Source organism: Solanum lycopersicum, chromosome 10 (assembly GCF_036512215.1).
Source record: "Solanum lycopersicum chromosome 10, SLM_r2.1".
NCBI classification, from domain to species: Eukaryota; Viridiplantae; Streptophyta; class Magnoliopsida; order Solanales; family Solanaceae; genus Solanum; species Solanum lycopersicum.
In genome coordinates this window covers 4,523,926-4,596,014 of record NC_090809.1, presented here as the reverse complement: position 1 = coordinate 4,596,014, position 72,089 = coordinate 4,523,926, and the positions used below count along the sequence as shown (strand labels likewise).

The following is a 72,089-nucleotide window of genomic DNA, read 5'->3' as shown; positions in this document are numbered from 1 at the left end:
ATAACTATAAAAGCATTACTAATACACCATATTCAACACTATTCTTATACACCCGATCAAACGATCCCTAAAGAAACAAATTATTTAATACCGGTTGTTCACTCTTTTTTCACATCTTCTTTTTAAGCACGTTTCCAGAACAATGACACTTTTTATATTTAGAAACAACATAACTTTGAACTTCTTGAAAGGAAATACATGAATAAGATGCCTCATAAAATCTCATTGATTTTCTAGTAAAGGTTTGCCCAGGAAATGATTCATGAATTCAATACTTTAAAAAGCCAAATGTACTTTTCTTTTCTTTTGATATGTGAAAATCCCAAATGTTCATTTTTTTGGAAAATTGTTCTGTTCATGACTTCATGTGATATTAGAAGTTGAGAAACTACAGAAAGACATTTTCCCAATGCATTGCTCAAATTACAAAACAACTCAAAATCTTAATTCATAACCACAAAAAAAGTAAATAAGTCAACTTCTCATGCTTTAACTACAATATTGCCAACTAAAGAATCAGTGAAGGGTTAAAGTATGTAATTGATGATTTTCATCTTTGTATTTTGTAACTAGGTTCAGTAACCATGTTACACTAATGTAGTCTGACCACATTGCTTCTGTAAGTTAAAAATTTTGTGGATACAATATTTATCTGATAAATGATTTACGAAGAACTGGGTTATTACATATGCAACAGAAGCAAGGCTGACAAACCCTTCAAGGGTAGCAAAATCTTCAATGGTTTCTTCGTAAGCCTAACTTTTATTCTGTATTTCAGGGCCAAAGCATCTATGGATATATAAAACAGAAATACATCTAATCGACTGATAGAGCAATGCTAGTCAACCAAAACTCCCACATCTTTCACCCCTCCCTATTTTACGTCCTCTACCAAAACTTACAACATTGGTCCAAAATGGATATAAATGATTCCTCTAACTGTCCCAGCTTTGGAATTAAGACCTAGTGGAGTGATTTATTGATATCAAAAGGTAAAATGCATATATCTCAAACATATGCAAACTCAAGGAGCATCAGATCCCCGTGGGATCAAAAAATAAAGCACAAAATTAGTCACAAACGGGCAAAAAAAATTATCATCGAATGCACAAAGGGCATCAATTTGGGAGTTCTCAGATCGATTTTGCTCAAAGCTGCAATGCAAGTCAGAGTGAAAAAACATAGCACTTCCTCGACAAATGCCCATATGCATAAACATAGATCTTGATATGCATGTAACTGTTTGCCAGTTTATTTTGCCCAGTTCATCTAATGAGCACACTAAACAACCTCCCTCTCTCTACGAGATAGGGATAAGGTCTCCCTACACTCTACCCTATCCCAACCCCACTTTTGGGATTACACTGGGTATGTTGTAGTATCTAATTGTTAGATTTCCGATTAATTTGTCCCCTTGATTTTGGCACTAAAATTTTGTTGCATTTCAAATAGATGTTAGTCTAAAAGTCTAAATAAAGTTACTCCCTCCGTTTCAAGGCGCGCCCAAAAGGGTAGCGGCTGCGGATTTTCCTTGTCGTCAAAAAAGGATGTCCCTATTTCCTTTTTAGTTTGTTTCAAGAGAATGACCCCTTTCTTTTTTTGGCAATAATTTAACTTTGACTTTCCACGTGGCATGTATAAAATCACAAGATTAAAGGGCACTTTGGTACATTTGGCATAACTTTAATTTAGAACCACAAGATTAAAAAGTTCCTTTTTTTTTAAACTCCGTTCCAAGTCAAACTAGGTCATCCTTTTTAAATGTAAGGAGCATTATTTTGACGAAATCTGAAGTTTTTCTTTGATATATCAGTGAGTTTCATGATATACTTTTGACAATACAGAACTCAAAAGTTATTGAAAAAAGTGGGTGAAGAGTTACCCTTCTAGAAATTGGACATAATGAGAGGACCAAGATAGAGGACAAAAGATTACTCCATATTAGTTATTATAAGCATCATTAATGAAGTTATGATACATCCTAGTATTACTTGACAGACCTGGATTTTAAAAAACAAGCTTCAATTGATTACAACTGGTTAAATTTGAAATGTTAAGATCACTTGGATAAGGCAGGGAGCCTCACTCTCTCCTTTCCTTTTCATCCTAGCCATGAAGGGCTATAATAGAATGATGAGAGTAGCTACCCAAAACAATTGGTTACAAGGCTTCAAGGTCCGCAATTCTTCAGGAAGGGAAATGCAGATTTGCCATCTGCTTTATGCAGATGACACAATTATTTTCAGTGAAGCCAAGGCGGAACAGGTCGCCTTTATAAGAATGACTTTGGTGGTTTTCGAAGCAGTCTCAGGTTAATCAATAAATTGGAGGAAAAGAAGCATGTTTCCAATTAAAGAAGTCCCTCAACTTTAGAGCCTAGCGAGGATATTGGGGTATAAAGTAGATCATCTTCCCACTACTTACTTGGTCATGCCTTTGGGGCACAATCACAATGAGCTAGAAATTTGGGACAACATAATTGAAAAGACAGAGAAGAAATTGGCCAATTGGAAAGCTCAGTATATCTCTTTGGGAGGGAGATTCACTTTAATAAACTCTGTGTTGGACTCTCTTCCAACTTATGTTATGTCTTTATTCCCTATGCCTGCTAAAGTGGAAGAAAGACTTGACAAACTGAGAAGAGATTTCTTGCGGAAAGGGAATAAAGAAGGGAAGGATTTGCATTTAGTCAAGCGGCAGACTGCACAGTTACGTAAACAATCTGGTGGACTTAGAATCAAAAACTTGAGGTTGCAGATTAGAAGTCTCTTGTCAAAATGGCTATGGAGGTTCAACAATGAGGAAGAGGCACTGTGGAGGGAGGTGATAGTCAACAAGTACGGGTTGAATGGAAATTGGGTCTCCAACTCTGTGAATAGCACTTATAAGGTGTCAGCTTGGAGAAAAATAAGAAATTTGTGGCCTGATCTAAGTAGAAACATAGTCTACAAGGTGGGAAATGGGACGAAAATCCGATTTTGGAAAGAGAATTGGAATGGAAATGAGGCACTGATGGTCTTATTTCATGACCTATTCTCCTTGTGTACCAATCCGGAAGAAACAGTGTTTGAGGTATGGTCTATTCAGGGTTGGAATATTGTGTTTAGAAGGCACTTAAATGACTAGGAGATTGGAAGAGTGGCTGAGCTATTACATGTTCTTCGTGGTTTTAATGGGTTATTTGCAGACAAAGATTCTATTAGATGGAAACACTCTAGAGATGAAAGACTTTTTGTTAACAAGCTATATATTAAGGCGGTGAAGGAGCACCCTGGTGGCAAGCTTGGTCCTTGGAAGCAGATTTGGAGGAGCAAGGTTTCAACCAAGGTAAAGTGTTTCTCTTGGTTGGTTACCACAAGAGCATGCTCCACTAATGAGAAATTGAAAAGGAGGGATTTCTATATTGCCTCTTGGTGCTCTCTCTTTAATGAGACTGAGGAAACCAACAACCTTTTGTTCCTCCATTGCAAAGTGACAACACAATTGTGAAACCTATTTTTGGGACTAATACATGCATATGGACTATGCCTGAACATACATCAGATCTACTTAGTTGTTGGATCAGCAGAGGAGGTAGAAAATCTAAGAAAAAGTGGTGGAGTATAATATCATCATGCATTTGGTGGTGTATTTGGAAAGAAAGAAATAACAGATGTCATGATAACAAAGCAAATTCAATAGAGAAAGTCAAATGGAAGTACTTGACTACTTTTTATTTTTGGCGTAAAGAGGAATGGATAGAAGAAGTTGCACAAATTTTGAATTTTATAGGTTCTTTGTAATCTTTAGCCTCTCTTTTTTTTCTTCTTGTTGGAAATCAATTTTTGGAGGTCTCCAGCATATCCTTAATGCTGATGAATACAACATTATCTTTGTTCAAAAAAAATTAATAGAAATGTTCAGAATATTGAGTGGTAACCTATCGATACAAAATCACCAGAACTCACAAGACATTATCACATGGAAAGCAGATACATTACCAATCAAGTAGAAGCAAAAGAATTACATCATTAAGAAGTTGAGTCATTTTCTACTAAATGAGAAGATACAACATACTGCACACCAAATTCACAATTAAAAATTCATATTATATCTTATGAAAATCATTGGGAAACAATATTTTAGAGTTTTCTTCTGAAAATCTGAAGAGGTTAACATATGAATGCGATTTTTTTCTGTAAATACTAAATGTCAGTCAGTCCCGTGCACTAAGGTTCGAGAAAAACCGCACTACAAGGCTATATTATACACAAACTTACCCGAATTTCCGCAAAAGACTGTTCTTAGAACTGGTGATCGTATGGTCATGTATCACAGCTTTATCAAATACGTCAAGACTAGAAAATTGAAAATGAAGTGAAGTGAAAAGGACTTACCCAAACAAAGGAAGCAGAAGAATCGCCAGCGAAGTTGCTTGCTCTACTCTGAATCAATGGAGAAGAAGTTCACAAAAGATGAAATGTTTTAACAAAATATATTTCAAAAGTCTTCACGTCAATCAAATCATATTTAAACTGTTCTTCGTTGGGATTCTAGAAAAGGATTCATCTTTATTGGTAGGATTCAAATATAAAATTGAATATTTCATTTCTTTTAAAACTCGCATGTATTACTAGGTAAGCGATTTTATAATCGTATTGATGATAGTCCATAACTTTCAATTGAATAGTATATCTTTTAACAATTTATTGTATTAGAAAAATGTGATTTTTCTTTATCTAACATAAATTCATTAATTGGGTGACTATAACTTGCCTTGTTGTTTTTCCTATTCTATGAAAGAACGTCTTAATTTGAAAAAGAAAAAAAAACTGTCTATTCAACCATCTAAAATGAAGATTTAACAAAAACAAGAGCATATGATAAAATCAATTCATTGTGTAATCATAAAAAAAATCTCACACCATTACCTTATTTTCTCATTTCCTTTCCTCGTCACCTATGAGTTCTTGAAATTGCTGATGGGTCACTATATCTAACCACAAAAAAATGACGCAACCTAATAAACAAAGCATTTATCAAAGTAATACAATGCAATACAACACGATACATCTGTACAACAATATGCTACAACCCTCCAAAACAAGCTGTTATAGAAACAATTTGCCGAGTACTTTTACAAACTAAATTTGTTACGCCGAAGCACCTATTGCAACTACCAAAATTGTCGGCCGCATTGTCAACTCTCTAAAGCTAACCTTAATAACAAACTTCAGCACACACCAACAGCAAAGCTGATGAGTTTAAACCAACCCGAAAGAAAAAAAGAAGAAAAAAAGGACATGTATACGAGATATTCAGTTTAAATACAGCATATGAACACACTAACACCGATTTTCAGCCTGGGGGCTTTTGTATAATCTCAACACAGATGATCCTTGGATGAACGTCGTCTGCAGCTTCTGTACAAGGATACTGAATTGCGTTACAGCCTCACACCACCTAATACGTAACCACTCTTCAGCTGCAGCACTAGGGGTCTCCCTTTGCCTGCTGCCACTAAGATGAGACCTACTTTAATGACCATAAAGTCCTTTTTCCAGTAGTTAGAATCCAGTCAAGAAGTCCATTTCACTATGACTGAAAGTTAGAAGCCTAGAAAAACCTCCTCCGCAGATTCCTAGTGGTTGCCTGATATGAACGCATAAGTAGTCCCACCCCAATTCCAACACCAACGCACATGCCGAGGCCTATCCCAACACCAACCCTCACTCCTGCGTTGAACCAGGTGAGCTGACCATCTTCACCAGGGTACATGTCGTCTGAATAGAAACCATATCCAGCCTTCTGCTCCACCTCATAATCGTCCATATCCTCTGTGGTCTGCTAAAACATGCAGTAATTATAAGCAAACTTATTGTCATTTCTTAAAACAGGTAAACTACACTGTCATTTGATCAGCACTCAAAAACTACTTTTTCGTGAGCACATAGTTATCGATCATTTAACTATGTCAACATCAATTAGTCAACAAGAAATTAAGAGTACTTAAAACTTAATCGTGAAGGAAGAGACAAACATAAGAAAAAATAACATCAGATGGAATGAGAAGAAAGAGAGACACAGAAGCTCAATTAGAGACTCGCGGAGAGATAAGAATGGAAAAGAAATAGAGAGCGCAAGAGAGAGAGAGAGAGACGGAAATGAAATAATCTCTCAAATCTAAAGCAGGGTAATATTTTAAGTTATAATTTGTTCAGCTTTTGGGATGAGGGGACAGATTACTGTCTGCACATCAAAGGCTCCACTGACAAGCATTTTAGAAGAACTTAAGAGGTCTAGGACAAAACCATATCCACATCACAAAATAATTGAGGAGGGAAGATAAACACTAAATGCAGTATTGACTATTGATGGCTAATGAAGTGTTTGATTCTAGAAAAAAGAAGTAATGGCATTTTGTGCAAGTTGGACCCCACAAAAAGGCCTATGACATGTAAACTAGGAGTGCCCTGACTTCATAATAATGAAGATGGAATGTGGATGTTAGATGGATCGCACATTGTTTTTCTACTCTCAGGTACTTAGTCCTTGTGAAGGGCAACACGCGCAATTCTTTCATAAGTGCGAGAGTGCATAAGCAAGGAGATCCCTTAGCTCCCATTTTGTTCATTCTAGGTATGGAGCTATTGAGCATCTAGTTACTTGACAGGTTTCTCCGGTGTAGTGGTGGAAATAGTGTCATCAAGGTTTCACATCTATTGTTTGCGGACACAATGACTTTTTATGATGCTGACAGGATCCAATTAGAATGCCTGCAATAAGTGCTAACATAGTTTTAGGTAGTGTCAGGCTTAAAGATCAACCTTAGAAAATATGGGATCATACCAATGGAGAGGTGGAGGATATAAAGGTTTTAGCATTGTGTCAATTGTAAAATTAGCGCTCTTCCCACCACTTACCGTGGCTTGCCACTAGGTGCTTCAAACAGAGATCAAATTTGGAGCTCTTCCCACCACTTAGCATGGCTTGCCACTGAGTACTTCAAACAAAAATCGAACAATCTGGAATACGGTACAGCAAAGGGTTGAGAAGAAGCTTGCAGGATGTCAAAAAAGATACTTGTCCAAAGCGGGGAAAAAGTTTGTATTAAGAGCATGGTATTGAGTATCCCTGCATGAAAAGGCTTCAAAGAATCTTCCTATGGGTTCATCAGACAAGACAAAGAAGTTTCACTTGGTAAGGTGGTAGATCGTCACAACTCATACTGTTAGTGGAGATGAGGTTTTAAATCTAACTTCTAAGGGCATTCAACAAAGCTTTATTGGGTAAATGGTTAGGGACATTTGGATCCAAGGAACTAGATTTTTCCAAAGGAGGGGATATTGGATAAATATGGGACCACGAAGGGGGATGAAGAACAAAAGTATCACTTTGCCTTATGGATGTGGGTTTGTGCAGCAGTATGTAACTGATGGAAAGAACATAGTGCAAATATGTCTTTCAAGGTTTGGGATGGGATGGTAGAAGGATTAGGTTAGGGAGAGACACAAGTGTTATAGGGATAACATATAAGCATTACTTTCCCAAACTTGTTCAGAATTTCATGCACGAAGGAGATGACAATCCAATGGGTTAAAACTTTACAAATTGGAGAAGTCTTTTTGAGATTTGAGATTCAGGAAGATTTTTTTGGATCGGGAGGTGGTAGAACTCCAAAGTCTAATTAAGCTACTATATAAACAATGTATAACTCGGGATAATCACGTTGTACGGAAGTGGGGATGAGGAATAATGAGCAGTTCTGTGTCAATCTTACTATAGAAATTTGTTTTCTTTACCATCATCTTCTCATTTCAAAAAACTAGATCTTGGCCGAGTGAAGAGACATGTACTTCTCAAACAAGTAGTGTTTGAGCATCTCAAATACTTGAGTAGTGCTTCCCTATTCCATCATTTGTTCTGACACTACAAGAAGAAATGTTAAATCCATGTAAAAGTGTGTATATGACTAAAACGAGTCATCCAAGGCATATATCAAACTAGCCCCTTCTCCATGTATCTCTGTTCACACAAAAATACAAGGAACATAAGAAAGATCTTTTAATGTGTTGTAAGCAGTCTTCATGATTGTGTCTTCTCACTTAATGTTTCCATTTTATGTGCTTACAATTAGCATTTCTTAAGGTATTTCAACCCTTACGGCCTTACCGCATCACTTTCTGGTCTTAGAGCAGGTGAAACTGAAAGATGTGCGACTGGTGACTTGTACGAAAAAATGATATCTGATGCTTAACAACATAGACTTGCTCAAACTTGTGGAGGAGGTAGCAGTCAGTGGTGTCGTTTGAAGAAACATAAAGTTAATGCAACAGCTTCTTTCTTTTTTGTCTATGGCAAAAGCACTGTTCCAAATTAAGACATTATGGATGTAAATCACAAGAGATCCATCTTTTTTGCAAATTGAGCACACAAGGTCAAGCCAAGCCTTGACAATTCATCTGTACCTTAAACTGGTGTTCCCTACTAAAGGTTTAGTACAGCTCTACTTTATCTTCATATCAGAAGTGCTACATTACTAAATTTTAGTTTTCTTGATAAGTGCTACATCACTAGATTATAGTCACCTGGGCAAAACACAACAACTTAAGAACCTAACCAAAGCCATTACCAAACGTAATTCCACATTAGTGAAATCACTTGCTACTCCATCTAATGGTGAACATTCCCACAGCAATAGCATTATTAACTTCATCTAAATAGAGTTATGTTATCCCTCTTTCCTTTCTGATCACGGAAAAGGTGGATTAAAGGTAAAATTGCATTACCAATGGTTTTATTTGTCGTCCGAATCCATTCGAGCTCCCCTGCTCCTTCGCAACCTCCTCATCCTCTGGAATTGCATCCAACATACCCTGCCTAGGTAACTTCCTTCTCGGGCTGACCTGAATTGTCTTTGATAGAATCACAGGGACACCTGAACAGCAACCCGCTATGTATACCTCGATTGATGGTAAAGAAACCCCAAATTTAGGCTGAAAAAAAGCTGATCCACCATTCCCAAATGATGCTGCTGTGTAACAATCCATGCTCCATCCACTCCTCGAATCATTCTCTAAAACATTACCATTAGCCCACGTTGTCTCTACTCTCTCCAACGACCCACAAAGTATTAACTCATTTTCATTCTCATGTACCTCAAATTCCACCGGCCCTGAAACCCTAACGCTGTCCGTGCTCACAAACGTTACCTCCGACGATTCCTTATCAACCCGATCACGTCGGAGGGTTATGATGCCTGTATCATTAGCCGGAATACGCGAACTGTTGATCTCTAACGTTACCCCCATCTCACGGCGGAGGTGGCGGAGTATGAGGTGGTCCGGTACGGTTTCAACCGCGCATGGCGTGATACGTACATAAAACAATCGGATTTCCAAACAACCTCCGGTGAAATTCGAGTTTTTGTAGATTGCCATTGACATATCCTGACCTTGATTACCCATTAATCCCAATTTTTTCTTCAATCTACAAAAATTGAAGGAAATTGATCATTGATTAACAAGGAGAATTGAACAAAATTCAAGGTTAAGGATCCATAAAAATCACACATGGATCGGTTGAGAAATAGTGTAGATGTTTCGTTATGTGTGAACATGGCGAGAGAAAGGATTAAAAGCTACCATTATTTTACGAGGGGTCAACGGAAAAACTTAAGAGCTAAGGAAATGTTTGTCCTTCTCGATCTAAAATACCACAAATCCATATTTTGTTTTTCGAGACTCAAACAATTTAATTTTAATTCGACATTTACATATAAAATTTTTAAAATTTTTAAAATGAAATTTATATATTTGTAAACTACGTATATAGTACTATAAGTCACAATAATTGATAATTCAAATTGTTAAAAGTATCTATAAAAAAATTACTATCAAAGATAAATTTGTTTGAATCTCGAAATGTGAAAAGTGCTACATAAAATAAGACAAAGAGAATATTTATTTCAAAATTAATGTTCTTTTCATAAAAAAGTAAGACATTTATGAAAAATTGTATTGTCAATAAAGAAATGCAATTTTTATAAAAAGTTGTAATTTTTCCAAAAAATGATAACTTTTTTAAATAGTTGTGACATTTTCAATAAGATACAACAAACAGTTAATCACATTACCCTTTGTTGTCTATAAATAGAGAGATTTCCTCTCATCTTAAAACAACAAAAATTTTGAACTTCTTCTTTTTTTTTTTATGCACAACTAAATATTCGTATATTTGCTCCTGTTAAGTTGCTCACTGACATTACTTATGTTGCAGATGTTGAAACTTCTTTTATAGTCATAAATTTATGTTTATGTTATTAAGGATAATGACAAGATATTATAATTTTTAATTTTCTTTATATTATTAATGTTTGTTACTAAGTAATCTTATATTTAAGGGAAAATACCCAAGTACCCCCTCAACCTATGCCCGAAATCCCAGAGACACACTTATACTATACTAAGGTCCTATTACCCCCCGAACTTATTTTATATGTAATTTTCTACCCCTTTTTAGCCTACGTGGCACTAGTTCGAAAAAAAAAGTCAACCATCGTTGGGCCCACAAGATAGTGCCACGTAAGCTAAAAAGGGGTAAAAAATTATTAATAAAATAAGTTCAGGGGGGTAATAGGACCTTAGTATAGTATAAGTGTGTCTCTGAGATTTCGGGCATAGGTTGAGGGGGTACTTGGGCATTATCCCTATATTTAAAATAAATGGTGTTTTAGTTTTAATGACTGATAGGTTTACATATTATTTTACAAATATTATTATATTAAATTCACGCAAAGAGTGGATAATTTTACTCGTTGGTTATTTAATTATGGGTAAAAAGACAAATATACCTCTAAATTATCGTAAATGGTATGCATATACCATCCGTCGTACTTTTGGGACATCAGTGTCTTTGGCTCGTTGTCGTCCAAAAATTGGAGCATATATGTCCTTCACTCTAACGGAAGACTGAATAGGGACACGTGACACAATCTTATCCGTTGATTCGATATTTAATAAATGTCGGATCGTGGATGAGATTATGACTCGTGTATGTCTGTTAGTATAAAGGATATATATGCTCTGGTTTTTGGACAATAGATGCACCAATGTCCCAAAAGTATGACGGAATGCATCTGCATATCATTTACGATAGTTCGAAGATATATATATTTTTTTTTCCTATAATTATTAATATGAGCTAGATTTGTTGAATCAACCTTGCACCATATGTAATTTAATTGATTTGGGCTAAGAAAATATAATTTGAGACAATGATCATCCAGATGAAATTTGAGCAATATAATAAATTAAGCTAGATAATAGGTCAAATAAAAAAAATATAGAATATGAATGAATTATAAAAGAAACCAAATCAAAGTCAACTTAAATCATAATATATAAAAATTACAAGTTGATATCTTTATTTAGATAGTTATACTAAATTTATTAACTATTTAATTTTTATTTATATTTCTACTTGATTTGAATGACATCATGTCAAGAGTTATTTAGGTTGATCGAAGCTTTATGTTTGTCAATCATCTTATTGTATCATGGTGTACAAGATATTTAGTTTATCAATAATCTTCTTGTATCATGGTATACAAGATATTTAGATAAAAAAAATTGTATAATAAGTATTGTTTAGTAGATATTAACTTATGTATCATATCTAAAAAATTAGTGCATGATACATTACTATTATGTATCTTGTTTAAATTAATAAGTATTGTATTGTATTTATACTAGATGCATTAAATAAGTAATTATTGCCTAGAAGATGTTAGATTTGAGATCGATACATTTCTGTGCGATAATTGCTATGTAATTGATACATTTAGTATAAATTTGAATTTACATATCATATCTAAAAAAAATAGTGCATGATGCATTACTATCTATTTATCTCGTTTAAATTTATAAGTATCATACTATTTGCCTAGAAAGATATGTAAGCTTACATAAATGTATCATTTTATAGTTGATAATGATGTATCTGATACAATAAGGTGTTGAAGGAAGGATGTACCTAATCTGAAATAAAATGTATCTATAAAGGTATCACAATAAATAAGAATTAAGTTATCAATTAGATACATGAACAAACATAACTCATGAAAGAACTTTTTTTTTTAATGAAAAATACCAGAATAAAGAGAAAAATATTAAACTGTATGAAATTTTGGTGAAATAAAAACTAATATTATTATGAGACAATAAGAAGATGAGTAATAATAAAAGAATCCAAATCAATTTTAATGAATGATTAGTTGTTAGAATCCTTAATCAACTCAAATTATGAAAAATTTATAAATATTGTATATATTTTTTAATCAAACACACGAGGTGAATTTTATTAAAATCAAAAATAAAGAAATCAAATACAAATATCCAACCCAACAATGATTTGGAAATAATAGAAAAACAAAACAACTATTAAACCAAAAAAAGAAGGAAAAAGACAAAAAAAAAAAAAGACAACAGAAAAGGCGAGAACTTTTACAAATTTTATTAATTATTATTAAATAATAACTAATACCTATTGAAAATCAAAATGAATTCAAAAATTGTAATTGCTAAAGAAGTGAGAGAATTTAGAGATAAAATGGACGAATAAAATGGGAGTGGGAAACGTGAATGTAGGCTGAAAATAAGAGTAAAATATTTATGTATTAGAAGATTTTATCTATTGAAAGAATAAAGGAATTTTTGAAAAATTTAAAACATGTAGGAATAAATAGATATTAAGGTAAGTTAATGTGTGTATATAAGTAATTTTTTCTTAAAAGTATAAGATTTTTGTAATTTACCCTTATTGAAAAGTGTAAATTAAGTATATAGCATTTTATGTAGTCATATTCTCAAGTTATGGCATAAGAGTTTGATTTGCATTGTATAACATTTAATATATCGAATTATAACATTTTTTAAAAAGAAAATAATGTTAATTTTAAATTATTAAAAATAGATAGTAAAATAAAATAAAAAAAATGGACAAATTAATATTAGATAGTGTAATGCGTGAAATTAGTTATTATTAATTATGATAACTAATTTGCACATTTTAAAGGATTTGGAATTTTTTTAAGATTAGATAGATACCATAAATGTCTCAAATTAGTTTTAATGATAATAAGTTATGATTTAAATCCTTAAAATACTCTAATCTGTTATTTTCTTTCCTTAAACGTGCATTGTTTGTTTTTTTTTTCCAGAAAATGAGGATTATTTTGATAATCGAATATTGTTTTATTTTTTTGTTTTTGTTTTTAAAAAAAATTCTTAAAATTTGACGTTGAAAACGATTAGATTTGATTTGATGGAGAACATTGTGTCAATATTAATTAAACATGGTGGCAAGTGAAATTCATCAGGTTAGTTTTTAATTATGATTTGTTATGTTTTAAGTATAAATTATTGGTTGTAATTATTTATTTATTTTTTGTCATGTATGGAATGTTTCATTTTTTTAATTTATGTTATATTGTAGATGTTGATATCATGTATTTTTTGTGATACAATTACGATGTGTATATGATACTATGAAAAACATTAAGTAATAGTAATTTTCATTTGATTTGTAATTAAAATGAAGATTGGTGTGATAATTGATTTATGAAGAAAATACAAAAATTTACAGATTTTGAATCATTATGCAGTTTTATTATGAAAAAAATATGAACAAAAGTCTGACAATTTGTATTAATATTGTTTGAAAATTATATAAAATGTGAATTTTTGGTAAAAGTCACTCTATATTATATTTAAATTGTCAGATGATAAAATTTTGTATATTGATGAAATATGAAACTGTATTATTTATGTATGTAATGTATGAATATATTGTATAAAATATGTATGAAAGCCCATTTTTTTGATTGTATATATCAGTGATTGATATGTTAAATATATGTGAATTTTGTATAAAGTTTAGATTAATTGTGTATTAAATTTTAATACATTGTATAAATTGTATATGAAAGTGCATTTTTTATTGTATGTATTAGTGAATTATATAGTATTTGTGTATTTTTTGATAATTTATAATTGATATGTTATATATATATGAATTTTGTATAAACATTGGATTAATTGTGTATGAAATTGAATCTTTTTTGTTGTATTTATCAGTGAATTATATAGTAAGTGTGTATAGATTGTGTATGAATTTCAGAGATGCTTATGTCATTCCTGTTGAGCCTATCCCATGCGAGAGTACATGGGATATACCAAGCTATATTTCAGAGCTTAAAATGATGCCACCTGGTCCAAAAAGATCAGCGGGAAGACCCAAATTTGAACACTGGAAGGGGTTCGCTGATGTGAAATTCAAGAGGACAAAAAGCACATGCAGTAGATGCCATCAAGTTGGACAAAAAAGGAATACATGTTCAAATTATCCTGTACAAAAACAATGATTTCCTACTGTTACATCTGTGTTTTTGAGTATTTAAATTGTTAGACACCTGTTTTATTTTTTTTATTGAATCATATTATTTTTCATACAATGTTCATACATTGTACATACAACTGTTCATATATTAACATTTGTTACTATTTTGTATATGAAAGTATAATATACCATTAATAAGTCATATAATATTCATATAGTATGCATACAGTTATTGCATATTGAATGAGGACTATATACAAAATTTGCATATAAAATAATGTATGTTTATGTTCTACATATCAAAGTATAATATGATATAATTCATACAATTTTCATACAGTATTCATACCAATAATATAAGTAACATTTGTTTCTGTTTTGTATTTGAAAGTATACAGTATTCATACAAATAAAATTTAATGCGTATTGAATAAGTAATTTATGCAAAAGTCATACACATTTATTAAGGTATAATTGTATATTTATTCATATTGTCATATTGAATCATATGTCGGTACTATTTCATATAATTTTCATACATTATGCATGTAAAAATTTAACATTACATATTGAAAAGCAATTTATACAGAGATCATACACATTTAAAAATGTTCATACATGATTCATACAGTATTCCTATATTTTCTTCTTGCGTTCAAAATTTATACAAAGTGAGACACATTTAATAATTAATAATATTCATTGATAATTTATATAAAACAATCAGTATTCATAATTAAAAATTGGGAAATTACATAAATAGTTCATAAGTTAAAAAAAAATGTACAGTGTGCCATGAAAATTTCTACTTCCTATTACAGAATTTTGAAGTAAGATAATTGGTGGTGTCCATAACTTGTTCTTTATGAGTTCAAGGTCCATCCTTCTTGCTAGCAACTATTCCCGTAACTTCACTTTCGCTTATTGCGCCTTCATCATTCTTTGATTTTGCATAATGCAAAGTAATGTACCATATCTTTGACGATGATATTTTGAATCGATATCAATATGAGATATATCAAAGACACCATTGCTCATGTATTCGGCAAAGAGAGATGTGTATAGACCATAATCACTGTAAAAAAAATTGAAATTATCAACTCATTTACAAAAATCAGAGTCAAAATTTGATGAGTATTAAATTTGTTTTCCTTTCCTTTTCTTTCCTCTTTCGTTGTCTCTTTCTCAAATTCACCTACGGTTTGTTTTTCTTTTTCTTTTCTCTTCTTCTCGATTTCCTTTGGCTCTTTGTTTTTTTTTTTCATTTTTGATTTTTCTGTTCTAGATTTCTCTTTTGCAGATGAAGATTGAGTTTGTGTTTGTGACAAAATGTTGAAAGATGGAGCATAAAATTCCTCAGATTTTGCTTCATCGTTCAACCTTCTACTTTTACGCGGGGTTTCATTGCCTTTCTTCGCCATAATACAGATTTTTGAGTGCAAATGTGGAAGATTTTTGACCAAAACAGTAGATTTTGGTGAAGAAGAATGTTAGGTGTTATACAGATTTGTGAGTGAAATGTTGTAGATTTTTCACCAAAACAACTAATTTTGGTGAAGAATAATGTTAGGCGTGCGAAATTAAAGATGATTTTTTTTTTAATATAGCGTGCGACAATTTTTAAAAAAAACTGGCATTGGTTTCATTAGTGATTGGTAGTTATTATGGAATAATAAAATCTCTATTATTTTGTAATTGTTTTTTAAAAGGTAACTATATAATGTTTAATTTAATTAATAATAGTTAAAGAGTTTTGTTTAAAAAGATAACTTAAAAAAAATAATGTAATCAAATAGTTTGGTTTAGAAAAGGTAACTTAAAAAATTAATTTAATTAAATAGATTGGCTTAAAAAAGGTAACTGAATAATAAATGTAATTATTTAAATTAATTAATTATTATTTAAATAATTAATGAGAATTTTTTTGAATATATTTTTTGTTGATATGCTATAACTTGATAATAATATGCTATAAGTAGTATATTATCAAAAAATTTGTTTATAACTTGATATTTATATCTTAAATGTGTATGGAGTGTTATTTTTTTTAATTCAAAATCACATTGAATCAGTCAGAGTAAAAAAAAAAGCCCATTGAAAATGAGCCCGCAGCTCAAGCGGTGCATGAGAAATACGTATCTATATTGCATACAAATTTGTAGACACTCATATCGCTATACTAAACACCAATAAAAAAGTCAATTAAAAATCAACACTAGTCCTCGAGGTTAATATTAAAGTTTTTATCACTGAATTTAGGTTACCCAAGTCCATAAGTTCAAAAACTAAGAAAATATTTAATTTCCTCTACGAATTAATCAATATTCAAATCCACATTTTTAATTTTCATAACTTTTATGTTAAACCATCCCCTATCTTCAATAAATTCACAAACAAAAATGAAAACAAACTAATGCTAACATGGGAAAAGTACCAAAAATTGGAATCTTTTACCCGAAAATATTGTCCATTTTTTAGCTCTAAAATTCAAAATATGTTGAAAATATACAAAAATCACTATTTTGTCCATTTAATACATTTTTCAGTAACAACAATTTGCACTAAAAAAAATTATAACTTTCTCATATGGCTTTAGAATTCAAAGATTTTTGTTGTTATGATTCTTAAATCACGATATATAAAAATCTATTAATTCAATCAAAACACATTTTAGAGGTCATTCTCAAATTGATATTGTTTATGTTCAAAACATTATCTAAATATTAAATACGACCGTAATATAAATAAAATTTATTCGGATCTTTCGAAACTCATGTAAATTATACAATTAAGTCATAAATTACTTTATAATTTTAATGAATTGTCAAAACTCAATTCGAGTTTTTTTTGTTTAATTTGTTGACTTTGGTTAAATTTCCAATTTTAGAATTTTTCTTCCAAAAATGCATCTGATTTCGTTGAAAATTATACACCTATTATTGCACGTCATAAATTACATTTTAAGTAATTTACATATAATTCTTTTTTCGTAACATAACTAAGGGCCCGTTTGGATGGGCTTAATGAAAGCAGCTTTAAAAAAGTACTTTTGAAAGTGCTGAAACTTATTTTTAAAATTAGCAGTTATGCGTTTGGATAAAAGTGCTGAAGTTGCTATGCCAAACATGAAAAGGGAAAAATAGAAGAAAGAGATGTTAGGGTTATGTGGGTAATTTGGAGATTGTATAAAAATATTAAGGGCAAAAAGATAAAAATGTGGTCAACTTAAAACAGCTTATAAGCTATAAAAAAAAGCACCCCTACCCCAACTTTTAACTTTTGGCTTAAAATAAATTTTTTAACTTAAAATAAATTATTTTAAATATTACCAAACAACTAAATAAGTCAAAAACCAGCTTTTAAATCAGTTTGATCAGCTTTTAAGCTAAGCTAAACGGGCTCTAAAAATATTTTTGTGATTTCAATATTAGGCTTTTTCCACCGCCCTTCAAAAAAAGCAGAACTTCTTTATATATATATACACTGCCACTGGCTCTAATTTATGATCTCCATGTTGTCACCTTTCTTTTCAGGTGTATGTATGTAGGCACAAATCCCCATAGCCTCATGTATATCCCCACCCCTACCCCACCTTAGGGGCGGAGCTAGTATAAAGTTCACGAATTTAATAAAATTATGTAATTTTAGTTCAAATTTTATATGTGTCATATACATTGTTTGGATGGTTGTTGTCTGTTGTAGCGTATTTGATAGTTTTATAATGTTTGCTTTGATTGTTATTTAAATTTTATTGTATCGTAACGTTTAAATTTATTGTTAGATAATAACAAAAGATTTATTTTATATAATGACAAATTTGTGTGGTGACATCGTTACCTTAGTATTTCATCATAAAATGAGATGCAAGTATCCCATAAACTATGAGAAAAATATCAGAAACACATCTTAACTAAGCTAAAATCCTATTACCCATGAATTCATATTCTAAATAATTCTATACACCTTTTGGCTTACACATTTGTGATTCCTAGACATAAGATGTTTCTATGTCACGTAAGTCAAAAAGATAGACAAAATTATTAAAAAATAAATACGAGGAGATAATACGATCTTAGTTTAATTAAGATGTGTCTCAAAAATTTCGCTCATAATCTAAAATATTTGTGTTTTTATCACTTTAATAGTTTATCATCTATTCTATCTTTTCACAATAACTCTACTTTAAAACTTACTATTCTGATAGATTTCTTATTCGAATTATAAATATATAATATTATATAATTACAGATAATGAAACAATCAACTGTTCAAACATTGTATTTATTAAATCAACACAATTTAACTAATATAATATAATATAATACATTAGGAAACAATATATAACATCCATTCAGACGTTACTTATAGAAAAATTTTAAATATAAGTAAAAATTTCAAAAAAATTAAAATATCAAATCACAAACTTAAAATTCTTACAACACGTAACATCCGTCGAGACTTTACTTATAAAAAAACTTTAAATATAAATAAAAACTCAAAAAAAAAAAATATCAAATCACAAACTTAAAATTCTAACTCCGCCCCTCCTCCTCGGAATCCTCGTACACAAGGTTCCAAGTTGTTGCAACGTTTTTTCTCACACTCTCATTCTGCATATTTTGTTTTGATTCGGAATTATTTTCTGATAGTATTCCTCCCTTCAAAAACCACTTTTATTACTACCTTTATTGCATATATTCGGTGTCTTTTTTCTCACTTCAATTCCTTTAATTATTTCCTCTTTGTAATTATTTTTCTTCATATTAATTCTCATCCTTCAAGAGAAATTGCTCTTTAATTTCATCCATGAAGGTTTGCTTCTTTGTTCCTAATTTATTTATTTATTTCAAAAAATTTCATCCATTCTCTTAATTCTTATTTAGTATTACATCACCTCTCAGCGTTCAGTTTTTCAATTTTAAGATTGTGAGTTCGAATCAGCAGCAGTAAACTGAGAGCAATCTATGAACTTTCTTTTTTCCTATTCATTTATTTGAAATATCTTTTGTATTGAACTGATCTATACATTAAATTAATTTTATTGATTTAAAAATTGTAAACTAATGAGTATTTGTTTTTTATTTTTAGTTTTTCTTTTTTTTTTAAAAAAATAATTTGTTTTTTCTCCTTGTTTACTATGTAAAATTATGCAGAAACTTATTCTGATCAAACTGGATTTACAAGATGTTAGGGAAAAAAGAAAGGCCTTGAAGACAGTTTCCGCTCTAACAGGTATCAATTTCGAAATTAATATTAAGATAAGTTTATTTCATATTTGATTGAAAATAAAATTACGAAATAAATTATTTTGAATCAGTATTAAAAAATTATGGAGTTATTTTAGTGTTCATAATAATTTTCGAGGAACTAATTCTAAGATAAGTTATTCTCAGGTATAAGATTTATCAAAATTATTTATCGATTTGCTATATGTTACATACTTAGAGAAATACATTGTATACATAACTATGGTTCATGCTTCATTACAATCTATCCAAATATATATATATACTTATTAATTTTGTGGGTTTTAATTTAATTATTTCATTCGTTTAAGTTTAGATGTTTTTTTTTCTTAAATTGAAAATAATTTCATTGAGCAACTTAAAATTTTTATAATCATCAAAAATATTATGCCGGAATTAATATTTCATGCTTTTGAATTTTTTGTTATCATATTACATTATAATATATTTAAGATCTTTTTAAAAAAGAAATTCCGCGCCTTATTAAATAGGTTTACATCTATTAAATAGGTTTACATCGATCGAATCTTTTCAATTTACATGATAATACTTTATTTTTCTTTTAATTAATGAATTTTTTTTATATTTAATAATAATAATAATAATTTAATAAAAAATGATTTGTAATTATCATATACATATTTATGATTTAATTTAGTTTAAACAATAATAATATGAGATTTTGTGAATAGAATCTAATGTATGCGAACCTTACTCTTACCTCGTTTATAACAGAAAGATTATTACTAATATTCCCTCCACTCAAAAGATTACTTGTTTTAGTGGTAATTTGGTTTCTAAGTTTGCACTAATTTGGAGGAAGAAAAAGTACAAATATTTTCTAAGTTGATTCCAGCATGGCGCCACGTCAAGTGGGTCCACCGTCATATGAACTTGTTCCCCACTAACACAATTTAGGTAGTAGGTACTAGGTACTATCACTTTGCCTATAGTTACACGGAATATATCTCGTTTAATAGAGCGTATAAAAATAATATGATACATTAATAATGTATCGTATTATTCTAACAAATCCCTTATCAATAGTGTGATTCAATTTAAATGGATTCGAAAACACTTACATTGGTGAAGGTTTTTATTCTTTGAGACATCTAGTAATTAAAAACTTTTGATTAGGAGTTAAAAGAATATCAATTATGATTTATAAGTTTTGGTAGTGAAATGAATAATTTGAGCAATTGAGCTAAAAGTAATATTGAAGTTTGTAATTAATACATCTATGAGTAATTTGAAATATCACAAGTTTGTCATACATTTTATTATGTGGGAATACTTATTTATAAATCAAACATGTAAATATACTTTTCTTTTAGATGACAATGAGATTAAGAGTGATGACATTTTGCTTTTCTGATATCATATCGAATTATGTGATTTTTCAAATCTATACACTTAAACAAAAAGATAAAAATAGATAATTGTTTTTTATGTTTACATTAATGTTTACTAGTACTATATAGTATATTTGGTTTTGGGTGGTTAATTAGGTGCATGAATTGAAACAATTTTTTTCTAAGAATGTATATCCACGTGCTTTTGCTAGGAATGGTATTAGAAGCCTAAAAACACACTTAAGCTAAAATTTATTCTTTCATCTTCCATTAATCAAATGCATTGTATGATGAAATGTTATAGGGATTGATGAGATTTCGATGGATATGAAAGGTAAGAAGTTAACCGTCATTGGTACAGTTGATCCAGTGAACGTAGTGAGTAGGCTACGTAAGTTTTGGTGGACAGAGATACTCATAGTAGGACCAGCTAAAACGCCCGAGCAAGAGAAGAAAGAAGAACCTAAGAAGGAAGAAACCAAGAAAGAGGAGCCACCTAAAGAAGAACCAAAAAAAGAAGAGCCACCCAAAGAAGAAACAAAGAAAGAGGAACCACCAAAGGAGGGAGCAAAGAAAGAGGAACCACCCAAGGAGGAAACTAAAAAAGAAGAGCCTAAAAAGGAAGAAGAAGAGGAGGATGACGATGATGATGACTATGATGATGATGACGAAGAAGAAATAGAAGGACCCAAAAAGGAAGAAGTGAAGAAAGCACAACTACAATCACAACCACAACCACGTTACCTTCAACCACAATCACGTTATCCTCAACCACAATCACTATCTTATCCACAAGCGGCTTATAGGCCATATTATCCTCCTCCTATGCACACATATTACCAAGTTCACCATAGCATAGAAGAGAATCCTAATGCATGCACTATCTGTTAAACTAGCTTGGGGAGGTGATCTGAATCGTTATTGATATAATGTTGATGATCATAACGGGCTAATTAATTTGGAGGGAACAAAAAAACAAAAAAAACAAAAAGTCATATATATTTATATATAATTGTGTGTTGTTCTAGCCTTTGAAATCTCTCTCGAACTACAATTAATTAGTTCTTTTCTGTTGATGATGAGACTGATGCTTTTGACCGTCTCATTTTTGTTGGCTAGCATTATTATTGGATAAAAGAGAATATAAGCTTAATTTTGTGAATAGAAGACAATTAATGTCATTCATATTCTACTTTTCTTAATCAAATTGTGTACATAATTTTGAATAAGAATTTCAAGTGTTGCTTTGTTCCTTTGAATCTACAATAATTGATACTTGATACTGATAAATCATTGGCAGGTTATCAATTAAATTAAATCATGTTATATATACACTTATATTTAAACGTACTTTTAACACTTTTAGGTCATATAAACGATAATTATATATATCGATTCGCAGTAAAATGAAATTAGTGATTGGGAAAATAAGTAGGTTACCTAACTTATATGTTTTTTTAAAATAAGATTATAAAAATAATATGGAGGATAAAAATATAACTCTTTATATTCACTTTTTATCTCTATATGTGAAGCAATTCCTTTATTATATAGCTTTCTTCTTTATTTGAGTCCGGAGCCTAATGAGTATAAAATATTAACAAAAATTCTAAAAAGGTATATAAATTTTAAATTTAACCAAAACGACAAAATCGCTGGTAGAGCAGCGATTTTGCTCACTGGACAAAGTAAAATTGCTGCAACACCAGCAATTTTGCTTTTTTCCGGCGAACAAATTCGCTGCTCCACTAGCGATTTTGCCTCTTTGATTATATTTAAAATTTATATACCGTTTAAAATTTTTGTTAATATTGTATGTCCATTAGACTCCGAACTCTTCCTTATTTTGATTGAGATTGAACTCTACAATCTTAATCTTAATAATATAACTAATTGTTAGTGAAAGAACTAACTTAACACTAATCATAAATTATGTCAATATTTAAAGACTAATCCAAAACTAATTAAGCTCTATACTACACACTTTGTCTCTCACCATAGGTGTATGTATGGTAAGATTGATTGACTTGATAGTGTAGAACCTTTTCAAACTATTAATCAATGCATGTAGGCTGAAGTCTAAACTCTTTTCCTTTTCATATATAAAATAAAAATGCATATTAATTTATAATGATTAAGTGATAGTTATATATGTATATAATATTTGAATACATATATTCATTAATTTGATATTAACATGTAGCATGAAGAAGTATTTATTTGATCACTAGTTTTGTGTTTTTGCGCCTCTAGATTTTGCATTTCTCTAAGATCATGGTAAAGATGATAGTTTATTGCACTAAATCTTTCACTATATACAGAGTTCGGGGAAAGATTTAACATTTTAACTATAAAAGCCTTATGTACAATTTTATTTAATATTTCAGTCAAAATTCGTTTTCAAGATTTAAAGGCCAAATACATAAGCTGAATCCAAAATTTGTTGGATTTTTTTCCTCAGGTATCTCAACTACATTATTTTCCTATTAAATCATTGAACTCCCATAATTTGTTCCGTTTAAACAGACACCGTAATTTGATGTGGAACCAGATTTGTGAGGGATATTGATAGAGGATACATATGTTGTTCCACAACTCATTAGTCCAATTGATAGTGAAAATGTTCGAAAATAATTATTTTTTACTTAAGTCATTTGAATACATTAGAAAACAAATGAGACTAACACGATTTGTCTTCATTCATTTAATCAAAATTATTACAATTCGAACACAATTGAAGACATTTACAATATAAAAACCGGTCAAAATCAATCAATAATGTTTTAAAGGAACTAATAATGTGTGGTTTAATAATCAATAGAAAAATGACGTAGTTAAGATAATGAAAAAAAAAAATTTAAAAATCTGTTTATATATTTGACCAGATTTAAATTCATAATCTTCTGATCACATGTTGCTTAATGTTATTGGTAAAAAGGCTCACACTAATAAGACAAGCTTTGCAAAAGTAAAACATGTAACTTGCTTGATTGATTGGACAAAAAATGTGCTAAGACATGTTTTATTTCACGTGAAACTCCATTTATGTCTTGTTTTATTGGACTTCAATTTATAAACATATTTATGATAAAATTGCCTCATCAATTTGGCAATATTGGCACACTAGGTCCACTCTTTCTTGTCGATAATTTTTAGGTTAAAATATGTGTCATTTTTTTTATTAATAAATAATACGAAATTTTTGCTTATTGATAGGTAACTTAACTAATTTATAAATAAAATTAAATAAACTTAATATTTAAATTTAAATAATTAAAAATTAAAAGAAAAATATTTATAAATTACACTTCTTTTCATATCAATATGATGATTTATTTTTTAAAAATTATTTGTTAAGATTCATATAATTTGATGTTAAAGAGCGAAAAATATCGTATAAATTTAACAAAAATGATATTGCGTACTCTCTTTATTCAATTTATGTTGGTACTTTTGAGTTTTGAAATTTAAATAAATTCTTTTTAATCGTAACTTTTTTTTATATATGTAGTATCTTAAATTATCAACGGTATAACTATAAATTGATAGAACAAAAAATAGTATTTTATATTGCAAATGCCACAACAACAGATTCCTTCACCTTGTTCTAAACACTAAGAAAAGAGTGTAAGTAAATATATATTTCAAAAGAATTTATTTTGAAGTGTATTTACAAAGCCAAATATATGCAGTGGCGTAGCCAGAAATTTTATGAAGAATGTTCAAAAATCTCATAGCTTGTAAAAATAATTTAAAGAATGGGTATATTTTAATTTTGTAAATCAAACTACATAATATTAATGATTATTTTTTAAAATTAAAATATACCAATATTTTTAAAAATCAAACTATATAATATTTAACTTTAATGTTCACGTTTATCTGATAGAAAGTGAACCAACAAAAGAAAAAGAGAGACATTTCAGTTAAGAATGAAATCATTTTTATACTTCAAGATTTCACAAACCTGTGATGACCAACAGCGAGGAATGAAAATAAAGAATAGAATCAAATGATTTATGTTAGAGGAGAATTTATATAAAGTATTTTAACTTTTAGTAGCTTTATGGAATAAATAAATAAATAAGATTTGCTTATTAACTTTAAATTAAATAATTACTTTTAAATTATTTTTAATGAAAAAAATAGAATTTGCTTATTAACTTTAAATTAAATAATTATTTTCAAAATTTATTTAAATATTTAATGAAAAGAGAAAAAATCAAAGTCAAATAACGGAAATCAAACCCGCACATCGCAAATTGCAAAAAACTTAGAAAGAGTTGAACGATTAAAATCACTAAACTAGAAACTTTTTATTATTTTTTAAGAATATTCAAAATATATTATTTAACCATTTAAATTATTATTTTACTTATAAAAACAAAGTAATTCTCTAAGGGAGGGTTTCAATTGGACAACCTAGCCAAAGGATAGCTATGCCCCTAAATATATAATGTATTGGAGAGGTTTTTTTACTTTGAGAGTTGGTAAATTGAAAGTAAGTATTGGCACTTAATTGTGTTCAATGAAAACAAGTGCTCTTTGCTTTGTAAGATAATTATTAATTATTTGGTTGTTAGTTTAATTTTTTCACTATATGACTTGTTGATATTAATTAATTTGTTTATATGACATTTTTTGCTCTTTAAATATATATTTGTATTCTCTATTTAAATAGAGAAGACTTGTTTAATTCTAAACAAATATTTTACATTATTAAAATAGTTTTTTTAGAATAAAAACCAACAGGACTCAAGTATTAATTTTTAAGATTATTATTTTAATTAAATAATAACTTATATTATTATTATTATTATGAAATTTTCATTATTTCCCCAATAAAGAGGAAAGTGATTTGACATCACAAATTTACATTTGTGGTGTTTCAAAAATAAATTTTTATTTTTATTTATTATTTTCAATATATCGGAATAATATAATTATTTTTTTCCTAATTTTATTCTAAACATTAATTATTTATTATTTAAATTATTTCTCAAAATTTAAAACTATATATCAATTAATATAGATATTGCAATAAAGTATTATATTGTTTATTATTTTTAAAAAACTTGTTAATTTTAAAATAGATAAATAAAATCTACACAAGTTTCCCGAGTGTGACAATACATGAGTGATGAACTTATGATAGACCGTTTTTGCTATATATCAATTGGTTGACATCATAATGTTGAAAGATATCTTGTGCTTTAGTTGATCAAAGTAAAACTTGTTAGCCATACGTTTTACCCTCCCTAAATTTTATTTTATACAATTAAATAATGATAACATTTAATTATATGAAATAAAGTTTAGAAATGGTAAAATATATGCATATTTTATTACTATTTTGAAGGTAGAATTTTTTTTTTAATAGATTCTCATATCAAAGAACACATAGATCAAAGCTATATGAAGATTTAATGGAAACAAAGAAAGTCCTCACGAAATGCTATAGATAATTTGTCAAATAAATCATTTTAAACAACCGTCAATGCAACTATAATGGAAGTGTAAAAAATTCATAATAATATCAAACTCAAAGGACAAGAAACTACAATAAAAACACTACGACTAATAATATTGAAGAATAAACAGACAACACTCAACTATCTAACTAACCTCCTATCCTAATCTATTCTAAACTATCTAACTGACCTCCTATCCTAATCTATTCTAAACTATCTAACTAACCTCCTATCCTAATCTATCCTAATTTGTATCCTCGATAGCCTCTTATTTAAGGTCACGTTACAACAAAATAATTTTTAGACAACAAATATATATAAAGACTTTAGGAACATATACAAATAGTGTTAACTGCTGTTAAAAATACATATTTAATGAGCAATTAATCTATTTTCATTAAGGAATTAACGCAATAGATCATTTTTGTGTAGCGTCATGTCTTCACTCCTCCGTATAACCGTAAGTTGAAATTGCTCATGCCGTATCCTCAATACTTATTCGACCTAACTCTACCTCTCTTTAAATCATTCACCGACCTCTCATACCTCCGTATTGGAACATTCATGCATTTCCTCTATGTACATGTCCAAATCATCTCAATTTGATTTCACTTTAGTTGCTGTCAGGGTCGTCTTGACCATAAGATCACTAAAAAAATCACTTGTTTAGGACTCCAATTTAAATAATAATAACTGAGAGACAAAATAGTGTTTTAGTTAATCGTGATGTCATTTCTTACTTGACTTTCTATTTTGTTGACTTATTTATATCTTGACGATCATGAACGCACATTATTCTCTCATTATTGAATATTATAAAGTTTATCAAATGATAAAACCTTTTGCATTATGCAAAAAAGTTTTGTTGGGTTTTTAATTACAAAAAAGTCAAACTTATTTTTAATTTGGTGCAATCTTAAATTGCAAGCACGTCTAACAAATCTATATTATTTTAATATAATTATATTAACGTAATTTATAAATTAAATTGAGAGCAACTATTTCAATACCATTAATCAAATTGAGAGTAACTTATAAGGTCTGCGTATATTTTACATTTTCAGAATTCACTTGTAAAATTATGTAGAATATGTTATAGTTATTCAATTTATATATGATCGAGCATCACCATCAAATTTAACTTTAAACCCACGAACATGTTGAGTCAGCCCGTTGCTCCAATTTATTTTCTCAATTTGAGTTTGCTGTATCGCTGCTTGATTGTTTCAACTTCCAATCAGTTCATGGATCTCATTCAATTTCTATGGCGTTCTGACCAATTCATGGGCGGATTTTAGGCAAATGTTTTATTAGTACATCTTTTTAACTTTACAACAACATGCCAATTATAGTCCCACAAGTAAGTTCTTGATCGGATAGGATATATGCAAGTATTACCTTATTTTTGCACGATAGTGAGATTGTTTCCCCATAGACCCTCGATGTTAAGTATCTTAATGTTTAACTCGCACAGGGTTCTCAGTAAATAATACTCTCTCTGTCTCAATTTATATGACACCTTTTATATTTTGTGAGTTAAATAATTTAAGTTTGACTGAAAATTTGTGTATGAAATCTTCAAGTTTTTTTTAAATGAAATTTATATATTTGTGAACAATGCAAAAAGTACAATGAGTCACAATAATTGATAATTCAAAATGTTTAAAAGATCTATACAAAATTTACGGTGAAAAATAGATTTGTTTGACTCTTGAAATTCGAAAATTGACATATAAAATGTTGTTCAGTTATGTATTCCTAAGATACATAAAACAAAATTTTGAAGAACTTGATAAGCCACGACAAAGTTTAAGAATTTTTTCACAACTAGAAAATTAAAACTAGTAGAGAAACTAGATTAGAAAAAATATATGAAATACTTTTCTTAAAGAAGAATCGTTGTCAATCTATGTTTAAAGAATATTACTGATTCCAACAAACTTTGCAGAAACACGAAGTTACCAAAGTTTAATGAACCAGTGAAGAACAGATGAACAAAAACTAATTCACAAATCTAAAATCTGTAACACATACCAGAATTTGGAAAACATTAAGAAGATCAAGCCCATTGAATGCACAATGTCATTTTAAGGAAATTATTCCCCTCTAGTATCCGAGGTTTGATTTGGAATATGTCCTCCCAGGATAGAATGATCTCAATCACCAGTGTATTGATACCTAAAATATTGGTGTCAGCGAACCACTCAACGACAATAAAATACACTTAGAATACTAGATTTAGTAGAAGAAGAAGTCCAGAAAAATCTCTTTTTTTTAAAGAAAAAATGAGAGCAAATCCCTCAATTTATAGAAAACAAAGGGTAATGCGAAAATATTCTTATTGTACCTTACCGGAAAAGTCACAAACTTTTGGAAAAGTCACAATCTTTTGGAAAGGTTGTCTCCTTTCATAAAAGTCACAACTTTTTATAAAAGTCGCAATTTTTTTATAATAATTACAACCTTTCATAATAATCGCAGCTCTTCATTTTCCATTCACACCTTTTAACCCAACATAAAATGGAACGGAGGGAGCAACTCTTTTGTCGATATATTCCTTTCTCTCTAGGCATACCTAGTGAAAAAGCTTATAAGATTTGAAAACCACGGTTTAAATTAGTAGCTCATCTTAAGTCTTAACTTAATCATAAAATATTACCTTGGAGAGAAACACATAATATCATATTATTCAGAGAAATGATTGTCAATTTTGTAGATATATTCAACAACTAATGGCCTTATGAATTTTCCATAAGCTCACTAAGAAAATTTGAGGAAGAAGTAGTGCTACTAAACAAGGTTGCCTCTAGAGCTTTGGTCTAGACGTCTAGTTGTAAGAGCTTAGTATATTATGCGTGGATTAGATACATGTTATGAGTTTGTACTGTGATCTTGACAAAAGTCTGATAGTTAAATGGAGAAGGATGTTTCATGTTTGATAACATTTTTAATTACTTCTATTCCATTACAAGGAAAAAATATATATATAACCAATACGAAACATAAACATGTTACATACAAGGAAAACAATGCTAAGGAAGAATTTGTAAATCACCCTATATCAGGTGAAATATTCTAAAGAACGGTGTATTTCTACTTCTTAGTTTGTTCATTACATCCTTAAGGCCCACCATTACTTTGCTCAAGCCAAGATTTGTAGCAAATTGTGAAGAAGTATGTGTGTGACTAACTCCTCAAGATTAAGTTTGGGCAGTACAAATTAAAAATGATAAAAAAAAATTGGATAATGGGCCGCTCCTTTACTTAAATATCAAGCTTTTGTTTAGAGCAGAGACGTATGCCTAACTCACACATCACATGTTGTGCTCTTGCTGCTAGACGAAAACAGTGTGAGCAACCATTTTTAGTAGTATTATTTAACTTAGTTCTTCCACAAATTTTACCACTTCGAAATTTTTTGGTTATTAATCCAAAATTTCTAATAATGTTGTTGTGGTTGGATCTTACATGAAATACATTAGGAGTTAAAAAGTTTACAGTATTTGCTCGGAATAATATTACTAATTGTAATTCTCTCCAAGACAATATTTAAAGAATATGTTAAAAGATTAGATCACCATATTGAATTTTCAGAATTACCAATATTTTACATATTTCAAATAAATAATCAACACTGGCTGCTTAATTTTGCTAGTCAATACAAGATTAAAAAAAAATTGTTAACAATTTTAACATTTCTATCTCTTAGCTTCTTGTTTGAAAAGTCATGTGGTAACTGAAATCAGTAATTACAAAGAGTAATTTTTATCGGGCTAGTAACTCAGTAATTACACATGTAAACACAATTGCAATCACAAGATTATATCAAAATTTTTAAAATAAAGATTAGTAATTAAAAATTTATATTAGACAAATAATATTGTTCATAAATGACATTGAATATTTAAAAAATATTACTCTATCTTTTAAAAATATATTAATTACTAAACATATCTTCTTAATTAATATTATGAACAAATAATCAACATAATACAATATAATACATAGTATATTGTATTATATAATTTTAATAAATATAACTTTTATATAGATTATATTATTATTTATCGTTATATAATATCACACATCAACAATTTAAAAAATAAACCTACCAAAAAGTAGAATATAAGTTAGAGATGAAAATAAAAAGGAACCAAGCCCTCTCTTTTAATTTTCGTGACTGAACACCCTCTTGATATTAAAGAATAAAAAATAATTACTAATTAATGAGTAAAAAAGCAAATAAAAAAAAAATTAAGATACACACAATTGTTTTAGATCGGTTGTTACCTCAGAGTAATAATAAATTAAAGAGCAATTTTTACATCTAACAAATATAAAAATTATATTTGTATGTCATAGCTATAATTTATATAGCTATGCTCCATAACAAATATAAATATGTTTATACAAAATAAAATTGTTTTATAGTTTCACTATATATACAAAAGAAAGCAGTTGTATAATCTGCTTTGGTATACATATACAAAAGATCAATTGTATAATTTGTATTTGTATAAAACGAGAAAGAAAGAAAGAAAGAAAAATACTGAGCAAGGCAAGATTGTATTTGTACAATCATACGTGTATACGACGAAAATATATGCATTTTTATTTGTACATATAATTTTCTCTCGCTTTACACAAACACAAATATAATGTATACATTTGTGTTTGTATAAAGTGAGCGAGCGAGATCTGGGAGAGGGGAACGAAAATATATGTCTATATACAATTTTCTCTCGCTTTATACAAATATAAAAATATTTTATACATTTACGTTTTGGTATAAAGTGAGAGAATCGAGTGATCGAACGAGATTTGGTAGAGGGGAACGAAAATATATGTATATATATAATTTTTTCTCGCTTTATACAAACACAAACACATTTTATATATTTGGGTTGGTATAAAAATGGGAGAGGCAAGGGAGAGAACGAGAGTGGCGAGCGAGATTCACGTGGAGAAAGACGAAATAGCAACAGTTTGCTATGGAGTACAATTAAATCAAATTATATTTATAGCATTTCATTTGAATTAATAGTTTTTTATTATATACAATTTTCCCAAAATTAAAACATATAATATAATAAAGGAAAAATTACATAAATTAATACATTTTAAAAAATAATTACTGATTTTAGCGATACTTTTTGTTTATTACCACTTAAAAATTTTGTGATAAATCTGTAATATGTATTAAAAGTGAATTATGTATGCAATACATTTGAATTATAATTGTTTTTGAAATATGTTATGTTTGTTTGGTTAAAAATTGTCATATTGTATTATAAGTATATTAAAATGTTTGATAAATGTATTATTCATTATTAAAACTTATATATACTATGTGAATAATAAATTATTCTTTATAATATGTATTAAACTTGTATTATAGATGAATTAAAAGTGATCAAGTGAAAAAGAAATGTTATTGCTATAAATGGTAAATATTTTTTTATTTTAGTATATTTATATAAGTTTCCCTATAATAAAGTTTAACTAATAATCAAAATAAATACTCCATTCGTTTGAAAAGAATGACTTTCTTTCGTTTTACTCTGTTTAAAAAAGAATGATCTCTTTCTTTTTTTGATAACAATTTTTCACGTGACATGTTCAAGCCACAAGATTAAAAAACAATTTTATACATTTGACATAACTTTAATTTAGGATATTTTTTATTCTTTATGCTAAATCAAATCAAACTATCTTTTTAACAGGAGAGAGTATGACAGTTTAACTAACAATACTATAGAACATAACAACCATCCAAACAATGTGTTAGTGACTTATATAATAAAGACAAATTTGAGTAACCACCTCTCAAAAAGTTTACAGAGTCTCTCTCTATCACTCCATTAACTGCATGCACAGTTGATGCAGACTGCAGAGCACTATCTCAAGGCAGAAAAGAGTGTACGCAGCACTGTGCAGGTGGCAGAAAAGCGTACGGAGGAGGAGAAAATCTGGTTATGGCTACAGTCAATGCTTTCACCATTTGAAGCTTAATGACAAAATAAAGCTTAAACAAACAAACAATAGAGACTGTAAACTGTTGAGTTATTTGAGAACAATGAAGAAAAACAAGGAAGGTAGTTCGAAGAAGAGAATGACTGGGCGAAGCTATAAACAATGGCTAAAACAACGAGCACAACTAAGATCCAAACACTCTGGTGATTTTTTTTTTTTGGAATAGCACTGTACTTATTTTTTTTAATAAATAAATATATGTATGAAACAGTAGATTTTATCACTTACTTAGAAGGTCTAATCAGTGGAATAGTATAATTTATCAATTGAATCTGTTTTTTTTTACAACCCTGTTCAGAAGATGCTGCTACAAAGGAAGATCAGTCGGCTGAAGAGCAAGAACACAAGGTGGAAGAAGTAAATGCACACAGGTATGTGCTGTAGAGGAGGAGTTAGATTTTTAGTTGTGAATTTTTGATCATTTTTTAAAAAATGATTTCTATATAAATTATTTATGCCTACTAATTTTTTTTTTGGTACATAAATATAAAAATAGTTGTAGAAATATTTTTTTTTGGTTTGGAGTATTTTGGGTTATGTGCAAAACAAAATATTAATATTATTTGTACTTCTTGCTTTTGTTATGAAGCTGCAGAACAATTGGTTATTAAGTAACTAATTTGTTGTGGGAGATTTTGATTCTGCAGTTTATCGTTTTTTTTTTTGTAATTCTCTAGTTTATCTCACACTATTATCTGAGAATAATCATGCATAATCAATCCTAAATGAGCTTAAATGAAGAAATGAGTATTCATCCGCGCTCGAAGCTAGGTAGGGCTGAGGAGTTTATTGGACTCTTGGGGCAAAAAATTACACTGTCTATATATTATAAAACAGTATTTTGAACCCCTTGGCCTTCTTAGCGAGTTTACTTCTTCTAGTTTGAAACTCTTTCATCTAGCCGATACGACTTGTTTGTGATTGAGGTAATTGTTGTTGTAATGGAGTATTTCTCTGTTTGTCTATTTTTTTTCTCCATATTCATTGTTGTGTTATCATTCTATTGTGTTATTCTTTTTCAGGGTGGATGATCGAAGAGAGAAACAAATTTGTTCATCAAAGGAGAATGTCAGTAAATGTCTAAAATTGATCTTCAATTGTTTTATCGTTTAATCAGTTTTAATGGATATAAAGGTTTTGTTTGGTGTGCTTACAGTTGCAATGTAAAAAAATCATGTTAATTTATTATGAAGTCCGCAAAAGTGCTGGTATTTCCAAAAATGCAGAAGTGGCGATGTTTGACTGAACCTTTACTAGTAGCTTTAGGTTTTATATATAACCCAATTATGATAGAACCTATATCAATCACATCTTTAAGGTGAACCAAGTCTTTTGATTTAAGTACCATAGATCAATTTTACATGATAGTCGATAGATAATGAAGGAGGTACTTCCTATTTATATTTTTTGATAGGTTAAGTATCTCCAACTATGGTAGGTTACAGAAGTGTTATCTTCGAACTTTACAGAAATTTTTTTAAAATTAGTTTAGAAAGTCCAATGCAAGGGTGTTGCCTAGTGGTCGATGAAACTTGGAATACATATTATGGTAAATAAATGGACATATCTTTGCAGAGGCAAAGCCATTTGGTGATATCTTCCTATTTACCTAAGCTTGGTGTGCAAAGTTAACCATTATTTGTATTTGTGGAAGGATGCAAATATTCGGTTTAATAGTTGAGGAGTGTGTAATTGGCCTGAACTATTGTTATCACATTTTGTTTTTAAAGAAACCAGTAACCAACATACCTAAAAAACTATGATGAAGGAAATGTACAAATGAGACAAGATAATGATAATTGGCTGCTCGTTTAAGCAGCTTTTTGTTCTGTTGTTAAATTAGGATAATTAGTAACCTGAATTAGACAGAAACTTTAAAATGTCGAAATGGTAGGTTAATTTGGTAGTTTGAAATTTTGGTGCAACTCCATTGTGTTTCATGGACATACTTACATACCTTATACTATGGAAGATATACTTGCGGTCTTTTCGAGCTGGATAAAATAATTTCTAATCTCCAATGAGATAATGGAATGTATCAATTAATTTTGATCTCATGATTGCAGTCTTTACACTTTCAATCTTTTATTTCCCACACAGAAGTGGTTTAAGCATCCCTATTATTTGGTATTTTGTTGCAGTGCATACAACCGGGCTTCTGATAATGTTTTACTCTTGTTTGCAGTCTTTCGAATCCTTGTTTCAATTCTCCTTTCTAGACTACAAGTGAAATGTTTGATGCAGTTGTTTTTGTTGTTTCTTTGATTGCTTGCTTGCTTTTCCAAGAATATACTTCCCTTCAAGTTTTATGTTTTTCATATAGCAAATATTGGTAGTGTCTTTAAACATTTTATAGTCAGAGAAGTTCTTAAAATCTTTTTAGCTTTACTTTAACTACTGAATGCTCTTTCATCTTCAGATATCTCCTTCTATTGTGTTATACTAACAGAGTTTTTCGTGCTCAAAGAGGTCTGATATACTAAGGTCTTTCAGACATTAGAAGAATACAACATCCCTGTCAAAGAGAACACAAATATTCCTGTTAATAGGTTTTATGGAAGGCACCATGTGAAGTTGGAATGTAAATTTTAGGGTGCAAAGTGAAACTAATAAGAACCTGTACAACAGACCTTTTGAAAAGTTTTGTTGCTGCTCTATATTGGTCTTTTAATCTTTGGCCTAATCTTTACTTCTGGAAGTGATGCAAAATGTTTTTTTGGGAGGCTGATTGTCATGTTTTTTAATCTTGGTCAACATGAAATAACTGATAATTTGTCTTCTATATTTTATAGGACAAAAAGGTCACTGAGCCTTTTAAAGCAGAGCTTAAAGTTGACAGGACTCATGAAGCGAATTGTGTGCGCTCCAAACAGGATGATAAGAGTGAAGGTGAATCTAAGGACTGTTCAATATGCAAGCAGAAAGGAAATCTATTGTGAGTTGATCAAACACCATTAGTTTCTTCATTGTAAATTCAGGTACATCACAGTTCTAAAAGTTTGAGAAAAAAATAACTATGAGCCATAGCCCACTGTAAGCCTTGCGTCTATTTCTCTCACTCTTCTAGGGTGTCAATGGTTTTAGTTCGAGTGATAATATATCAAGAAATTTATACCATACCACTTTTTAAGTATCTTAATGTGTATAACCAAAACTAAACTTTTTCGAACAACTCCAATCATCTTGATTTCTCTTTTTTTTGAAATAGGTAAGTGTGTATTCTTCAGCATTAAGGATATGCTGGACACCACCAAAAAGTTAGACTACAGACTCCCTATCAAATCTATAATCTGATCAGTATCTTCTATACATAATTGTTTACACCAAAAAAGTAAAGATACAATACAATTCCATTTGACTTTATGAATGTGATTGGACCTATTTCGAAACATCTGGCATTTCTCTCCCTCCATACTGACCACCATATACATGAGGGAATCAATCTCCACCATCTCTTTTGGCTCTTACTTCCCTCTCTTCTGATCCAGCAGCTAAGAAGGTCTGGTGTATGCTTAGGCATGGCCCAGCTATAGCCAGTAATGTTGAGAAACAAATTCCACAACTGAGCAGTGTACTTGTAGTGCAAAAAAAGGTGCTTGTTTGTCTCCTCAGTCACCATACACAGAAAGCACCTAGAAACCAATTGTCTCTTCTTCTTCTGTAGCACTTCTTGGGTAAGGCAGGCCCTTTTGATATTAGTCACCTGGAGACCTCTTGTTTAGGCACTCTTTACAGAAAATATCCCGTTATCATTGTGTTTCCAAAGAGGTATATCAACCTCAGTACTGCTAATAGAAACTTGCCCTATTTTTCCCAGTAACAGGGCTACCCTCTCTATCTCCCAATCATTTAAATGCCGCCTAAAAGATATATCCCACCCTGTGTGGACCAACACTTTTGGATTGTCACCTCAGGGTTTACACGAATACATATCAACTCGGATTGTCGCCTCCAATCATCTTGATTTCTCTTCGGTTTCAATTCAGCTTGGATAATTTTTGGTCCTTTTAATTTAAGTTGAATAATAATATAAATGTTACAATATACATATGAACTTCAATATAACATATAAAAAATTGCAATGCTCTTTTTAAGGAAAAAAATGGACTGAGTAACATTTACTTTTAAAACAAACCTACTTTCTAAAGTTATTTTATGACTTTTTGAGGGTGAATCATGCCTTAACTATCAAGGTTACATCATGTGGAAGTATTGCTTCTTGTTGATGTTATTCGGTTGAACATACATTTAGAAAAGCCAAACTAAAATTAGGTGACTGAAGAAAAGAAGGATTAAAAAAAGCTGATAGTGTGAAATTAATTATTATCATTCATCTTTGTCTCATTTAAGACAACGGGAGAATATATTAAGATGAGTTCGACTCCCCCATTCTTCAGTTTGTTGGTTCGAATTAGATGAATTATTTCTTGATTTCATCTGTTAATTCCTTCAATTCACAGTCATAAGGGGCAAATTCACTATTGTATAGCATAGAGCACAAGTAAAATAATAGGTAATCTGAAGTACTTTTGGTACCTTCTTGGTATTTGCTTGAATAAAATTACCATTACCTTATAAGAAAAGGTAATGCGAAGTTGTACATTTTCATTTGGAATATATCTCTACTACTTTAATTGTTGTACTTTCCAAATAGTAAAACTATACCATTCTATTTCTTCAACAACAATAAGAAAATAACAGAATTGAAGAGTAAATTATGTGAAACATTCAACAGTTGACTTAAATTGGTAAATCCATATAGGCATGTAAAAGTACCTGCTAAGGCTAAAATGCTAATGTTTTATGCAAGTAAAATTTGAACCTAATGATTAAGTTCTCTAAAAGAAAAATGAGCTTAATGATTCGGTATGATTATAGGCTCATACGGGAACCTATATATGAAAACAAATATGGTTTAGTTAGGCTTGTCTCCATTGGCGTGGTTGGTTTTAAATTTTCTTGACACCCCTCGTCCCCCCCAACCTTTACTCAGTAGAAAGAAAGAGAAAATCCACACAACATAGAGATATCAAAAGTTATTTAATATTTTGAAAATGTAGTTGAAGTAGGAAAATAGTCAATGTTTCCAGGGTCTTGGTCTAACAGGAATGGTATTACAAAGCAAGATGCATTAAGAGCATGTCACTAGTATGAATTCTGCCTTCTGAACCAAGTCTGGTGGTTTAGTGGAGAAAGGTAGGGGAGTAGATCCATTACCCCACCATTTTTCGAAGCTGAGAACAACAGATGTCTTGGCTATAAATGATAAAGGAGAATAATCAGAAACACATTAAGACCATTTTATTTTAGCTGCCTTGGTTTTGAAAGACTTGGAATGTTTGTTGAAAGAGATTATATGTAATTCTGGCACTATTAGTCATTATGATTGTGAAATAACTTGAGCATCCAATCCAAACCTTAAAGAATTTGAGCATCCACACTTTAAACAATGACTTGTCGGCAACAATGTTCAATTATTTTGTGTTTGGTTCTTAGAAATTGGATGTCCCTTAATGAATTAGATCTCTCGGCATGAACCTTATAATGCTGAAGGATTCTTATAGTGAAGAAGGTACAACTGCTTGGGAAAGTGCTGTCTGTTTCCGGAAGGACCTAAGGAATTGGAGAGAATAACTTGTCTCTTAAGCAATAGATAAACAAGTATAAATATAATAACATTAGATGCTAACTAAGGAAAGAAATAAAGAGAAAATCTTGAAGATATACTATCTATCTATATCTTTGTACAATATCAAGAAATAGATCTTTGTAAAATATCAAGAAATAGTGTGCTAGATGCAATACCTGCTTATATGATGTCTGTGTTCCCAGCACCAGATAAGGTCGTAGAGAGGATAGATGCTTTGAGAAGAAATTCTTTTGGCGGGGAAACGAAGACAAAAAGAAGTTTCATCTAGTCAAGTGGGAGAGGTCATTAAAAACAAGAAAGAGGGGGGGACTGGGGGTTAGGAACATGAAGAAACAAAACAAAAGCCTAATGCTGAAATGGCTTTGGAAGTTTATGACAGGAGAGAATATGCTTTGGAGAGAGGTGATCAGGGCAAAATATGAAATGGAGAATAGGTGGATGACAAAGATGGTGACTACATCATATGGATGTGGTATCTGGTGATCAGTAAGAAATCTTTGGCCTCTGTTTCGTTCTAGAATCAGATTCCAGGTGGGTAATGGAATGAAGGTGTCATTTTGGGAGGACAGATGGATAGCCCAAAGAACCCTGAAACAATTATTTCCAGACTTAATATACACTGAGCTATCAACAAAATGCAACTGTGGCTGATATGTAGACAGGACAGGGGTGGAACTTACATCTTAGGAGGAATCTAAATGATTGGGAGATGGGGAACATAATGGCCTTCCATGATACAATGGCACAATTTAGTAATCTGACTAGGGAAGAAGACAAGGTTGTGTGGAAGATTGGCAACAAAGGGGCTTTCAGTGTCAAGTCAGCTTACAAAGATCTCAATCATTCAAATTCAAAGCTCTGGCCATGACAGATGATATGGAAACCTAAAATCCCATGCAAGGTAAACTGTTTTACATGGTTACTAGCAAAGGAAGCAGTGCTGACACAAGAGAATATAAAGAAGAGGAAGTTCCAACTATGCTCAAGATGCTTTTTGTGTGAGGAACAGGCAGAGACAGTCAACCATCTCTTCCTGCATTGCAAATGCACAGATCAATGATGGAGAATATTCAGCAGCCTTAGGAATATCATTTTGGTGAAACCAAGAAACATAGCACAACTTTAAATTGTTGGATCAATATAGGCAATACTATAATTAAGGAGGAGAGATGGAGGATTGTTCCAGCTTGTATATGGTGGGCAGTGTGGAAAGAAAGGAATCAAAGATGTTTTGAGGACAAGAAGAACAATTTTGCAGAATCTTAAGATGAATTATATAGCTCTTTATTATTTTTGGTGTAAACAGAAAGTTTTAGTACAGGCAGAAGAACTTTTTGATGTTATAGACTATTTTTGACAAAAGCACAGATGGAGTCAGTCTAGTTTGTAATACTTTTGGAGGGGGGCTACTTTGATGTAGTATACCTATGTGGATAAATAGAAAAAAAAGTTATAATTCTCAAAAAAAAGATATCAAGAAATAGATCTCTATACATTCCGTAACACTCCTCAAGCTGGAGCATGTATATTGATCATGCCTAGCTTGTTACGAAGGTAATCAGCTTGAGCTCCATTCAATGCCTTCGTGAACAAATCAGCTACTTGTTCTCCCGTCTTCACGTTACCCATAGATATCAAATTTTCCTAAATCTTCTCACAAATAAAATGACAATCAACCTCAATATGTTTCGTTCTTTCATAATATACCGGATTTGAAGCAATATGAAGGCAACCAAATTATTACACCAAACTTGTGATGAAGTAGAATGCTTCACCAATTTCAGTTAAAAGATGATGTATCACATGATTTCACATGAAGAATGTGTCATTGGTCTACTTGGATTAGTTATCTCTTTATTGTTTATCTCCCCCTTTTTTCTTTTCTTCGATTTTAGATGGTAAAAAAGAGAAAGGAATTTCCTAGCTTGAACCTAGCTCTGCCCAGCTTGGATGAACAAAATGTGCAATGCATGGAATGAGATCACTACCATACTCTTTTCAATTTATCTACTGAACATAGGCTTCGAGTGCGTACTATCAAGATACAGTGTTTTGTTTCTTACTTCTCCATGACACCAAATTTCCACCAACAAAAACACAGTAACCAATAGTAGATCTTCGATCAATCTTTGATATAGCCCAATCTGCATCTGTGAAACACTCGATGTGAAAGTGTTCATGATTGCTATACAACATGCCAAGTTCAGGGGCACCTTTTAAATAACATAAGATCTGTTCTAAATTTGCCCAATGTCTGATTGGGGGTGTGACATGAACTGACTAATCACACTTGCTGCAAAGGCGATATCTGGACGAGTCACAATGAGATAATTTAATTTCTCAACCAACATTCTCTACCACACTGGATCTTCAAATGGATGGTCATCATCTTTCATAAGATGCACTTTAGGAACCATTGGATTTACAAGGTTTGGCAGCCAACTTTCCAGTTTCTGTTGTTAGTCTGAGATAGAAAAATTCTCTTTTTGCTTCTAGATACTTCTATTTCCAAGAAGTATTTAAGTTGTCCCAAGTCTTTTGTATGAAACTTACTAGGTAAGAAAGACTTGTGAGAAGAGATACCTACAAAGTCACTTTGTGTAATGACAATACTTCGACATATACAACAAGGTGAATAGTTCCAACATCAGATTGCCTGTAAAAGACAGAATGATCACATTCGCCCTTTTTGAGTCCAAACTCCTAAACTATCTCACTAAATTTTCCAAATCAAGCTCGAGGACTCTGTTTCAAGCCATACAAGGACTTCTTCGAATGACAAACCTTTCCACCCCAGTGTTTTGGGAAGTGAGAAGCGGAAAAAAGCGAAGAGGGCTCTAGCTGACTCGTGGGTGCTTTTTGTGCAAGGAATTTGAGAGAATAACTTGTATCTTGTTCACTAGGTAAATATGTATAAATACAAAGCTAACTAAGGAAAGAAATAAAGAGGAAATCCTAAAGATATGCTATCTAGCTATTTTTGTACAATATCAAGCAATAAATCTATATACATTTTGTAACAAACATGATATAATAGCCTCTAGCTACTTCTTGGTTCTGTATATTAGAGAATCACATCTCCTTTTTTTTCTTTTTATGAATTCTGCCTTCTGAACCAAGTCTGGTGGTATTGTGGAGAAAGGTAGGAGAGTGGATCCATTACCACACCATTTTTCGAAGCTAAGAACAACAGATGTGTTAGCTCTAAATGAAAAAGGAGAATAGTCAAAAACACTTTTAGAACATTTTGTTTAGCTGCCTTGGTTTTTAAAGACTTGTAATTTTTGCTGAAGGAGATTTTAAGTAATTCTGGCGCTGTTTGTCATTATGATTGTGAAAGAACTTGAGCATCCAATCCAAACCTTAATTAACTTGAGCATCCACACTTTTAACAATGACTTCTCGGTGACAATGTTCAATTATTGTCTTTGGTTCTTTGAAATTGGATGTCTTAATGAATTCAATCTCTCGGCATGAACCTTTTAATGCTAAAGGATTCCTACAATGAAGAAGGTACAACTGCTTGGGAAAGTTCTGTCTGTTTCTGGAAGGATGAGAGGAGTTAAAACTAATATAATAGCCTCCAACTACTACTTGGCTTTGTACACTAGAGAATCACATCTCCTTTTTTTCCCTTTTAAGATGCTGTGCTGGAAGAGGATGCAAAAGGAACTTCCATCTTTCTTGTCTTGTTCCCCCTGTGAGCTATTTTCCACCTGGAGCATGGTACTGTTATTGGTGTGTCAGAAGGAAGATGAAGTTAGGTGTTCATGCTATTTCTGAAGGAATAGAGTCCCTTTTGGATGTCAGGAAGCTTAGTTTGGTTAATGAAGGTACGACTATCTACAATTTTTCTTATATCTTGTTTTGATTATGCTCTACAGTGTGATATCTGCTGGTCTATTTCTACTTTTATTATGGAACCAGTGGTACAAAAGCGGGAGTATTTAGTGAAGTACAAAGGTCTTGCTCATGTTCATAACCTCTGGATTACAGAGGAGCAGCTGCGTCTTGAGGCTCCAGCAGCCCTTGCAAGATTTAAGAAATATCACAAGGTACCGTGATTATCATAATCTTTTTGTTCTTGCCGTCTTTCTTTAGCAAGTCGCCTTTGAAATCTCTATGATAATTTCTCCAGAGTGTAAGTTGGAAAACTGAGTGGAGTGTTCCTCATCGTTTGCTAGACAAGAGGAAGTTAGCAGTTATAGATCACAACAACACTGATGTGCATGGAAATGATGAGAATGATGCAGATTGCGATTATGAGTGGCTTGTGAAATGGACAGGTCTTGACTACAGTCATGCCACATGGGAATTGGAGAATGCTTCATTTCTAGTGTCGCTTGAGGCAGTCAAACTCATGACTGATTATGAAATCCGTCATCAGCAGGCTAAGAAAGAAGTGCATCCTTTGACGGAAGATGAGGTAGTTCTTTCTTTTTTATCAAGTAAAAGTATTTTCAAGCATAAACATGGCATAAATAGCCGTATACAAAGGGGTATACCAAAATGTAGATAATCTACAAAACAATATGATTCTTTACAAACTCAACCCAATCATCTATGTGAAGCTAAGCTTGAGACTCAGGAGGATGCTTTTTCTTCAATGGTTCAACCTGCCTTGGGGTACACGAAATTCATGGGGTACTAGGAGCAGTATGACAAACATTCTTTTGACTAAAACCTGTCAAGAATTTTTTAAAAAAGAATCGACTGTTTCAGTTTCAAACATGAGACTGTTGATTTCACATCCCTTTTCCTTTTTCTAACAAAATATAATTACTCAGTTTCAATGGATAGAGCAAAAATTCACCCATTTTTTCTTTTCTCCTTAGTCTATTTCACAAAAAAATCTTCTGTCATTACCTGCTGACAGAAGGCTTTTGAAAATTTAACTTTATATTCTACTGAAATGGCTTTTGATACTGTTATTATTTTGATGTTTCTCTAGTTAATATGCAACTAACATTTACATGTTTGTCTTATCAAGATACACATCTTTGGATGAAGTTCTGCAGTTGGTCAAAACAATCAATTATTGTTCTCCAGTTTTATGTTTGAATTTCAATGTGTTCACCTTCACCTTTAAAAAGACTTGGACACTTCTCAGTTCATTTACATAGAATTATGAGCAAATCAGGACTTGACTTCCCCATAAAGAAATTTATGCATCTTGCCAGTTTGCATGCTAATCTTAGTCTCACTTGTTGCATGTATTGCTATGGAATTCGTCAAGTATTGAGCTGATGCTAGCTGTTGCTCTAGGGCCTAAAGTTTTGTTGCTATAACAATTCTAGAAATATCATGGAATCACTTACATTTGATAGAGGATACATCTATTCACCGGAAGAGTTCTGCATGCTCTCAAAATTGTAAAACAAAGTTGCATTGACCTTGGTCCATTCTGCTTGATTCTTTAGTAATTAAACTGAACCTAGTGTGCGTGTGGGAGAGAGAAACTAGTGTACATGTCCTCATTACTCTAGGAATTGCATCGACCTTGATCCATTCAGAGCTGGCCATAAAAATTGTGAAATTTGAAAAAAGTAATTTTTTTTTTCAAAAGTGAACAATGATATTTGGAAATCGGAGTTGTGTTAAGCTATAAAGTATAAATACAAATTGGAGTTGTTTTTTTATTTTTGTGAGTGATTTGGAGTGAAAAAAGTGAACAACTTTTAGTGTTTTGAATTTCGGAATTTTATGGCCAAACATGATTGCTGAAAATTAATTATGGAAAAAAATAAAAAATATTCACGGCCAAAAAATATATTTTGAGAAAGTGACTTTTATATACAACTTTCCTGCTCACTAGCTCTGTAGACTCGCTTGGCCCTTGGCACTTAAATGAGTGTGTAACTTAAACCTCAGATCACTCGTGGAGTTTATTGTGGAGGGTCAATCTTCCTGCCTTCAGCTTCTCAGAAATGCAGTTGAAGTTTACACTCTTTGGGATCAAACTAGTATCTAATATTTTGTTCTTATTTAAAAGTATTTTCAAACTTTTTTGTTGTCAAAAGTATTTTGCTTCTGAAGTTTCTTCTGAATTAAGGTAACCAATGAAGGGGGAAAATGTTAACTGTCCTATGTGTTTTTATTGTGTTTTTAATTCTGTAGCCTAAATGAGGTCATTTTTTGCCAATATTCCTGCAGAAAAGGAAAGCCAACTTTCCAGAACTACCGACACCTTTATTTGGAAGTACACCTCAAGTCTATAACAATCATCTTTCTTTTGTCAACAATCTTCGTAAATATTGGCAAAAGGGTAAGAGTGCTGTCATCATTGATGACCAGGTGGGTGGATGCTTTTTCAATTCTCCTTTCTAATGCACACGTCCTCTTTGCAACTACAACTATGCAGCCAAATTCTATCTAAAGTTCCAATGAACACAGTAGCAGGCTTGTGGCCCCTGCTGTCTTAATTTCGTTCCTTTGCACTATAGAGGTTTCAGTCTTTCGAATTTTGCTGAACCTCCATGACTTTTCAAGTCATTCATACATTCCGATACATTAAGTTTCAAGCTTGCTGTTGATTCTCCAATTTCTCTTTTGTTGTAATCTGATCCTCCAAGATTTTTAGCTATTAAAAAATGCCTGCTGCTCCTTTTGAGTCTAAAATATTAACTGGAGCTGAACTGTTCAATGTCTATAATTCACAGGAACGGATTTTGAAGGTGGTCTTATTTCTATTGTCCTTGCCCAAGGATGTTGGTCTTCCATTTCTCATAATCACAACTTCTGCTGCTCTTCTTCTGTGGGAAGCTGAGTTCTCACGTTGGGGTTATGCTAACATTGTTGTGTACAAAGGTAATAGAGATATACGGGCCATTATTAGGACACTCGAGTTTTACAACAAGCAAGGTGCCCTGATGTTTCAGGTTCTCCTGTCATGTTATGATGCTATTGTTGAGGTAAACTTTTTCTTTTTTTTTTTTGTTTTCATTTGTTTGCCATATGACTTGCAATGAGAGATGAAGTATTCATGTCTTATTTCTCAAGATGGATGTCTTCGGAAGTTGTGCTCCACCTTAACTGATTACCACACATTGTATTCAGTCACATTGCAATATGGTATTATAGTTTTTCTGATCTATATATAGCACTCATCCTTTTGTAGGATCTTAAAATGTGCAATCCCTTAACTGGGAAGCAGATACAGGGTGATAATTTATCTGACCTATTTATAGCACTATCCTTATTGTTAGTTTGACCCACATTAGTTGATCGAATGAGTTGCTGTCTCCTTGTATAGATTTAGGCAGTTCTCATCTGAGCTAACTTCTGGGTTGAGTTGGGCTCTTGATTCATTTCTTTTACATGGTATCAGAGTTAGACCCATTTTTATCTTTCGTTCACTTAATGTTGGGTTCCCGTGTTATATTGTCCATCCTCCCGATGTCTAGCGCTTGGCGTGCCTTGGATGTTAGATTGTCTCACATTGGTTGATGGAGCGAGTTGTGGTCTCCTCCTATGTTTTTGGACAATCCTGACCTCACGGGCTAGTTTTGGGGTTGTGATAAGGTCCAGTTTCTTAACTTATATGTAGAATCTTCAAATGCTTAAACCCATTAGTCGGTGGTGCAGATACAGTGTCATATTTTTCTGACCTATATTTAACATTTATCCTCATGCAGGATCTTGAAATGCTTAGACCAGTAGGCTGGGGAGCAGTAATTACAGATCAGTGTCAAGGTTCTTCCATGTCAATGCATCACTCACAAATTAAAGTGCTCATTGCTGATATGAGATTGCTTATTTTTCGTCAACTAGAGGTTTGCATTCTTCTATTCTGAATAGATTCCCAAGTATCTACAGAAATTTATGTCTCTTAAATGTATCAGGATAGATGTGACAGAAGGTTCAATCGTTGCAACATTCTCTCGTTTCTTGATCCGAAAGACAAGGCCAACAATAAGCTGTTAGACACTGATTCCGACATAGATCTAACTGAATTCAAGAAAAGGCTTAAACACTTTGTTGCATATGAGTGCAAGTCCTCCGCTTCCAAGTTCATTGAATACTGGGTTCCTGTCAAACTCTCCAATGAACAAATTGAGCAATATTGTGCTTGCCTCTTTTCAAATTCAGCATGGCTTTGCTCAAGTCTGAAGAATGACTCACCAAGCTCCCTCTGTGATATTCTTGTATCTACCAGGAAGGTTTGGTCTGGTTTGATTTTTTTAGCTTCCAGTAATTCAATCTTAAATAGTAATACATTTAGTTTTTGTGTTTGACATATCACCATATCTCTGACGTGGACTTTCACTTTGTTTTCAGTGTTGTGATCACCCTTACCTCGAAGATCAATCTCTGCGAGATGTAGTTATGGATGGCATTCCTGTAGATCAGCACTTTGATGCTGAAATTAAACTAAGTGGCAAATTAGAACTCCTCAATAAAATTCTTCAGGAGATCAAACAGCAAGGACAAAGAGTCCTCGTTCTTTTCCGGGTATCTGCTTTTACTGAAATTCTTTCTTTCATTCTAGTTCTTTTCCGATTTCCATATGTGACTTTGATATCCCCAAGTGACTGGATGTGACCATATAAATGATGATTAGTGCCCCTTGGAGGTCTCTTGTATGTTCTTTCTTATTTTTATTTGTGGAGATGTATATATCCGTCACGAAATGGTCTTTTGAAAAGATTGAATTGATTGTTATTTGTTGAATTTGCTCTAATACAGATGTGATCTTGTTTTATTTGTCTCCTAATACTTTGCGTAAGGGCTAGTGCCAATGTTTGTAATTTTACTGATTCTATGTTGATTATGTTACAGTCTCTTGGTGGCTCTGGTGTTATTTCCATTGGGGACATCTTGGATGATTTTATTTATCGGAAGTTTGGTGGGGATTCTTATACGAGCATTAGTGGGAATGTTACTCGTAAAATGAAGGAAGCTACCTTGAACAAGTTCAACAATAAGGGAAGTGGGAAATTTGCTGTTTTGATGGAAACTCGTGCTTGTGTTCCCAGTGTCAAGCTTTTGGGAATAGATATAATTATTTTGTTTAACAGTGACTGGGACCCAAATAATGATTTAAGATCCCTGCAGAAGATTACAGTTTATTCACAGTCGGAACATATAAAGGTATTACGTCTATATTCATGTTTTACTGTTGAAGAGAAAGCACTAATTCTTGCAAAGCAAGGCCTGACAATTGACAGTAATATAGAGAATATGAAACAAGCAGCTTGCCATGAGCTGCTAACTTGGGGTGCCTCTTATCTTTTCAGTATGCTTGATTGTTTCCATGTACAATCTTCAATCTCAAAGAGATCATCTGAAGTTGCTGCTTTAGATGAGGTCTTTGCTGAATTTTTAGGCTTAATGTCTAGTAACTGTGAGAACACTGTTAATAACAGCGGTTCAAAGATATTGAAAGTACAGCAGAATGAAGGGACTTATCCAAGTAAAATATCTCTACTTGGTGAACTGGAAATGCAACAAATGGATGATTCTTCTTTTGTGAGAAGATTGCTGGAGAATGAATCTCCCCACGTTTTCTGGACAAATCTGCTGCATGGAAGGGTTCCTATGTGGAAACACTCGCCTAGTCCATCACGAGGGAATAGAAGGAAAGCTAGACTCCAGGGTGATGTGAATCAGCCATCTAAAGGGGAACAAGTTTCTAAAAAAGAGGGCAATAAAGTTCATCTTACTCCAGAGCCCAAGTTAAGGAAGAAAAGGAAATTGCATGTCCAGGGAAAACTTGGTATGTAGTGCCTAATTTATGTCTTCGTTTCCAGTAATTTTCTTTTATCATCAGGCACTGACATATCTGGTTTTTTATGCCAATCCCATTTTCTAGGAACATCTCATCTTTCTGCTGGTGATAAGCATAAATGCAGGCGTCTTGCAACTAATTGTAGTCCTCAATGTGATAAACCACATCAGAGCCATGAGAATTGTATTAATTCTCCCAGTCACCAGATTCTAGATTCCATGAATCGGTCAATAGACTCTTCTATTCAGCAGTCTATAGGAAATTTGCCAATGCAACAACATGTGCGTATTGGAGCAGTGAATGGTACAAGTATGAAAAGCAGAAACAACCACGAAGATGATGCCTCTCCAAACACACCTAACCTACCTCAATCCCCTTACCTACACCCACTTCATATGGAGATGGAGAGGATACAAAAGGAGAGAGAACAAATTACGAAATTGCATGAACATGTGGTTTGTCCTTCCGACCTCTGTCCTTTTCTTGTTCATTTGTGTCTTTTCATTTATTGTATATTTTTTTAATTTAATTATGACGATGCTTAACATTGCAAAGATTACTAAAAGGGTTCAGTTATAATTTTTATGCAGAAATTGCTCCTGCAATCTGAATTTGAGAAAGAACTAGATTCAATTATGAAGAAGTATGATTTGCTGCTTCAGATTGCTGAAATGGAATTATCTCAAAAGCAAGTAGATCTTGATACAGTCTACAAAAAAGTGCATGTGCATAAATTACTAGCCGAAGCCATGATACAAATACAAGATACTGCTGATTCAGTTGGGCCACTGGAGATGACTGTAGGTATGCATTCCTAATGATTCATCTCTTGATTATAACTATGGTATCTGCAGTCGCATATGCTTTAAAAGAAAGCACTTTAATCAATCTGTTAGCGGAGCCAATCATTTTAGAACTTCTATTGTTAGCAGTGGACAAAATGTTCCAAATATAAAGCTATAGTCTCATATTTCTCCTTTTTTCCTGTTCTGATTCTGTCTATCCACAGAGACTGAACTTGTCTGGTCTTTTGATATTTGGGATATAAATGTGAAATATAGTTAGGATAAATAACATCTCAAGCTCTCTAACTTTTGAATTCTATTAACTTTAAACTTTTTCCGTCTCTCGGATACTTTGTCTAGTTTTATAAGTGATACCTATAGTCTGCTTTTCTCCAGATGTTGTTGGGAGTACTATTACTGGATCTGAAGAATCATTACCAAACAGACCAAGTAGTGTCCCAGCAGTTACTGCATCCATCTCAGAACCTGTCAACTCCGAGCAACGAGCTGCTGATCCTCAAATATACTCTGAGAATTTTCCAATGGCTGCCATTCCATCTTTGAATGCTGAATTGCCCAGAGTTGAAGAGTTAGCTGTAGTTAGACGGACAAGTGCAAGGGCCACCTTGCAAACAACATCCTCTGCTGATCTACCAACAAGTGGTTCACGTCCGACCCCAACACCAAACTATCAGTCCGTCATCCTTACACCAAATCAACTCCCCATCCAAACTTCGAGGTATGCAGCGAGGCCTGGAGCAGGCTGTGAACAACGGAGACCAGCTCCACATCTGCTACATTTTAGACCGCTCCCAACAATGAATTCTTTGAATTCCAGCCTGTTGTAGCGCTTACACCACACTTTTAGTCACCTGGTGGAAATACCAACAACATAGTCCACAATGAAGGTGATGAAACTTCTCATTCGATGACCAAACAGGATCAATTTTCCAGTGAATGGTGTACTGCCAGCAGGAATTTGCTTCAATATCCAAGGCATCATATATTAGGTCTGGCTCGGGTTGATAGCTGGCTTTCTCATCTTTGGTGTGATCTTCATTTGGTGTTTTTCTCTCTGTCCCCGCTGACACTGTCTAAGATCTCTATAATGGTGAATTACAATACCTGTCTTAGCTTGGCACAGGAAGCTAAATTTGGTCACGTTGCTCTATGTGAAGTGCTAGTATTAGGGGTTTTTGCTGGTCTCTAGAATGGTGAGTTATAGATCAGGCTTATCAAATTTCTAGGAATTCTAGGCACAAAATATAGTACTAGTATACAAGTAATGACTCCTTTCACCCATTTATTTTGAAAATTTTGGCTTCATATTGAATATTTGATCTAACACGGAATGAAATTGCCTATTATATTTTTACAATTTTTTTGAAGATATGCTGTCTGGAAAAAACAGTAGCTTTGTTCAACAATGTCTTATGAGTGCCAGCTTCATGGTCTTGTATGCAACTGACTATATCACGATCATTTGAGCACGAAAAAACTAATTCATACTCTATGTTTAAAGCCAGTTGAAAGTATCTTAATTTGATAAGTGAATGAATCCTGACATTTCTTAATATCTAACCAAGAAACATTCAGCTTTTAGTATCCATTGCCATTCTTTTTTAAAAAAACTTGGTCTAAGTTGTTAAATTGCCTCAGTTGGACATGAGATGAACTTTTTGGTAATATAAAATGGTGATGACATGAGTTGAACTTTAATATAGAAATGAGGATTCTTAGACCCAACTTATTTGAAACTAAAAACATATTTATTGTTGTCTTGTGTTAAACAACCTGAAACAAACATATCCAAGAAAAAAAACAAAGCCAAATCCAAATACAGGACATCTTTTTCACCATTGCTTTCAAAAAAGGTCTTTTTTTTTTTGCAAGACACCTAAAAGATTGGAAGAGGAGCACCATTCCAGCTCTTGAGACACTCCAACAATGGATCAATGATTTGTCCATTGCACAATGCTGTGAACACCTTGTCAACATCCTCGCCGGGCGATCGGACTCTTTCTCCTGTCAACAATTCTGTTCCAAGTTCTTTCCTTACAAACCTGTACAATGGATATGATCTGCATTCTGTGATCCTGTTAGGAATTAAAGGGCTTCCACCTTCAAGAACAACTCTTGCATTCTCTACTTCATCAGGCAACACAACCTTTAATTCGTCCTCGAAAGCTCCAATTTTTTGGAAGATTGAGCTGTTCACATTTTTCTCACTTTCACCATTCTTCATTGCATAATCAACAAGGACTTGTCTCAGCTTCTGCATCAAAGGGTAGTTGGAACTGCAAGGATCATCAGCATAGGCAAACAAGTATTCCCTGTCCACGACTAGAAGCAATTCCTTTTCGCAGAATCTTGCTGGATGAAGCTCACCATTAGCATCCATTGTCAAAGTTCTCTTTGCTACTTGGCTAACTGTGTCCTTTACTGCATTCTTCAAGTTTTCCTCCAAATGCCTCAAGTCTATAGATTGGCAAAGTGCCACTAAATAGGTTGATGACATTAGCTTCAAGATATCGACAGCCTCAGCTGTTTTCCTAGCGGAGATTAAGCCCAAGGAGTTCACATCTTGGTTGTGTTGCTCAGCACTTTGGACATGGTTAGTGACTGGATTTGCCAAGAACTGAAGTTCCGAGCAGTAAGAAGCCATCGCGATTTCAGCTCCCTTGAAACCATAGTCCAAGCTTGGATCCCTTCCTCCTGTGAGATTAGATGGCAACCCATTGTTGTAATAGTCGTTGACAAGTTCCGAGAACTGAGCAAACATCAATTTCCCAATTGATGCAAGAGCCAATCTTGTATTATCCATAGAGACACCAACAGGGGTGCCTTGGAAATTACCACCATGCAATGCCTTGCTTCTTGAAACATCGATCAACGGATTGTCATTCACTGAGTTAATCTCCCTCTCAATCATCTTAGTTGCAGCACGAATGATTTCAATTTGAGGTCCAAGCCATTGTGGAGATGTTCGGAGAGCATAACGATCTTGCTTTGGTTTTTGAAGAGGATCCATTTCATGAAGCTTTTGAGCTGCCTTCACATAAGAGCTGCCATCCAAAATATGTTCCATAATAGCAGCAGCCTCAATTTGACCAGGATGATACTTCAACTTGTGTGTCAAATGGTCAGTGAATTCAGGCTTTCCATTCATCACTTCAGCGAAAATCGCTGATAAAACTTCAGACATTACAACAAGAATGTTGGACTCAAACAGGACAATTGATGCCATACCAGAACCAACTGCTGTGCTATTTGTAATTGCAAATCCTTCCTTAGGCTGGAACTCGAAAAATCCACCACTAATACCAGCAACGCGAAACGCTTCTTCAGCATTAAGTATCTCACCATTGGGTCCAACAGCCTTGGAATTAGGCCTACCAATGAGCAAACCAGCAATGTAGGATAGAGGGACTAGATCACCCGAGGCAGTGAGCGTGCCACGGAGGGGCAAACATGGGGTGATGTTACTGTTGATCAACTTTGTAATTGCTTCCAAGATTTCAAATCTAATGCCAGAGTAGCCTTGAAGCAGAGTGTTGATCCTAACAAGCATAGCTGCCCTTGTTGCTGAGTGTGGCAATGTATGACAACTTTCTGTTCCATTGCCAAATACTCCAGCATTCAAGAACCTGTAAATTCAACATTAGACTTTGAACTGAATTCTATTAACTATATATATACAAAATAGAACATGTATCATCAAAACAGCATGTGTCAAAGATTCGAGCACAAGCATCCAATTTTTGGATCAAATTATTGATGGTAGAAACATTTTCAGACTAAACTACTAACTCGAGTTATTTTTATTCAATGTCGCATTGTTTAATTACATTTGTTAGTCTTCACACGACCTTTCAAGTTGATAAAGAATTATTGTTTTTTAGAAAAGAAAAGATTTGAATGAAGTGAAATGATTAAAATATGGGAAAATTGTATATAATGACAAATTAATAAATCAAATTAATTGCTGTAACCATCCTTTGATTTAATTGTGCCCCGTAGCAAACTGTTTGTCAGTCACCTCTCTCCCTCAAACTCTCGCTCGCCACTCTCCTCTCTCTTTCGCTTCCTCTCACTTTTATACAAACACAAGTGTATAAAATATGTTTTCATTTGTATAAAGCGAGAGAAAATTGTATAAATATATATATTTTTCTTCCCCTCTCTCCCCTCTTCCAGATCTTGCTCGCCACCGTCGTCTCTCTCGCTTATAGAAACATAAACGAACTGTATAAATTGTGTTTCTTTTTGTATAAAGCGAGAGAAAATTGTATATACACATGCAAATACATATATGTTCGTCCTATACACTTATAATTATATAATAAAAATACTTCCCTGCCCAGTTCTTTTGCCTTTCTCTCTTTCTCGTTTTATACAAATTCAAATTGTATATATTTTTTTCTCTTTCTCGTTTTATACAATTCGATTCAATTGTATATTCCCTGCCCAAGTCTCTTTTGTCTTTCTCTCTTTTTCATTTGTACAATTGTATATAATCGTTCTACACACTTATAATTATACAATTCGTTTTATACAATTCTCTGCTCAATTTTCTTTCTCTTTCTCATTTTATACATTTCGTTTTATACAATTCGCTTCAATTGTATATGTATATTGAATTATACAATATATATATTTGATATGGAGTAGAATTATGCAAACTTTGCTACAGCATACAAATATAAAATTTATATGTTTACTATACGTGAAAGTTGCCCTTAAAATATCCCCTTTTCCATATCTCACATGCATGATATGTGACATTATTTATTAACTTTATAACACTAATAAATAAACTAATAACTTGCTACAAAAGTCAAATTGCATTAATATTATCTTCTTCTTTTTTACAATTTGACTATATACTCTCCTTTCACTTTTACTTATCATTAAGTTTAAAATAGATTTTTATTTTTTATTTATCATTTTTTTTATATTTATTCTCTAAATTACTTTTCAAAATCTAATACTAGATATCATTTCATAAATATAATTTGATAAAATACATATATTAGTAATTTTTTTAAATAATTTTATCAAATCAAACAAAAATATATAAAAAATAAATCGAGAAAGTTTCTCGTAAGAGACGAGAGTTATAGTGGATCACTTATTTTATTAACTCAAAAAGTAGACCATTACTAGCTATTGCTTCAAAATATAATATACTAAATCTTTTTTAGGCTATCTAATCACATGACAAATAAATATAAGTACGATGGAATCAATAGCACACAAAAATAAGACAGTTAGACATAATTTTATACTTCGTCACGAAAAAATAATTTTTATGTCATCAGATCATATAAAAAATTCATAAAATATGCACAGAATTAATAACACAAAAAACAAGATAATTGACATAACACAGAGAGCTATAGAAATCTTTACATGATTAGATCACACGAAGAACAACTAAAACTCTACAGTACCATCATAATCATCAATGATCCGAAAAACAAGGTCGAAAAATGTAAAAGTAATAAAATTATTTACACTATCAATATTATATATATCGAATAATTTAGATGAAAATTAAGTTGTTTTATTTACCTAATAAGTTCTTTTTGAAGACCACCGCCATTTTTTGTTCTTCTTTTAGAATTAGCACCAAAACCAGTAGTAATACCATAAATATCTTTTCCTTTACTAACACTATCCATAATCCAATCACTACTAGCTTTCACACAAGCCCTTGAACTTTCAGAAAGTTCCACTTTGACCCCATTAGTTTTGTTATTAGCATTTGCAATGGATGCAACTTCTCCAATAGTCAAATTTTCACCCTCAAGTTTCACAATTGTCTTCCTAAATTCATCTACCATCTTTTTCACTTCATCTAAATGACTCCCTCTTAAAGATTCAGCAGCCATTTCCCAATTCAATGGATCATGAACACTAACATGTACATTTTGTGCAATTGATGAGGCCATTGGATCAAGAAAATGGATAGAATTGTAATTGAAAAACTTTAAAGAAAATGGAATTTATTTATACAAAAAAAAAAGATGTTGTGATTTTTTTTTCTTATTTTGGTTGTGATAGAAGGGAAGTGTGGTGAGTTTAAATAGAGGAAGAAATGTATTGGTACGTAAAGATTAAAAGTGGTGAATTTTTAAGTGTAATTAACGGTTGAGGTTTGAGGATAATGTGATTCATTCATGCAACGTTGGATTTTATTTTTTCTTTATTGAAAAAAAGAGAAAATTTTGGTGGGGGTTGGTGGATTTAGGATAGTGTTTGGAGTTGTTTTGGGTTGTTGGGAGAAAAAAAACACTCTTGATATTGATTGATGAAATAAATAAAGGATTGATTATCTAAGAATAACATTGTTTTAAAAAGTAATTTTGGGTTCGTGTGGGGTGAGGCATTAACAAAATTAAGGGTGTCAAAAGAATATGAAATTGTAATTTTTTAGTTAAGTGTATAACTGTCTCGAATAATTGAAATAATTTTTTTAATTTATAAAAATAACTTAAATATTTTCAAACCAAATCAAATATAATAACCTTATATCTATGCAAATATATTTTATTTATGAAAAATATGTTAAATTCAATATATAAATATATTTTATAACATTTTTCAAGTATAATATAAATTAGGTTCAAGGTCTTGGTGACTGAGCAACTTTGGGCCTTTGCTTGCTAGTTAGCCTTAAGTTAGATAGGTTTAACATTAAAAGATACTATAATAGAATACTATGCAAACCCTCGTATTAAAAGTTTAAGATCAAATAAGACGGATAAAGTTTTACATTTTTGTTTTCTTGATTAAGAAGTGTTTCTTCAAAAATACACTTGCTATAATGTTCTAATAATTATGTATATTGAGGTGATACTTTAAAAGTAAAAAAAGAATATTCAAAAATTAATTGAACCATATCGATAACAAAGAAAAATCAATATGATTGGGATGATTTTAAAAAATTTAATTTAGGTTAGTACACCATAAAATATCCAAAAAATTTGGGATGTTATAGTATTTTTGAAGTAACCAACTGAACCATCCCATTGATACCCCTAGAGAAAATGCTTAGAGGTTTACGTATGGAGATTAGTTATGTGAGGCCTACGCCTTAAGTGTCGATTACACCTCTAAACACACTTAATGCATGTCCAACACTCGCCTAAGATTTTCTATAAAAAGTATGTGTCAAATTCCTTAGTTAACATTGTTGATCCTCATATATAATTTTTTGATAAATTAATAATTGCTTAATAGTTTTTCATAGATAGAAATAACAGAAAATGAGAATAAGTCGTACTATTGCTAAATTACTAGTTGAGAATATCGTAAGGGTGAATATCACTTATAATTTCTTTGTAAGAAATATATGATCAAATTTTACGTCTTTCACTTATCATTGATTTTTGTGTTATTATCCTATATCTAAAAACTATCATCTTCTATTATTTCGTCATGTGAAAATAAATTTTAGTTTATCCACAAAGAAAAATGCATTTATTATGATTCTAACAAAGTTTATTGATTATATGATAGTAATATATAGAGAGAATTTGTGATTCTTTAATTGTTTGAAAGTTAAGATGCATGTTACGAGTTGATTTGCATCTCAAAATAGCTTTTTATATAAATCCATTATTTATAGTTTAATACTTGTAAAATTATATCAGAGGGTTTGGTTTATTTTCTATGTGTTCTTCTTATTACGTTTGAAAAAAATTAAACAATTGATGTATTTTTTTAGAATAATTTTTACCTCTCCCTTTTAAAACAGTGAATTTAATTAAATTCCACTTAAATTATCCAAGTAGCAAGACCGTAGATAAAATTCCTTACGAAATATATTATATCCATCTCCCGATGAGCTTCTATATTTTCTGATCTCTTGGTGATTCGAACTTACAATTTTAAGGTTGAAAGTGTCGGGTGTTTACCTCTTGAGCATAATTAATAAGTTTCCCCTTAATGTATATGATATTCTTTTTGTCTACATGTCTCTATGTAATACTATAAATAAAGGATGATAAGTCATATTGTATACACACTCAAAGGTCTCGAAAACACTTATTGGAAAAATTCAAAATCCATCTCTCTAATGATGTTTCTCATATGTTGACTACTTTCTTGTTTTATATTGTTTTTTTAAAAAATTAATTTCATAACACGTTATTAATACGAAGTTTCAAGCTACCAAACATATTCGTGAGTCACACGTTAATTTCAGAGATGAAATTGGAGTAAAATTGGTTCATGTCATTGTTGAAAGTTCTTTATTAATATGAGGTATGCAGGTACGCACATCTAACATACATTTCAATATAATTATATTCATCATTTTTAGCAATTAAATATTATTCTTTATGGTGAGTCAAATAAGGAGTTTTGATGCACTATTTTTATTGGTCCAATTAAATTAAATATGAACTGTATGTTCCACTCAGATACTTTTCAAAATATCGAGTTGCCTAATTTGGATGAAATTGTTACCCATTCCAAGTCCCTGGTTTTTCGGATTTTTCGAATAAAGTATTCATATAAATATATATTTTATGAGTTTTTATTTATTTGACACGTATATAAAAAGTGATAATAATTGACATAGTAAGTTTATTATTTTAATCTTATCATATATTATGCATACGATTTTAAATGTTTTCGAAAAGAATTAAAGAATTTGATTATGTCTATAATCATTAGCGGTGATAATATATATTTAAAAGTTTTGTGAGTTAATTACATTGTATTTTGAGTTATTACATATGTCATTAATTAAGGATAAAGCGATGGATTCAAGTTTAATGCATTATACTGATATAATTCGATTTACATGCAGATATATGTGTTCATGATTATCAAAAAACGCTTCGTTGAAATCACTCTACACTCCAGTTAGCTTTGGTGGACCTTCTTGTATTCCAAAGGACTTCACAGTTACATTTCAGTTAGTAGTTTTGAGGTGTCATGGGTCTCGTCCCGACATTCTTTCTTAATAGTAGAGGCTTCATAGATGGACGGTTTTGGAGTCTTTCAATTTTTAAATATTTTATTTAAACTTACTTTTCATACTAAGTATATTCAACAAAGTTTTAAGATTCAATAAACTGTTTCTAAACCTTTTTTTTAAAAAAAATTTGATGCTTATGTATGCTCAAGTGAGTCTTCCGCTTGTAGTCAGCCAAGATGAGGATTAGCTTAGGGACCAATAATGATTCTTTAGTGTCGGTCACGTCCAAGGTGTAAGCTCGGATCCTGACAAAAATAGACATTAAGTTTGTGAATCAAACTTTGTTTCCTAGTGAATCAAAGAGAGACTTTTGACCAAGTTAAAGTTGCAAAATCAACAACTTACGCTGCAAATACAAGGTACAGGACACAACTCATCAATTTTGCACCAAAAATGTATCTTACATTTTCCTAGCAACTATTTTCTCTGTCCATTTTTATTTATTCATTATATTATAATTAAATAATTATTTTTTTACTTGTTTACTTTAAAAAATCAAGAGATAATTTATCACTTAATTTCTAATTTACTCTTATTATTAATTATAGTCATTTATCAACGGATTTTTAAAATTTATCATATTCAGAAAATGATATAGTAAAATTATCAATCTGTTTATTATTCTTAAGAAAAATATTAAATTAACTCTGAACAAGTAAAGTTATAAAGATGGACGGAGGGAGTAGAATCTAAATTTCTCCTACAGAGAGATTCTAAAATTAAAGTAAATATAATAAGTGTAGTTTCAAAAAAGAAAAAATTGTTGTTAAAAAAAAGAATAATGTGTCATGACATCTTAATAAAGAGTAGGGATGTTCGTCGTTCGGTTTAGATCGGTTATTGATTAAAATTAAAATCAAATTATTTTAGCCAATTTTTAAAAATTTTAAAATCAAACCAAACGAAAAAAATAATCGTCGGCTTGGTTGAGTTTTTCTGGTATATTCGATTTGAAAGTAACAGTAATGTTTTGAGGACTTACATCAATAAACAGAAACATCTAATACATGAACAATTCACACAAAAAACTATTGTCGGTTGAATTAAGCAATTACTCAATAGTAATGTTATAATTACACGAAAAAAGTATTTCGATTAAGAGAAAGTGTGATTATTTTATGTGAAGTAGCCAAGTAGGGTAGATAAAGACTAAAATTGATTTTGATGGACTTGGACATAAGATTGTTATAGTTGGACTAAAATGTTGGGCTTGAGAAAATTGTAAAGTTAAAGATTAAAATAAATTAAAATTTAACAAAATAACTATATTTTATTTATAAATTATATATAAATAATTATAAAATTTTATATATCTAATTTATCGGTTCGATTTGCTTATTTTTACGAGTTTTTAGCATAATCAAAATCAAATAAAATAATATCAATTTTTAAAATTTAATATCAAATCTAATCAAATCCAATCAAATATCGATTATTTAATCAATTTAATTTAAGTTACAATTCGATTTGTTTTTTTAACCAAAACCATGAACAGTTCTAATGCAATTTGCACGCTTTTAAGAACTTAATGAATAATGATTTGAGAAATAACTTGATAAATAATTTATTTGAGAAAAATAAAATTTTCTCTAGATAAAGAGAACAACTAAAATGGACAATAATTTAGAATGAAAATACAAAAAAAATTAAAATAGGAAAATACAAATACAACTTTATTTCTGATAGAATAAAAAAAATTAAATTATTAAAGTAAACGGAGTTTAAAATGTGATTTGACATTTTTAGTAACTATAAGAGTTCCTTTTTTTAAAATAATATGTATAAGCAATAATTTTTTATTGTATATATATAATGATCCAGAAAGCCATTATATATATATATTTTTTTTAAATAAAATAATCATTTACACCTCCCAATAGTTTTTCTGAGTAATTTATTTTTATTATTTGATAAAGTTTGATTTTAAAATTTTGAACTATTCGATAACTGAAATTATTAAATTGATAGGTATTAAATTAGGTTAGTGAAATTTATTACTTTAATTACATAATTAATATAGAAGAAAAAAAATAAAATAAAGAAGAAAAACTTAAGCTGCAGGGGAAAGCTTGAGCACAATTAAGGATTGAAAAGAAGTGCACAATTAAGAAATTAGGTGTTAAATCTTTGATATTCTATAATTTGGATTGAAATGGATTGGAACTAGTATAGTTTTATTTGTGGGTTTGTAAACATAAATAAAATAAATGAATTAAAAAGGGTGAGAATGGAGAAAGGGTTCAACGTGTTAGGCTTTTGGAGACAAAAATTGTCATTCAACTTCCATTGCTAATTATATTGCCAATGATTGATGTTTTTTGGTAGTAAATTTCGCAATAAGAGAAAGGTTATTACTAATATACTGCTCCTTTCTTTTTCTTTAGATTCATCACATTATTATATAGTTAACTTAGCTTGATATATTAACATAGGTAATTAAATATAAAGTGTATTATATTATACGAAAGCTATTATGATTGTATTGTTGGAAGAAATTAAGAATTAATTCTAGATTTGAAATTTAGAAATTTGTTTGTATATTTTTTAGTGAGATTTTTTTGTGTACGGTAAACACATAGTGATATAAGTGTTGTTAGTTTCACAATCTTATTGCGATTATTATGTGAATAAATTGCATTTATTTGGGAGCTCAATGAAAGTGGAAGGTGAAAGATAGAGGGGGGGGGGGTGAATTAAAATTTGTTGTCCAGTCGATACTGCCTTAGTGCAATAGTCGACTTCCCTGCAGGTTAGTTCAGTAAAATATAATAAAGTAGTATACTGAAAAGTAAGTGAACACTGAATGTTTTATACTGGTTCCGGTCACCGATGTGGTGTCTAGTCCAGTCCCCTTGGGTTTAAAGAGTTTCCTTAAGAGCTTGATCAACTTGGTTTACAGAATGGGTAGACTTTGGATCCTGTCTGATATGCAAATCAGATCTTCTATACGCGACACTGTCTCTACTTGTATAACCTACTCTCAAAATCTTTTCTTTTCTTTTTCTTTTACAATAATTCACTCTCGTGTACAGGGTCTTACAAAGATGAAAGAAGATCACAAATAAGTTCAAGTGAAGATGCGTACTTCACACTAATGGTTAAGGAGGTTTATATAGTGATTGCTCTTGTCAGAAACCCAAGGTATTTGAATTAAGGATCTTTGATCTTATCCTTGATTCACCTTGTGATTGATTTGTTGAGTCATGTCCATATCAGATATGTGCATGACAAATCAATTCTTTTCTTTGTTTAAGGTCTTGAGTCTTGGCTTGATCTTGAATCTTGATTTGATTTCCCTTTAAGGTGAGCTAGTCGATGGTACTGCATTTTATTTGTCTTTATGATGTTGCTTGATTGAATCTTCCTTGTGTGCATCCTTTTGATTCCAAGCTGTGATGTTTGATCTGATTGATCAAATATTCACTTTTCTTATTTATCGTGATTTCTGTAATCATTTGATTTGCTGCCAATTGTGTTTGGTTGATCTTGATTGGTCAGATATCCTTTTCCTTTCTGCTTAATTTTATTGTGATTCCTGCAGTCCGTCGTAGTCTCCGTCTTTTTCCTTTTTTGCATCGTATGACTTAGTTAGTGAGAGTAGCTTGTCACTATTAAAATATACATAAGGTTAACAAAAGGGTCAAGTGTTGGAGTGAATTTTTGATTATATGAGGTAAGTGGATTTCTAAACCCTTGTTAAGTGTATGAGATACGTGTATTTTCTTGTGGTATATGTTCGAGAGTAATAAGGCTTGGTGATGGGTTGACTTGTCCACATTGATTAATTCTAATGATGAAAAAAAAGGTAATATGTGATGTGTTGATAATGGAGAATGGTTTGAAAGGCTTGTTGAATCATTGTTGATGTTGTTGTGAATTGTGAAATGTTACGAAAATGATCATCCCTTGTTATTTTTTGTGAACATGTCATTTGCATATTTTGAGACTTGGTTGTGACAAGTGTTATGTGCATAGAGAAAGATAAGAAACTAAAGAGCATGTACCATTTCGAGGGACGTATCACGCGCCATGATGAATACTATATTTTGAGGGACATATCACACGCCGCGATGGATACTATATATCGAGGGACGTATCGCGCGTCGCGATGGTTACTATTATCGAGGGTCCTGTCGTGCACCGCGATAATTGCATGGACAGTTATGTCCCCTATGGGTCCCGGAGTGAGAGACAGTGGGTGTGTATCACTAGGTCAGACATGCATCATTATACTTGACATTGCAGTACACATACTTATCATTAGTGAACTTGATATTGTGTTTTGCTGATCTTGGGAATGCCTTTTTGTGGAACTTGAGATTAATGAATACTAAGCTTGTTGTTGAGGATATGTAATTTGTTAAAGTGTTGTGTTGAGGATATGTAATTTGTCAAAATATTGTTGTTGAGAATATTTAATTTGTCTAAGTGTTGTTGTTGAGTTATGTGCTATGTAAATTGTGAGCTGTTAGGTTGGACTGATTTTTATGCAGGTTGTAGTAGTGGAAGTTCAGTTGGGGTGGTAGGAGTACCCGTATTTCATACCCTTAGCTTGTGTTTAGAGGTTTCCTTGTTGAGTACCGTGTGATTTAGTACTCACCCTTTGCTTCTACAATTTTTTGTAGGTTACTAAAACGGACCTTTGTGATTTATTCTCTTTTTTCCGAGACTTCTTAGTGATTTATGAGGTAGTTGTTTTCCATCTCAATAGACATTCTTACTCTTGTTTATGATTTTGTTCTACTCTAGAAATAATATCATATGAAACGATGTCATATGAGACATTGTAGCTTTGTTCAACAATGTCTTATAAGTGCCATCTTCATGGTCTTGTATGAAACTGACTATACCACGACCATTTGAGCACGAAAAAAAAACTAATTCATACTCGATGTTTTACAGCCAGTTGAAAGTATCTTAAATTGGATAGGTTTCAGATATCTAACCAAGAAACATTCAGCTTTTAGTATCCATTGCCATTCTTTTTTAAAAAAAACTTGGTCTAAGTTGTTAAATTGCCTCAGTTGGACATGAGATGAACTTTTTGGTAATATAAAATGGTGATGACATGAGTTGAACTTTAATATAGAAATGAGGATTCTTAGACCCAACTTATTTGAAACTAAAAACATATTTATTGTTGTCTTGTGTTAAACAACCTGAAACAAACATATCCAAGAAAAAAAACAAAGCCAAATCCAAATACAGGACATCTTTTTCACCATTGCTTTCAAAAAAGGTCTTTTTTTTTTTGCAAGACACCTAAAAGATTGGAAGAGGAGCACCATTCCAGCTCTTGAGACACTCCAACAATGGATCAATGATTTGTCCATTGCACAATGCTGTGAACACCTTGTCAACATCCTCGCCGGGCGATCGGACTCTTTCTCCTGTCAACAATTCTGTTCCAAGTTCTTTCCTTACAAACCTGTACAATGGATATGATCTGCATTCTGTGATCCTGTTAGGAATTAAAGGGCTTCCACCTTCAAGAACAACTCTTGCATTCTCTACTTCATCAGGCAACACAACCTTTAATTCGTCCTCGAAAGCTCCAATTTTTTGGAAGATTGAGCTGTTCACATTTTTCTCACTTTCACCATTCTTCATTGCATAATCAACAAGGACTTGTCTCAGCTTCTGCATCAAAGGGTAGTTGGAACTGCAAGGATCATCAGCATAGGCAAACAAGTATTCCCTGTCCACGACTAGAAGCAATTCCTTTTCGCAGAATCTTGCTGGATGAAGCTCACCATTAGCATCCATTGTCAAAGTTCTCTTTGCTACTTGGCTAACTGTGTCCTTTACTGCATTCTTCAAGTTTTCCTCCAAATGCCTCAAGTCTATAGATTGGCAAAGTGCCACTAAATAGGTTGATGACATTAGCTTCAAGATATCGACAGCCTCAGCTGTTTTCCTAGCGGAGATTAAGCCCAAGGAGTTCACATCTTGGTTGTGTTGCTCAGCACTTTGGACATGGTTAGTGACTGGATTTGCCAAGAACTGAAGTTCCGAGCAGTAAGAAGCCATCGCGATTTCAGCTCCCTTGAAACCATAGTCCAAGCTTGGATCCCTTCCTCCTGTGAGATTAGATGGCAACCCATTGTTGTAATAGTCGTTGACAAGTTCCGAGAACTGAGCAAACATCAATTTCCCAATTGATGCAAGAGCCAATCTTGTATTATCCATAGAGACACCAACAGGGGTGCCTTGGAAATTACCACCATGCAATGCCTTGCTTCTTGAAACATCGATCAACGGATTGTCATTCACTGAGTTAATCTCCCTCTCAATCATCTTAGTTGCAGCACGAATGATTTCAATTTGAGGTCCAAGCCATTGTGGAGATGTTCGGAGAGCATAACGATCTTGCTTTGGTTTTTGAAGAGGATCCATTTCATGAAGCTTTTGAGCTGCCTTCACATAAGAGCTGCCATCCAAAATATGTTCCATAATAGCAGCAGCCTCAATTTGACCAGGATGATACTTCAACTTGTGTGTCAAATGGTCAGTGAATTCAGGCTTTCCATTCATCACTTCAGCGAAAATCGCTGATAAAACTTCAGACATTACAACAAGAATGTTGGACTCAAACAGGACAATTGATGCCATACCAGAACCAACTGCTGTGCTATTTGTAATTGCAAATCCTTCCTTAGGCTGGAACTCGAAAAATCCACCACTAATACCAGCAACGCGAAACGCTTCTTCAGCATTAAGTATCTCACCATTGGGTCCAACAGCCTTGGAATTAGGCCTACCAATGAGCAAACCAGCAATGTAGGATAGAGGGACTAGATCACCCGAGGCAGTGAGCGTGCCACGGAGGGGCAAACATGGGGTGATGTTACTGTTGATCAACTTTGTAATTGCTTCCAAGATTTCAAATCTAATGCCAGAGTAGCCTTGAAGCAGAGTGTTGATCCTAACAAGCATAGCTGCCCTTGTTGCTGAGTGTGGCAATGTATGACAACTTTCTGTTCCATTGCCAAATACTCCAGCATTCAAGAACCTGTAAATTCAACATTAGACTTTGAACTGAATTCTATTAACTATATATATACAAAATAGAACATGTATCATCAAAACAGCATGTGTCAAAGATTCGAGCACAAGCATCCAATTTTTGGATCAAATTATTGATGGTAGAAACATTTTCAGACTAAACTACTAACTCGAGTTATTTTTATTCAATGTCGCATTGTTTAATTACATTTGTTAGTCTTCACACGACCTTTCAAGTTGATAAAGAATTATTGTTTTTTAGAAAAGAAAAGATTTGAATGAAGTGAAATGATTAAAATATGGGAAAATTGTATATAATGACAAATTAATAAATCAAATTAATTGCTGTAACCATCCTTTGATTTAATTGTGCCCCGTAGCAAACTGTTTGTCAGTCACCTCTCTCCCTCAAACTCTCGCTCGCCACTCTCCTCTCTCTTTCGCTTCCTCTCACTTTTATACAAACACAAGTGTATAAAATATGTTTTCATTTGTATAAAGCGAGAGAAAATTGTATAAATATATATATTTTTCTTCCCCTCTCTCCCCTCTTCCAGATCTTGCTCGCCACCGTCGTCTCTCTCGCTTATAGAAACATAAACGAACTGTATAAATTGTGTTTCTTTTTGTATAAAGCGAGAGAAAATTGTATATACACATGCAAATACATATATGTTCGTCCTATACACTTATAATTATATAATAAAAATACTTCCCTGCCCAGTTCTTTTGCCTTTCTCTCTTTCTCGTTTTATACAAATTCAAATTGTATATATTTTTTTCTCTTTCTCGTTTTATACAATTCGATTCAATTGTATATTCCCTGCCCAAGTCTCTTTTGTCTTTCTCTCTTTTTCATTTGTACAATTGTATATAATCGTTCTACACACTTATAATTATACAATTCGTTTTATACAATTCTCTGCTCAATTTTCTTTCTCTTTCTCATTTTATACATTTCGTTTTATACAATTCGCTTCAATTGTATATGTATATTGAATTATACAATATATATATTTGATATGGAGTAGAATTATGCAAACTTTGCTACAGCATACAAATATAAAATTTATATGTTTACTATACGTGAAAGTTGCCCTTAAAATATCCCCTTTTCCATATCTCACATGCATGATATGTGACATTATTTATTAACTTTATAACACTAATAAATAAACTAATAACTTGCTACAAAAGTCAAATTGCATTAATATTATCTTCTTCTTTTTTACAATTTGACTATATACTCTCCTTTCACTTTTACTTATCATTAAGTTTAAAATAGATTTTTATTTTTTATTTATCATTTTTTTTATATTTATTCTCTAAATTACTTTTCAAAATCTAATACTAGATATCATTTCATAAATATAATTTGATAAAATACATATATTAGTAATTTTTTTAAATAATTTTATCAAATCAAACAAAAATATATAAAAAATAAATCGAGAAAGTTTCTCGTAAGAGACGAGAGTTATAGTGGATCACTTATTTTATTAACTCAAAAAGTAGACCATTACTAGCTATTGCTTCAAAATATAATATACTAAATCTTTTTTAGGCTATCTAATCACATGACAAATAAATATAAGTACGATGGAATCAATAGCACACAAAAATAAGACAGTTAGACATAATTTTATACTTCGTCACGAAAAAATAATTTTTATGTCATCAGATCATATAAAAAATTCATAAAATATGCACAGAATTAATAACACAAAAAACAAGATAATTGACATAACACAGAGAGCTATAGAAATCTTTACATGATTAGATCACACGAAGAACAACTAAAACTCTACAGTACCATCATAATCATCAATGATCCGAAAAACAAGGTCGAAAAATGTAAAAGTAATAAAATTATTTACACTATCAATATTATATATATCGAATAATTTAGATGAAAATTAAGTTGTTTTATTTACCTAATAAGTTCTTTTTGAAGACCACCGCCATTTTTTGTTCTTCTTTTAGAATTAGCACCAAAACCAGTAGTAATACCATAAATATCTTTTCCTTTACTAACACTATCCATAATCCAATCACTACTAGCTTTCACACAAGCCCTTGAACTTTCAGAAAGTTCCACTTTGACCCCATTAGTTTTGTTATTAGCATTTGCAATGGATGCAACTTCTCCAATAGTCAAATTTTCACCCTCAAGTTTCACAATTGTCTTCCTAAATTCATCTACCATCTTTTTCACTTCATCTAAATGACTCCCTCTTAAAGATTCAGCAGCCATTTCCCAATTCAATGGATCATGAACACTAACATGTACATTTTGTGCAATTGATGAGGCCATTGGATCAAGAAAATGGATAGAATTGTAATTGAAAAACTTTAAAGAAAATGGAATTTATTTATACAAAAAAAAAAGATGTTGTGATTTTTTTTTCTTATTTTGGTTGTGATAGAAGGGAAGTGTGGTGAGTTTAAATAGAGGAAGAAATGTATTGGTACGTAAAGATTAAAAGTGGTGAATTTTTAAGTGTAATTAACGGTTGAGGTTTGAGGATAATGTGATTCATTCATGCAACGTTGGATTTTATTTTTTCTTTATTGAAAAAAAGAGAAAATTTTGGTGGGGGTTGGTGGATTTAGGATAGTGTTTGGAGTTGTTTTGGGTTGTTGGGAGAAAAAAAACACTCTTGATATTGATTGATGAAATAAATAAAGGATTGATTATCTAAGAATAACATTGTTTTAAAAAGTAATTTTGGGTTCGTGTGGGGTGAGGCATTAACAAAATTAAGGGTGTCAAAAGAATATGAAATTGTAATTTTTTAGTTAAGTGTATAACTGTCTCGAATAATTGAAATAATTTTTTTAATTTATAAAAATAACTTAAATATTTTCAAACCAAATCAAATATAATAACCTTATATCTATGCAAATATATTTTATTTATGAAAAATATGTTAAATTCAATATATAAATATATTTTATAACATTTTTCAAGTATAATATAAATTAGGTTCAAGGTCTTGGTGACTGAGCAACTTTGGGCCTTTGCTTGCTAGTTAGCCTTAAGTTAGATAGGTTTAACATTAAAAGATACTATAATAGAATACTATGCAAACCCTCGTATTAAAAGTTTAAGATCAAATAAGACGGATAAAGTTTTACATTTTTGTTTTCTTGATTAAGAAGTGTTTCTTCAAAAATACACTTGCTATAATGTTCTAATAATTATGTATATTGAGGTGATACTTTAAAAGTAAAAAAAGAATATTCAAAAATTAATTGAACCATATCGATAACAAAGAAAAATCAATATGATTGGGATGATTTTAAAAAATTTAATTTAGGTTAGTACACCATAAAATATCCAAAAAATTTGGGATGTTATAGTATTTTTGAAGTAACCAACTGAACCATCCCATTGATACCCCTAGAGAAAATGCTTAGAGGTTTACGTATGGAGATTAGTTATGTGAGGCCTACGCCTTAAGTGTCGATTACACCTCTAAACACACTTAATGCATGTCCAACACTCGCCTAAGATTTTCTATAAAAAGTATGTGTCAAATTCCTTAGTTAACATTGTTGATCCTCATATATAATTTTTTGATAAATTAATAATTGCTTAATAGTTTTTCATAGATAGAAATAACAGAAAATGAGAATAAGTCGTACTATTGCTAAATTACTAGTTGAGAATATCGTAAGGGTGAATATCACTTATAATTTCTTTGTAAGAAATATATGATCAAATTTTACGTCTTTCACTTATCATTGATTTTTGTGTTATTATCCTATATCTAAAAACTATCATCTTCTATTATTTCGTCATGTGAAAATAAATTTTAGTTTATCCACAAAGAAAAATGCATTTATTATGATTCTAACAAAGTTTATTGATTATATGATAGTAATATATAGAGAGAATTTGTGATTCTTTAATTGTTTGAAAGTTAAGATGCATGTTACGAGTTGATTTGCATCTCAAAATAGCTTTTTATATAAATCCATTATTTATAGTTTAATACTTGTAAAATTATATCAGAGGGTTTGGTTTATTTTCTATGTGTTCTTCTTATTACGTTTGAAAAAAATTAAACAATTGATGTATTTTTTTAGAATAATTTTTACCTCTCCCTTTTAAAACAGTGAATTTAATTAAATTCCACTTAAATTATCCAAGTAGCAAGACCGTAGATAAAATTCCTTACGAAATATATTATATCCATCTCCCGATGAGCTTCTATATTTTCTGATCTCTTGGTGATTCGAACTTACAATTTTAAGGTTGAAAGTGTCGGGTGTTTACCTCTTGAGCATAATTAATAAGTTTCCCCTTAATGTATATGATATTCTTTTTGTCTACATGTCTCTATGTAATACTATAAATAAAGGATGATAAGTCATATTGTATACACACTCAAAGGTCTCGAAAACACTTATTGGAAAAATTCAAAATCCATCTCTCTAATGATGTTTCTCATATGTTGACTACTTTCTTGTTTTATATTGTTTTTTTAAAAAATTAATTTCATAACACGTTATTAATACGAAGTTTCAAGCTACCAAACATATTCGTGAGTCACACGTTAATTTCAGAGATGAAATTGGAGTAAAATTGGTTCATGTCATTGTTGAAAGTTCTTTATTAATATGAGGTATGCAGGTACGCACATCTAACATACATTTCAATATAATTATATTCATCATTTTTAGCAATTAAATATTATTCTTTATGGTGAGTCAAATAAGGAGTTTTGATGCACTATTTTTATTGGTCCAATTAAATTAAATATGAACTGTATGTTCCACTCAGATACTTTTCAAAATATCGAGTTGCCTAATTTGGATGAAATTGTTACCCATTCCAAGTCCCTGGTTTTTCGGATTTTTCGAATAAAGTATTCATATAAATATATATTTTATGAGTTTTTATTTATTTGACACGTATATAAAAAGTGATAATAATTGACATAGTAAGTTTATTATTTTAATCTTATCATATATTATGCATACGATTTTAAATGTTTTCGAAAAGAATTAAAGAATTTGATTATGTCTATAATCATTAGCGGTGATAATATATATTTAAAAGTTTTGTGAGTTAATTACATTGTATTTTGAGTTATTACATATGTCATTAATTAAGGATAAAGCGATGGATTCAAGTTTAATGCATTATACTGATATAATTCGATTTACATGCAGATATATGTGTTCATGATTATCAAAAAACGCTTCGTTGAAATCACTCTACACTCCAGTTAGCTTTGGTGGACCTTCTTGTATTCCAAAGGACTTCACAGTTACATTTCAGTTAGTAGTTTTGAGGTGTCATGGGTCTCGTCCCGACATTCTTTCTTAATAGTAGAGGCTTCATAGATGGACGGTTTTGGAGTCTTTCAATTTTTAAATATTTTATTTAAACTTACTTTTCATACTAAGTATATTCAACAAAGTTTTAAGATTCAATAAACTGTTTCTAAACCTTTTTTTTAAAAAAAATTTGATGCTTATGTATGCTCAAGTGAGTCTTCCGCTTGTAGTCAGCCAAGATGAGGATTAGCTTAGGGACCAATAATGATTCTTTAGTGTCGGTCACGTCCAAGGTGTAAGCTCGGATCCTGACAAAAATAGACATTAAGTTTGTGAATCAAACTTTGTTTCCTAGTGAATCAAAGAGAGACTTTTGACCAAGTTAAAGTTGCAAAATCAACAACTTACGCTGCAAATACAAGGTACAGGACACAACTCATCAATTTTGCACCAAAAATGTATCTTACATTTTCCTAGCAACTATTTTCTCTGTCCATTTTTATTTATTCATTATATTATAATTAAATAATTATTTTTTTACTTGTTTACTTTAAAAAATCAAGAGATAATTTATCACTTAATTTCTAATTTACTCTTATTATTAATTATAGTCATTTATCAACGGATTTTTAAAATTTATCATATTCAGAAAATGATATAGTAAAATTATCAATCTGTTTATTATTCTTAAGAAAAATATTAAATTAACTCTGAACAAGTAAAGTTATAAAGATGGACGGAGGGAGTAGAATCTAAATTTCTCCTACAGAGAGATTCTAAAATTAAAGTAAATATAATAAGTGTAGTTTCAAAAAAGAAAAAATTGTTGTTAAAAAAAAGAATAATGTGTCATGACATCTTAATAAAGAGTAGGGATGTTCGTCGTTCGGTTTAGATCGGTTATTGATTAAAATTAAAATCAAATTATTTTAGCCAATTTTTAAAAATTTTAAAATCAAACCAAACGAAAAAAATAATCGTCGGCTTGGTTGAGTTTTTCTGGTATATTCGATTTGAAAGTAACAGTAATGTTTTGAGGACTTACATCAATAAACAGAAACATCTAATACATGAACAATTCACACAAAAAACTATTGTCGGTTGAATTAAGCAATTACTCAATAGTAATGTTATAATTACACGAAAAAAGTATTTCGATTAAGAGAAAGTGTGATTATTTTATGTGAAGTAGCCAAGTAGGGTAGATAAAGACTAAAATTGATTTTGATGGACTTGGACATAAGATTGTTATAGTTGGACTAAAATGTTGGGCTTGAGAAAATTGTAAAGTTAAAGATTAAAATAAATTAAAATTTAACAAAATAACTATATTTTATTTATAAATTATATATAAATAATTATAAAATTTTATATATCTAATTTATCGGTTCGATTTGCTTATTTTTACGAGTTTTTAGCATAATCAAAATCAAATAAAATAATATCAATTTTTAAAATTTAATATCAAATCTAATCAAATCCAATCAAATATCGATTATTTAATCAATTTAATTTAAGTTACAATTCGATTTGTTTTTTTAACCAAAACCATGAACAGTTCTAATGCAATTTGCACGCTTTTAAGAACTTAATGAATAATGATTTGAGAAATAACTTGATAAATAATTTATTTGAGAAAAATAAAATTTTCTCTAGATAAAGAGAACAACTAAAATGGACAATAATTTAGAATGAAAATACAAAAAAAATTAAAATAGGAAAATACAAATACAACTTTATTTCTGATAGAATAAAAAAAATTAAATTATTAAAGTAAACGGAGTTTAAAATGTGATTTGACATTTTTAGTAACTATAAGAGTTCCTTTTTTTAAAATAATATGTATAAGCAATAATTTTTTATTGTATATATATAATGATCCAGAAAGCCATTATATATATATATTTTTTTTAAATAAAATAATCATTTACACCTCCCAATAGTTATTCTGAGTAATTTATTTTTATTATTTGATAAAGTTTGATTTTAAAATTTTGAACTATTCGATAACTGAAATTATTAAATTGATAGGTATTAAATTAGGTTAGTGAAATTTATTACTTTAATTACATAATTAATATAGAAGAAAAAAAATAAAATAAAGAAGAAAAACTTAAGCTGCAGGGGAAAGCTTGAGCACAATTAAGGATTGAAAAGAAGTGC

General features: G+C 31.1%; 6 protein-coding genes and 1 long non-coding RNA gene across 8 annotated transcripts in view; 3 read left to right on the top strand and 4 right to left on the bottom strand.

Moving 5' to 3' along the window:
- Positions 1 to 935, bottom strand: part of LOC101246096 (uncharacterized) — a 2,417-nt gene extending 1,482 nt beyond the window's left edge. The window contains exon 1 of the mRNA XM_026033134.2: positions 1 to 935. This exon is cut by the window's left edge and continues 1,482 nt beyond it. The gene's annotated coding sequence lies outside the window, so the exon portion shown is untranslated.
- Positions 936 to 5,065: 4,130 nt separating this feature from the next.
- Positions 5,066 to 9,683, bottom strand: LOC101257410 (uncharacterized protein At1g01500). Of its 2 annotated transcripts, none has more exons than XM_004248012.5 (2): positions 8,769 to 9,683; positions 5,066 to 5,823 (listed from the first exon to the last, which is right to left on the bottom strand). In XM_004248012.5, the coding sequence occupies exons 1-2, from the start codon at positions 9,444 to 9,446 to the stop codon at positions 5,596 to 5,598; spliced, it is 906 nt and encodes a 301-aa protein (XP_004248060.1). In that variant the 5' UTR covers positions 9,447 to 9,683; the 3' UTR covers positions 5,066 to 5,595. The 2 variants fall into 2 exon arrangements, with proteins under 2 accessions (XP_004248060.1, XP_010326987.1); XM_010328685.4 differs by having other exon boundaries at positions 5,066 to 5,826; positions 8,769 to 9,662.
- A 3,517-nt stretch (positions 9,684 to 13,200) lies between these two features.
- On the top strand, positions 13,201 to 14,454 carry LOC109121353 (uncharacterized). Its single transcript, XR_002028753.3, has 2 exons — positions 13,201 to 13,357; positions 14,158 to 14,454. It is a non-coding gene; the product is annotated as an uncharacterized lncRNA (long non-coding RNA).
- Positions 14,455 to 18,886: 4,432 nt separating this feature from the next.
- On the top strand, positions 18,887 to 22,233 carry LOC101257710 (heavy metal-associated isoprenylated plant protein 39-like). The gene is made up of 3 exons (XM_004248013.5): positions 18,887 to 19,188; positions 19,530 to 19,608; positions 21,279 to 22,233. The coding sequence occupies exons 1-3, from the start codon at positions 19,183 to 19,185 to the stop codon at positions 21,863 to 21,865; spliced, it is 672 nt and encodes a 223-aa protein (XP_004248061.1). The 5' UTR covers positions 18,887 to 19,182; the 3' UTR covers positions 21,866 to 22,233.
- Positions 22,234 to 32,231: 9,998 nt separating this feature from the next.
- On the top strand, positions 32,232 to 50,025 carry LOC101246671 (uncharacterized). The gene is made up of 16 exons (XM_010328686.3): positions 32,232 to 32,621; positions 32,777 to 32,849; positions 33,501 to 33,546; positions 35,271 to 35,413; positions 41,771 to 41,961; positions 42,056 to 42,183; positions 42,267 to 42,554; positions 44,282 to 44,422; positions 44,788 to 45,039; positions 45,763 to 45,900; positions 45,970 to 46,287; positions 46,406 to 46,579; positions 46,907 to 47,843; positions 47,940 to 48,310; positions 48,446 to 48,659; positions 49,037 to 50,025. The coding sequence occupies exons 1-16, from the start codon at positions 32,522 to 32,524 to the stop codon at positions 49,486 to 49,488; spliced, it is 3,966 nt and encodes a 1,321-aa protein (XP_010326988.1). The 5' UTR covers positions 32,232 to 32,521; the 3' UTR covers positions 49,489 to 50,025.
- A 362-nt stretch (positions 50,026 to 50,387) lies between these two features.
- On the bottom strand, positions 50,388 to 54,935 carry LOC101246969 (phenylalanine ammonia-lyase-like). Its single transcript, XM_026027828.2, has 2 exons — positions 54,215 to 54,935; positions 50,388 to 52,287 (listed from the first exon to the last, which is right to left on the bottom strand). Exons 1-2 carry the CDS (start codon positions 54,592 to 54,594, stop codon positions 50,538 to 50,540), a joined length of 2,130 nt encoding a protein of 709 aa, XP_025883613.1. The 5' UTR covers positions 54,595 to 54,935; the 3' UTR covers positions 50,388 to 50,537.
- A 7,809-nt stretch (positions 54,936 to 62,744) lies between these two features.
- Positions 62,745 to 67,292, bottom strand: LOC138339114 (phenylalanine ammonia-lyase-like). The gene is made up of 2 exons (XM_069290438.1): positions 66,572 to 67,292; positions 62,745 to 64,644 (listed from the first exon to the last, which is right to left on the bottom strand). Exons 1-2 carry the CDS (start codon positions 66,949 to 66,951, stop codon positions 62,895 to 62,897), a joined length of 2,130 nt encoding a protein of 709 aa, XP_069146539.1. The 5' UTR covers positions 66,952 to 67,292; the 3' UTR covers positions 62,745 to 62,894.
- Positions 67,293 to 72,089: the final 4,797 nt, after the last annotated feature.

What these genes read in the sequence shown, in the direction of transcription:
- LOC101246671 (XM_010328686.3), top strand. Translation starts at nt 32,522, where the DNA reads ATGAAGAAAAACAAGGAAGGTAGTTCGAAGAAGAGAATGACTGGGCGA. An exon ending in CTGTCATCATTGATGACCAG is followed by an intron (nt 44,423 to 44,787) that starts GTGGGTGGATGC and finishes TATAATTCACAG; the next exon opens with GAACGGATTTTGAAGGTGGT. An exon ending in TTCTTGTATCTACCAGGAAG is followed by an intron (nt 46,288 to 46,405) that starts GTTTGGTCTGGT and finishes CTTTGTTTTCAG; the next exon opens with TGTTGTGATCACCCTTACCT.
- LOC101257710 (XM_004248013.5), top strand. An exon ending in GACAGTTTCCGCTCTAACAG is followed by an intron (nt 19,609 to 21,278) that starts GTATCAATTTCG and finishes GAAATGTTATAG; the next exon opens with GGATTGATGAGATTTCGATG.
- LOC101257410 (XM_010328685.4), bottom strand. Translation starts at nt 9,446, where the DNA reads ATGGGTAATCAAGGTCAGGATATGTCAATGGCAATCTACAAAAACTCG. An exon ending in GACGACAAATAAAACCATTG is followed by an intron (nt 5,827 to 8,768) that starts GTAATGCAATTT and finishes TGCATGTTTTAG; the next exon opens with CAGACCACAGAGGATATGGA.
- LOC101246969 (XM_026027828.2), bottom strand. Translation starts at nt 54,594, where the DNA reads ATGGCCTCATCAATTGCACAAAATGTACATGTTAGTGTTCATGATCCA. An exon ending in CTTCAAAAAGAACTTATTAG is followed by an intron (nt 52,288 to 54,214) that starts GTAAATAAAACA and finishes TTGAATTTACAG; the next exon opens with GTTCTTGAATGCTGGAGTAT.
- LOC138339114 (XM_069290438.1), bottom strand. Translation starts at nt 66,951, where the DNA reads ATGGCCTCATCAATTGCACAAAATGTACATGTTAGTGTTCATGATCCA. An exon ending in CTTCAAAAAGAACTTATTAG is followed by an intron (nt 64,645 to 66,571) that starts GTAAATAAAACA and finishes TTGAATTTACAG; the next exon opens with GTTCTTGAATGCTGGAGTAT.